The 72,089-nt window shown below is 48.7% G+C and overlaps 2 long non-coding RNA genes across 2 annotated transcripts in view; both read left to right on the forward strand.

The window, feature by feature from the left end:
• The first annotated feature begins 29,865 nt into the window (after positions 1–29,865).
• LOC135821439 (uncharacterized) lies at positions 29,866–52,138 on the forward strand. Its single transcript, XR_010554355.1, has 3 exons — positions 29,866–29,906; positions 35,467–35,538; positions 52,082–52,138. It is a non-coding gene; the product is annotated as an uncharacterized LOC135821439 (long non-coding RNA).
• A 5,828-nt stretch (positions 52,139–57,966) lies between these two features.
• The window catches only part of LOC135821455 (uncharacterized), a 20,243-nt gene continuing 6,120 nt past the window's right edge, over positions 57,967–72,089 (forward strand). Inside the window, exons 1-2 of the long non-coding RNA XR_010554360.1 lie at positions 57,967–58,007; positions 63,564–63,635. This is a non-coding gene — a long non-coding RNA (uncharacterized LOC135821455). The remainder of the gene's footprint in view (positions 58,008–63,563; positions 63,636–72,089) is intronic.

Below are 72,089 nucleotides of genomic sequence, written 5' to 3' on the forward strand. Positions count from 1 at the left end.
GGGAAAAATGACGCATGCTCGATGTGCAAAACTCGTGGTTAGTAGCTTCGATTCTTCTCCTTTCTCGTGTCTGGCATAGACGGACACCAGGGAGGCGGGGTTTCGGTTTGAACGAGCATAAGGGTTAAACACCTGAACATCGAAGAATGTTTGCTCAAACCTACTTCCCCAGACTCCACTGGCACCCACATCCAGACGTTCACCTCCATAGATGTACATTTACTTGCACGCTGTAGAGGCACTAACACATCCATTCCCGACGAATTCCGCGTTCAATATTTTCTTCAGACTTCGTAGCTCACACTTTGTCTGGATCTACACAGGCGGGTGGGACACAGCCCTCATTGTAACCCACACACTCCAACTACAAACTAGTACGCAAAATAGAATAAAAAGATATTCTTCCAGGAAGTGATACACATCCTATTAAAATTCTACTTTGTTGTCCTAGAGATTTGACCGGTAATCAACTTTTTCACCTACCTGCCGGGCTGTTCAACACCACAACCAAATTACGAAACCTGTAAGTCATGGTGTGCATGTATTGGAAAAGAGATTTGTTTGCATAGTTCCGTTCTTTTGAGATGTGGCAAATGTATATACAGTAGCATGGTATAAAGAGATTCTTCTAGGAAGTGATTTACATCCTTCATCAAAAAACTTCTTTGTTCTCCCAGGAGTTTGTGGAATAATAAACTTGTTTACCTACCAGCCGGGCTGTTCAATGCGACAACCGAATTAGAACACCTGTAAGTCTTGTTGTGCGTGTATCGTAAAAAGGCGTTTTTGTTGGCGTAGTTCTCTTCTTTTAGGATGTGGCGAATGGGATTTCAGGATGTAGTCCTTTGAGCATCCTTCTGTGCATGTTTGGGGTCCGTCCAGAAAGTGGCTCGTCTCCCACAGGACAAGGTTGACGACATCCGCTCCAGACTATTGGCCTTTTCGCCAACGCCAATCCTGCCGTCTACGGGAGCTTGAACAGCTGTTGGGCAAGCTGAACTTTGCCAGCCGCGTCATCACGCCGGGCCGTACATTCATGCGCCGACTGTATGATTCCACGCGCAACGTTTCCAAGCCCTAACACCGCATTCGTCTCTCTCCAGAATGTCATCTGGACCTTCTTTGGTGGTCTAACCTACTCGATGGCAGGAATTCTTCCTCGATCTCCAGGAGACGCTAGCCAGCGACATCCTGTTAGAAACTGACGCATCTGGCGCCATTGGGCATGGCGCAGTTTACTGGTCACCACAACACACTCCGCTCTGCATTACATTCAAGGAGCTGTATCCCATCTGCTTTGCATGTGCTACGTGGGGCCACCAGTGGTGTTCCAAGCGTATCCGCTTCCGTACCGACAACGAAGCTGTCGCCGCTGTTGTCAAGTCTGCACCAGTCGCTGCCCTAATGTTATGTCACTCCTACGGCAGCTCTTCTTCTGCTTTATGGTCACCGTCCGTCATATACCTTGAACTACTAGCATCCTTGCTGACGCTCTCTCCAGGCAAGATTTCAAGCGATTCCATTCGTGCCACTCTACCGCCTCTCACATGCCCACTCCCGTGCGTGCTCTTCCGTCCATTCCTGGGGAGACTTCGGCCGTGCCTTGCACGGCCGAGTAACGGAAGTCCACATGCAAACTGCCATGAAAGCTTGCAGCACCGGTCCTGGGTAAGCGCTGATCAGACAGACTGAGCCCACTTATTGTGGGTGCCAGAGCATAACCGAATGTCACCAATGTACCGACTGTACAATCAGTAACTCAATATCACTCTACTACAGTAAGATCGGGCGCCGAAGAACGCAGGGGCTCGAGCGCAGCCTAGGAAAGTTCTTTAATTTTTGATTCTAGCGCGCGGCGAGTCGAGTGACGTCATGACGTTTGTCATGTACATGTACATGTACATGTAGTGCAATGTAGTGGTTCTAAACTAGTGGGTGTCGTAATTGGGAATGAATGTACATGTAGCAGTTACTGTTTACACGTGTACATGACATGTACTCACCTCCCATACATCTACAATGTAGTGTGTTCTTAAATCTGATAATTTTAGCCTGGACTGTTCTTAAATTTTGCAGGCTGGCCAGCCTGGGTGTTCTTCGGCGAGGTGTTCTTCGGCGCCCGATCTTACTGTGTTGTCCACAATCTGTGGCACCCCCTCTACAGTTAACAGTGAATAGGAGGTTCTCTATTTGGGGAGTCAACCTTTTTACCAGAATCCTCATACGGCTCATTCAGCCTCTCACACTCAGACGGCTCACTCAGCCTGGAGGGCCCCGTCTGTCGTTTGCGGGTTTAGCTCCCGAACGCGGACCCGCATGCCCCGTGAGTCAAGCCCGGAGATAAACTGGTCTTTCGTCAGGCTGTCGAGGTACCCCGTGGCCATCTGAAGGTAAGCTTGCCGGGCCGGAGAGCGAACCGCCTCACAGAAAGTACCCAGTTGTTCGTCTTTGGCCTGGCGACGAGCTTGAAATGTTGCGCGATGGAGGTCAACGCACTGCGCTGGATCAAACCGAGCTTGCAGCGCCTGGACTAGCTTTTGGCGGCCTCCTTTCCTAGTGGCCGCTGGGCGCGATTGGTAATACAGCTGGGCCTCGCCTTCCAGTGCGAGGCCCAGGAACTGCGTCTGCTGAACTGGGTTCCAGTTGTTTACCGCGGCGACCTGGTCGAAATGCATCAGCCAGGGCGCGAAGTTGATCTCCCGGCGACCCTTGTATTTTTTGGGCTGCTCATGGTACGCCCCTCTCAGTGGTTGAGCAGGAGCGGGCGGAGCTAGGGCTGCAGCGGGCGCAGCAACGGGTACCACAGCAGGTACATTTGGTTGGGCCATCGGATCGGAGAATGTGTAAAGTAACAAAGTTAGGTATAGAATGAAATAAAACGAATTTACCGCTGCCACCAATTTGTAGCGGGCCGCAGTCTCTCGGAGGCAAGAATGCACAAGGGTCTCAGTGAACACACTGTACCTGGCAATTGAAATGTAACTATAACTGGCAATGACATTAACTGGCTCAAAAGAATCGTGAACAGCAGCTTTAATGCACAGGCAGACTCCGTATGCTAATGTACGGGGATACGCTATCGACCGGGGACATGCTATACGCTACACTACGTCAGTTGAAAGAGCATGAATAGCTGCAAAATCTCTGAAAATTTAGTCTCGATCTAACCAGCCGTTCAAGAGTTATGGCCGAAAGTGGTCCCTTGCAAAGAAAGATGTTTTTTATGCTGGCTGTCATTTTTTGGCAGCACTGTATTTGAATCTGAGCAGACCGTGTGCAATTTGTCGTATCATGGAAACACGCGGAAGTGTGCAGAATTTTGCTCCAAGTCCAAAAACACGTTTTTTAGCCAAGTATTAGGCTGGACAGCGGCGGGCACTCTCGTGTGTGACGTTGCAGATATGTGGCTTGATTATTGTAGTTGGCATAATGTCGCTGGATTATGCATGCATAACAGCCGTGAAACGTCTGTACCGTTGGTCAGTGTCGTGCGCTATTATCGCACGAGCTGATTGTTTAGTAACTGGTGGTGTTAATGGACTGTATACCATAACGTGTAGTTCCTTGGTCCTTTATTTTGTGTATAAAATACCGCTTTATTCTGTGCTTTATTGCATCTAGTTCTTTGCTCTCTAACAATTTGACGAATCTCAGTGGCTCAGCATTTCAGAATAACAAGCTCATTACGAATATGTAAGTCAATTTTCAAAACGAATCTCACTCTAAATGGCAATCAAGAGTCCTCACTATGCGGTAATGATGCTTAAGGCTGCGTTTACACGATTGAAAACGATTTGCGTTTACACGACAACGAAATACGCCAACCGGAATGATATCGTTGCGTTTACTACTATCGTTTACACGACAACGACCGAAAACGATACCTTAACGGAACGAAATGCAAAGCACTTCAAAGTTTTCAAAATGTTTTCATTCTTGTGTAAACGGTGAAAACAGTGAAAATGATTGGAAACGGAGCGCGGTCATGGAAACCATTCTTTGCCAGAATAGAACTAGCGGGAAACACCCATTCCTTGCGACCACCAGCACGTACCAACTCCAACTAACGTGTTACTTCCCGCCCTTGCGCCAAACCAGCACGTGCTAACTCTAGCCTGATCGCCCGTTTTCCGTTTTAGTGTAAACGGTTCAAAACGATTTTCCGTTCTCGTGTAAAAGATTTGAAAACGATTCGAGGCCAGCCCGTTTTCGTTACTTTTCGTTTCGTTTCATTTTGTCTTTGTGTAAACGCAGCCTTATTACCGTAGCTATGAAAAAGATGGGGTACATGGACCGCACAGCATCATCAAAGACAGCTCGTCACCTTATTCAAATAGAGCTTTCAACTGCAAATTCATAACGTGGTTGTTGTCAAAACTTTATTCTCACGGTACCCAGTGACCAATAAGCGATAATGGTGTGAGAGAGGAGGAAGAGTGATGAAAAATTGGGTGAGCAGGGAGTAGTGAGTACGTGTATGGGCAGGGTGGTCGCTACACGAGCATACAGCGTTCTGGAACAGCAGGGATATCTGGGATTTGAAGAGAGTGCCAGAAGGGATTTCGCGAAGCTGGGTGGACAAGCAATTTTAAAAGTAATGAAGGACATTGTACAGGCAGAATGGAGACAGGGATCAGTGCTTCCGGTCTGGAGTCCGACCTAGGATGTGGAAGACGGCCAACATGGTTTAAATCCACAAGCAATCTTCCCGCTCAAGCCTTAAGAATTACAGGCCCGTACCCTTGCTGTCAAGAGTACATAACCCCCAAGAGTGTGCAATTCCAGCTATGGGGTCTGCGACAGCAGAACTTCACATCACGTGATGAACCCGTACACATTATTTGCACTCTGTGCATGATAGATACAGGGTTGTACGCAGCCCAGCTTTGGGTACTTTGGGTACAACTCTCTTGTCGTCACTTTGCACTGTTTGCCAGCATAACCTTTTGAACCATGTCACGTGATGTGAAGTTCTGCCGTCGCAGCACAGCATAGTGGTTGTGCAGGCAGTTGCACACTCTTGGGGGTTATGTACCCTTGTTGCTGTGCATAATCTCGAAAGTCATGGAAACTCTTATTGTTATGAAACCACAATTTCTCAAGTGTGACAGGCCTTCTCGCTTGTGGCATTGTGTTCGTTTCAATGCAGTTGTATCTTGACTCTGCCGTACTGCTGATGTGTACGACGTGGTATACGCTACATGCGCTATGTGTGATTTGCTGTGTGCGCTATAGTTGTATGTTGTATGTGTTTGCTGTCATTATAACTACCTGGTGGTTTTAGCGTTAGTTGCTGTTGATTGAAGTGAAATATTCTCTCAAGAGTTAATAGTTGTCCTCGTGCAGTGTGGTCGTTCGATCCTGACAATTTAGAGAATCACAGAGGGTTCACAACATTTGGAGACCACTCCAGGATACAAACCGAGCATGGAACAGGAACTAGGTTATTTGGAAGCCAACTTTTTCGCCAACGGAATTCGGTATGTATTTGAAGGCGATAGGTTGATGGAATGGGTGACGCTGCGCGTGTGAGGTTGATGGGAGGTTCAGCGGAGGCTCCCTGTCACAGCGGTGGGCATGGGCCTTTAATGAAAGTATCGACATACGACGGAAGGCAGCCACTGGAGCGTTATCTCCACCTGTTCGAGGACATCTGTGTCAAGAATGAGTTTGAGGAAAACGATTGGCTGCTGCGATTGTGTATCGCTCTGTCGGGTAGCACTGTGAAAAGGAACTGTATTGGCTGCAGCAGGCTGGGCATTGACAGACTGCACCAGTGGGACCAAACAAGGAAAGTGATTTTTCAACCGACCATATCCAAGGACATGACAGCCACCCTCAGAGGCCATACATTGAAAGTGATTTTTGACCCGACCAAACCCCATCCATGACAGTCACCCTCAGACGCGCCGGCTTAGATCTCCCCGCACTCCTGTTTGATGGCACACTGGTACCCGAGACAACCAGCATCACCCTCCTTAGCGTGAAGATGGACACCAAGTTGACCTTTAGCGATCACCTGATCACCCAGATAGGCTATGCCTTTGGCAGACCACCCAAAAATTCGGTGAAAAATCGAATTTGTAAATTCATTTCCAGTGCTACGTCAGTTGAAAGAGCATGACTACATGTAGCTGCAAAATCTCTGAAAATTTTGTCTCGATCTGACCAGCCGCTCAAGAGTTATGGCCGAAAAAATGTGCCCTTGCAAGGAAAAAGATTCTTTTGCACGCTGTCATTTTTTGGCAGCACTGTATTTGAATATGAGCAGACCGTGCGAAACTTGTCCTATCATGGAAACACGCGAAAGTGTGCAGAATTTTGCTTTTTTTAGCCACGTATTGGGCTGCACATGCAGCAGGACCTTTGCCAGCACCCTCGTGACGTTGCAGATATGTGGCTTGAATATTGTGGTTGAAGTTGATTTAGTGACTTTGGCAAGTTTGAGTCGTGTCAAGAAGTCAGGTAGAATTCAGTACTAGGCAGTAGTGGAACGCGAGTGGTAGTCTTTGCCGATTTTTGAGGGTATCCTGGATTTGGTGTGCAGTGCTGTGGAAATGGCTTGCTGTGGACGTCCCAGCGCTGGATGTTGTATCAAAGGTACGACCTCGTAGCATGTGCTAAACCGACGAAAACCAAAAATTGACTTGGGTCTGTGGGAGTCTGTGAGAGAACGCAAACTCGTTCCGTTGTGACAGATTCCAGGGCCACTTTGAGGGGCCCTACCCCACAACCCATGGCTGCTTCTGGACTTGTTTTAGGTTTGGATCCCGTGCACGGAGAGAATGGGCACGAAAATGTGAACATGTTGTAAATGCATTATTTTGGCTACTGGGTGTCGCGCACACCGAGGCACTATGCAGGAATTTTGAGTTTTTCCGGCTTGGAAAGCCTGTCAGCGAGGCGCAAGAACTTTTAAATCATGTCCAGAGAGCCAGTATAGTGGAAGAAGTGTGTGGTCAAACTTTCACTCAAATCCATTGAGAGACACCAAAGTTACGGTCAATTGAATGCCATATGGAATTTATGGGTAGACTGACCCCTCAAATAATAAAATTTACAAACTACCTACGCTCCGCAGCCACCCGTGCACTCCAACGGCTTGGGGTCCTAAACCGAGCCGCCCACATCCTCACCTGCGCCGGCAGGTGGACCGTATATAAGGCGTTGGTACGACCAGTCATGGAGTATGCGCCTCTTGTGTGGATGGGAGCTGTGCAGAGTCACCTCCAGCGTCTGAACAATGTTCAGCGCTGCGCACTGGATGCTTTCGGTCCTGGTGGACACCTAACCAGGCTGGCCATCCGCTGTGCTGTTGCCTCGCTTCCCTACCCGTACCAGCTGCACTGGTTGCCTGGTCCTCCGTATCTGCTCTCTGTTCGCCACAACGCAATATCCCCTTGGCTAGCCCCAAAACTTGCAGCGAGCACGGTAGTATCATTGGCCATGAGCACCAGCTAGGTATTTCCCAAATCGACCCGATTTTTCGCCTAATCGGCTTTTCTATCGGCTGAGAGAATGTCCAAATTCGGCCATATTATGAGCCCCAAAGTAAGAATTCGGCTCAAAGCACTACTTGAAATCACCTATCACAGCATAGATGTAAAAAAATTGTAATCTGCAATGGACTGTCATTAAAACCGAAACAGATAAAATAATAAGGCACCCATTTTGATAGTCCAGGCCCACGCCTGGTAAAGAAAATAAATAGAGAAAAGAAAAGACGGATATTTGACAGGAAGTGCAAGTACAATGGGGATACAGTGCAAGTAGTTAGTTCTCACGACACCAAGCCACACTGCGCAACAGCCAAAGCTGCTGACCGGTTCTGATCAACGGCAGAGGAAGAGGCTGGACGTCGATGACCAAGAATGGCAGCGGTAGCTGCTCGGATGAGGGCAAAGCCCAACCTCACTCGAAGAAAGGCAATCACCGACGAGAAAGACTCTCCTATCTTCTCCGATACCATGGACGCAACCCTGCAGTAGAGAGCCTTCGCTGCTTCGCTGTGCCCGCCAGTGCAACTGAGGGCGATGGGGACAAATGACGCATGATCGATGTGCAAAACTCGTGCTTCGTAGCTGCGACTATTCTCCTTCTCGTGTCTGGCATAGACGGTGACCAGGGAGGCGGGGTTTCGGTTTGAACGAACATAAGGGTTATACACCGAGCATCGAAGAATGTTTGCTCAAACCTACCAGACTCCAATGACAGCCACATCTTACTGTGTTGTCCACAATCTGTGGCACCCCCTCTACAGTTAAAAGTGAATAGGAGGTTCTCTATTTGGGGAGTCAACCTTGTTACCAGGCTCCTCATACGGCTCATTCAGCCTCTCACACTCAGACGGCTCACTCAGCCTGGAGGGCCCCGTCTGTCGTTTGCGGGTTTAGCTCCCGAACGCGGACCCGCATGCCCCGTGAGTCAAGCCCGGAGATAAACTGGTCTTTTGTCAGGCTGTCGAGGTACCCCGTGGCCATCTGGAGGTAAGCTTGCCGGGCCGGGGAGCGAACCGCCTCACAGAAAGTACCCAGTTGTTCGTCCTTGGCCTGGCGACGAGCTTGAAACGTTGCGCGATGGAGGTCAACGCGCTGCGCTGGATCAAACCGAGCTTGCAGCGCCTGGACTAGCTCTTGGCGGCCTCCGTTCCTAGTGGCCGCTGGGAGCGATTGGTAATACAGCTGGGCCTTGCCTTCCAGTGCGAGGCCCAGGAACTGCGTCTGCTGAACGGGGTTCCAGTTGTTTACCGCGGCGACCTGGTCGAAATGCACCAGCCAGGGCGCGAAGTTGATCTCCCGGCGACCCTTGTTAAGTTGTATTTTTCGGGCTGCACGTGGTACGCCCCTCTCGGTGGTTGAGCAGGAGCGGGCGGAGCTGGGGCTGCAGCGGGCGCAGCAACGGGTACCACAGCAGGTACATTTGGTTGGGCCATCGGATCGGAGAATGTGTAAAGTAACAAAGTTAGGTATAGAATGAAACAAAACGAATTTACCGCTGCCACCAATTTGTAGCGGGCCGCAGTCTCTCGGAGGCAAGAATGCACAAGGGTCTCAGTGAACACACTGTACCTGGCAATTGAAATGTAACTATAACTGGCAATGAAATTAACTGGCTCAAAAGAATTGTGAACAGCAGCTTTAATGCACAGGCAGACTCCATATGCTAATGTACGGGGATACGCTATCGAACGGAGACATGCTATACGCTACACTACGTCAGTTGAAAGAGCATGAATAGCTGCAAAATCTCTGTAAATTTTGTCTCGATCTGACCAGCCGTTCAAGAGTTATGGCCGAAAGTGGGCCCTTGCAAGTAAAGATGTTTTTTATGCTCACTGTCATTTTTTGGCAGCACTGTATTTGAATCTGAGCAGACCGTGTGCAATTTGTCGTATCATGGAAACACGCGGAAGTGTGCAGAATTTTGCTCCAAGTCCAAAAACACGTTTTTTAGCCAAGTATTGGGCTGGACAGCGGCGGGCACCCTCGTGTGTGACGTTGCAGATATGTGGCTTGATTATTGTAGTTGACGTTGATTTAGTGACTTTGGCAAGTTTGAGTCGTGTCAAGAAGTCAGGTAGGATTCAGTACTAGGCAGTAGTGGAACGCGAGTTGTGGTCTTTGCCAATTTTTAAGGGTATCCTGGATTTGGTGTGCAGCGCTGTGGAAATGGCTTGCTGTGGAGGTCCAAGTGCTAGATGTTGTATGAAAGGTACCACCTCGTAGCACGTGCTTAACCTAAAAAAATCTAAATTTACTTGGGTTTGTTGGGGTCTGTGAGAGAACGCCCACTCGTTCAGTTATAACAGATTCCAGGGCCCCGTCGAGGGGCCCTGCCCCACCGCCCATGGCTGCTTCTGGACTTGTTTTAGGTTTGGATCCCGCGCACGGACAGAATGGGCACGAAAATGTTGAAAATGCATTCTTTTGGCTCCTGAGTGGCTCGCACACCGTGGCACTATGCCGGAATTTGGAATTTGGCGTGGAAAGTCTGTCAGCGAGGCGTAAGAACTTTTAAATCATGTCCAGAGGGCCAGCATAGTGGCAGGAGTCTGCGGTCAAATTTTAACTCAAATCTATTGAGTGACACCAAAGTTACTGTCGATTGAATGCCATATGAAATTTATGGGTAGGCTGACCCCTTAGGGGCCGTCCGGGGTTACCGATTGTTTTTACAAAACGAAAAGTTTTAGTAGTTTTCAGCCCCCAACCACCCACCCACCTTTTCTGCAGGTAAAACGAATTCCAATAAAATATTGATGTCAATTTTCGACATCCAGAAGTAACTGGGCATTCTCAATCAGCATTCAATAATTATTTTCAAAACGAAACACCATCAAACCCACCCACCCACAAAGGAAAACATTTCGTTTTGAAAATATTATTGGTAACCTCGGACAGCCCCTTAAATGATGAATATAAAATAACTACGCTCCGTAGCCACAAGTGGACGCCAACGGCTTGGGGTCCTAAACAGAGCCGCCCACATCCTCACCTGCGCCGGCAGGATGACCGTGTATAAGGCGTTCGTACCACCAGTCATGGAGTATTCGCCTCTTCTGTGGATGGGAGCTGTGCAGAGTCACCTCCAGTGCCTGAACAATGTTCAGCGCCACGCATTGGGTACTATCGGCCCTGGTGGACATCTAACCATGTTGGCCATCCGCTGTACTGTTGCCCCGCTTGCCTGCCCGTACAAGCTGCACTGCTTGCCTGGTCCTCCGAATCTGCTCTCTGTTTGTAGAGAGCCTTTGCTGCTTTGCTTTGCCCGCCAGTGCAACTGAGAACGATGGGGACAAATGACGCATGCTCGATGTGCAAAACTCGTGCTTAGTAGCTTCGACGCTTCTCCTTCTCGTGTCTGGCATAGACGGACACCAGGGAGGCGGGGTTTCGGTTTGAACGAGCATAAGGGTTAAACACCTGAACATCGAAGAATGTTTGCTCAAACCTACTTTCCCAGACTCCACTGGCACTCACATCCAGACGTGCACCTCCATAGATGTACATTTACTTGCACGTTGTAGAGGCACTAACACATCCATTCCCGACGAATTCCGCGTTCAATATTTTCTTCAGACTTCGTAGCTCACACTTTGTGTGGATCTACACGGGCGGGTGGGACACAGCCCTCATTGTAACCCACACACTCCAACTACAAACTAGTACGCAAAATAGAATAAAAAGATATTCTTCCAGGAAGTGATACACATCCTATTAAAATTCTACTTTGTTGTCCTAGAGATTTGACCGGTAATCAACTTTTTTACCTACCTGTCGGGCTGTTCAACACCACAACCAAATTACGAAACCTGTAAGTCATGGTGTGCATGTATTGGAAAAGAGATTTGTTTGCATAGTTCCGTTCTTTTGAGATGTGGCAAATGTATATAGCACGGTATAAAGAGATTCTTCTAGGAAGTAATTTACATCCTATCAAAAATCTGCTTTGTTCTCCCAGGAGTTTGTGGAATAATAAACTTGTTTACCTACCAGCCGGGCTGTTCAATGCGACAACCGAATTAGAACACCTGTAAGTCTTGTTGTGCGTGTATCGTAAAAAGGCATTTTTGTTGGCGTAGTTCTCTTCTTTTAGGATGTGGCGAATGGGATTTCAGGATGTGGCATCTAGGCAAAATGCGGATAATGCCGGTAGAATAATTGGCAGAATTCGGTACTTTTTCTGGTAAGTTTCATGTATGTTTTGTAAGTGGATAAAGGAATGGAGCAGAATTCGAGGAATTGCCCGCCATTAGGTTTGTATCGTTCTTCCAATTTCATTGCTTTTCGAGTAGAATCTGCCACCTTTTCGAGCAATATCCGCCAATACCTGGTGGCATCTCGTTGTGTGACGATCAGTTGATATCGGACGGATAATGGGGACCTTTTGAACCCCGCGTACGGATACGAAAGAAAATGCTGATTCGTCACCTGGGTTCAAGGATTCGTCAGAGTCCCCGCGGAGAGCTCGTTTTCACGAATGGAAGCCTCTTCATTCGTAGCACCCTCCGAATCCGTCAGGTACACATATTTTTGCAAGGAACACATGTTTTGCCAGGTACACAGTTTTTCCCTTGATTCCATGATCCATGCACGTGTACGCGAACACACCCGTACGCCAAGCTACCGGCCGTATTCATAGTTGCCACGCACATTTGCAAAACCTGAATTCTGTTTTCAACGACACTGCACTGGGACAAAAGTGAATTGTGCTTAGTGCATGTGAACCAGTGGATGCTGTGTTCAGTAAGTCCATCGTAGTAAGTTCGAGGCCTTGTACACTGCATTTGTTGGAAGAGAAACGTGAGAGTCTCCGAGTTCTCATAACTTGCGGCCTTCTCGCAAGCTTTAAGGTGGCTCATTCCTAAATTTAAAACTAGTCCTTTGAGCATCCTTCTGTGCATGTTTGGGGTCCGTCCAGAAAGTGGCTCGTCTCCCACAGGACAAGGTTGACGACATCCGCTCCAGACTATTGGCCTTTTCGCCAACGCCAATCCTGCCGTCTACGGGAGCTTGAACAGCTGTTGGGCAAGCTGAACTTTGCCAGCCGCGTCATCACGCCGGGCCGTACATTCATGCGCCGACTGTATGATTCCACGCGCAACGTTTCCAAGCCCTAACACCGCATTCGTCTCTCTCCAGAATGTCATCTGGACCTTCTTTGGTGGTCTAACCTACTCGATGGCTGGAATGGCAAGTCATTCTTCCTCGATCTCCAGGAGACGCTAGCCAGCGACATCCTGCTAGAAACTGACGCATCTGGCGCCATTGGGCATGGCGCAGTTTACGGCACGCATTGGTTCGCCGACACCTGGTCACCACAACACACTCCGCTCTGCATTACGTTCAAGGAGCTGTATCCCATCTGCATTGCATGTGCTACGTGGGGCCACCAGTGGTGTCGCAAGCGTATCCGCTTCCATACCGACAACGAAGCTGTCGCCGCTGTTCTCAAGTCTGCACCAGTCGCTGCCCTAATGTGATTTCACTCCTACGGCAGCTCTTCTTCAACTGCGCCAAGGGTAACTTTATGGTCACAGTCCGTCACATACCTGGAACTACTAACATCCTTGCTGACGCTCTCTCCAGGCAAGATTTCAAGCGATTCCATTCGTGCCACCCTACCGCCGCTCACATGCCCACTCCCGTGCGTGCTCTTCCGTCCATTCCTGGGGAGACTTCGGCCGTGCCTTGCACGGCCGAGTAACGGACGTCCACATGCAAACTGCCATGAAAGCTTGCAGCACCGGTCCTGGGTAAGCGCTGATCAGACAGACTGAGCCCACTTATTGTGGGTGCCAGAGCATAAACGAATGTCACCAATGTACCGACTGTACACTCAGTAACTCAATATCACTCTACTACAGTAAGATTGGGCGCCGAAGAACGCAGGGGCTCGAGCGCAGCCTAGGAAAGTTCTTTAATTTTTGATTCTAGCGCGCGGCGAGTCGAGTGACGTCATGACGTTTGTCATGTACATGTACATGTACATGTAGTGCAATGTAGTACTTCTAAACTAGTGGGTGTCGTAATTGGGAATGAATGTACATGTAGCAGTTACTGTTTACACGTGTACATGACATGGACTCACCTCCCATACATCTACAATGTAGTGTGTTCTTAAATCTGATAATTCTAGCCTGGACTGTTCTTAAATTTTGCGGGTTGTCCAGCCTGGGTGTTCTTCGGCGAGGTGTTCTTCGGCGCCCGATCTTACTGTGTTGTCCACAATCTGTGGCACCCCTCTACAGTTAACAGTGAATAGGAGGTTTTCTATTTGGGGAGTCAACCTCGTTACCAGGCTCCTCATAAAGCTCATTCAGCCTCTCACACTCAGACGGCTCACTCAGCCTGGAGGGCCCCGTCTGTCGTTGGCGGGTTTAGCTCCCGAACGCGGACCCGCATGCCCCGTGAGTCAAGCCCGGAGATAAACTGGTCTTTTGTCAGGCTGTCGAGGTACCCCGTGGCCATCTGGAGGTAAGCTTGCCAGGCCGAGGAGCAAACCGCCTCACAGAAAGTACCCAGTTGTTCGTCTTTGGCCTGGCGACGAGCTTGAAACGTTGCGCGATGGAGGTCAACGTGCTGCGCTGGATCAAACCGAGCTTGCAGCGCCTGGACTAGCTGTTGGCGGCTTCCGTTCCTAGTGGCCGCTGGGCGCGATTGGTAATACAGCAGGGCCTCGCCTTCCAGTGCGAGGCCCAGGAACTGCGTCTGCTGAACTGGGTTCCAGTTGTTTACCGCGGCGACCTGGTCGAAATGCATCAGCCAGGGCGCAAAGTTGATCTCCCGGCGACCCTTGTATTTTTCGGGCTGCACATGGTACGCCCCTCTCGGTGGTTGAGCAGGAGCGGGCGGAGCTGGGGCTGCAGCGGGCGCAGCGACGGGTACCACAGCAGGTACATTTGGTTGGGCTATCGGATCGGAGAATGTGTAAAGTAACAAAGTTAGGTATAGAATGAAACAAAACGAATTTACCGCTGCCACCAATTTGTAGCGGGCCGCAGTCTCTCGGAGGCAAGAATGCACAAGGGTCATGCTGGCTGTCATTTTCTGGCAGCACTGTATTTGAATCTGAGCAGACCGTGCGCAATTTGTCGTATCATGGAAACACGTGGAAGTGTGCAGAATTTTGCTCCAAGTCCAAAAACACGTTTTTTAGCCAAGTATTGGGCTGGACAGCGGCGGGCACCCTCGTGTGTGACGTTGCAGATATGTGGCTTGATTATTGTAGTTGACGTTGATTTAGTGACTTTGGCAAGTTTGAGTCGTGTCAAGAAGTCAGGTAGGATTCAGTACTAGGCAGTAGTGGAACGCGAGTTGTGGTCTTTGCCAATTTTTAAGGGTATCCTGGATTTGGTGTGCAGCGCTGTGGAAATGGCTTGCTGTGGAGGTCCAAGTGCTAGATGGTGTATGAAAGGTACCACCTCGTAGCACGTGCTTAACCTAAAAAAATCTAAATTGACTTGGGTTTGTTGGGGTCTGTGAGAGAACGCCCACTCGTTCAGTTATAACAGATTCCAGGGCCCCGTCGAGGGGCCCTACCCCACCACCCATGGCTGCTTCTGGACTTGTTTTAGGTTTGGATCCCGCGCACGGACAGAATGGGCACGAAAATGTTGAAAAATTGTAAATGCATTCTTTTGGCTCCTGGGTGGCTCGCACAACGTGGCACTATGCCGGAATTTGGAATTTGGCGTGGAAAGTCTGTCAGCGAGGCGTAAGAACTTTTAAATCATTTCCAGAGGGCCAGCATAGTGGCAGGAGTCTGCGGTCAAATTTTAACTCAAATCCATTGAGCGACACCAAATTTACTGTCGATTGAATTCCATATGAAATTTATAGGTAGGCTGACCCCTTTAATAAATGATAAATACAAAATAACTACGCTCCGTAGCCACAAGTGGACGCCAACGGCTTGGGGTCCTAAACAGAGCCGCCCACATCCTCACCTGCGCCGGCAGGATGACCGTGTATAAGGCGTTCGTACCACCAGTCATGGAGTATTCGCCTCTTCTGTGGATGGGAGCTGTGCAGAGTCACCTCCAGTGCCTGAACAATGTTCAGAGCGACGCATTGGGTACTATCGGCCCTGGTGGACATCTAACCATGCTGGCCATCCGCTGTACTGTTGCCCCGCTTGCCTGCCCGTACAAGCTGCACTGCTTGCCTGGTCCTCCGAATCTGCTCTCTGTTTGCCACAGCGTAATATCCCCTTGACCAACCCCAGAACTCTCAGCGAGTACGGTAGTGTCATTGACCATGAGCACCAGCTACGTGTTTCCCAAATCGGCCCAATTTTGCGCCTAATCGGCTTTTCGATTGGCTATGAGAATGTCCAAATTCGGCCATATTATGATCACCAAAGGCAGAATTCGGCTCAAAGCAGTACTTGAAATCACCTATCACAGTATAGATGTAATTTTATTGTAATCTGCAGTGAACTGTCATTAAAACAGACACTGAAAAATAATAAGGCACAGATTTTGATAGTCCAGGGGATGGCCCACGCCTGGTAAAGAGAATAAACAGAGAAAAGAAAGGACGGATATTTCACAGGAAGTAAAAGTACAATAGGGATACAGACCAAGTAGTAAATTCTCACAACGCAAAGCCACACTCCGATACAGCCAAAGCAGCTGACCGGTTCTGATCAACGGCAGAGGAAGAGGCTGGACGTCGATGACCACGAATGGCAGCGGCAAGACTCTCCTGTCTTCTCCGATACCATGGACGCAACCCTACGTTAGAGAGCCTTCGCTGCTTTGCTTTGCCCGCCAGTGCAACTGAGAACGATGGGGAAAAATGACGCATGCTCGATGTGCAAAACTCGTGCTTAGTAGCTTCGACGCTTCTCCTTTCTCGTGTCTGGCATAGACGGACACCAGGGAGGCGGGGTTTCGGTTTGAACGAGCATAAGGGTTAAACACCTGAACATCGAAGAATGTTTGCTCAAACCTACTTCCCCAGACTCCACTGGCACCCACATCCAGACGTTCACCTCCATAGATGTACATTTACTTGCACGCTGTAGAGGCACTAACACATCCATTCCCGACGAATTCCGCGTTCAATATTTTCTTCAGACTTCGTAGCTCACACTATGTGTGGATCTACACAGGCGGGTGGGACACAGCCCTCATTGTAACCCACACACTCCAACTACAAACTAGTACGCAAAATAGAATAAAAAGATATTCTTCCAGGAAGTGATACACATCCTATTAAAATTCTACTTTGTTGTCCTAGAGATTTGACCGGTAATCAACTTTTTCACCTACCTGCCGGGCTGTTCAACACCACAACCAAATTACGAAACCTGTAAGTCATGGTGTGCATGTATTGGAAAAGAGATTTGTTTGCATAGTTTCGTTCTTTTGAGATGTGGCAAATGTATATAGCATGGTATAAAGAGATTCTTCTAGGAAGTGATTTACATCCTACATCAAAAATCTACTTTGTTCTCACAGGAGTTTGTGGAATAATAAACTTGTTTACCTACCAGCCGGGCTGTTCAATGCGACAACCGAATTAGAACACCTGTAAGTCTTGTTGTGCGTGTATCGTAAAAAGGCGTTTTTGTTGGCGTAGTTCTCTTCTTTTAGGATGTGGCGAATGGGATTTCAGGATGTAGTCCTTTGAGCATCCTTCTGTGCATGTTTGGGGTCCGTCCAGAAAGTGGCTCGTCTCCCACAGGACAAGGTTGACGACATCCGCTCCAGACTATTGGCCTTTTCGCCAACGCCAATCCTGCCGTCTACGGGAGCTTGAACAGCTGTTGGGCAAGCTGAACTGTGCCAGCCGCGTCATCACGCCGGGCCTCACATTCATGCGCCGACTGTATGATGCCACGCGCAACGTTTCCAAGCCCTACCACCGCATTCGTCTCTCTCCAGAATGTCATCTGGACCTTCTTTGGAGGTCTAACCTACTCGATGGCAGGAATTCTTCCTCGATCTCCAGGAGACGCTAGCCAGCGACATCCTGTTAGAAACTAACGCATCTGGCGCCATTGGGCATGGCGCAGTTTACTGGTCACCACAACATACTCCGCTCTGCATTACATTCAAGGAGCTGTATCCCATCTGCTTTGCATGTGCTACGTGGGGCCACCAGTGGTGTTCCAAGCGTATCCTCTTCCATACCGACAACGAAGCTGTCGCCGCTGTTCTCAAGTCTGCACCAGTCGCTGCCCTAATGTGATGTCACTCCTACGGCAGCTCTTCTTCATCTGCGCCGAGGGTTACTTTATGGTCACCGTCCGTCACATACCTGGAACTACTAACATCCTTGCTGACGCTCTCTCCAGGCAAGATTTCAAGCGATTCCATTCGTGCCACCCTACCGCCGCTCACATGTCCACTCCCGTGCGTGCTCTTCCGTCCATTCCTGGGGAGACTTCGGCCGTGCCTTGCACAGCCGAGTAACGGAAGTCCACATGCAAAGTGCCATGAAAGCTTGCCGCACCGGTCCTGGGTAAGCGCTGATCAGACAGACTGAGCCCACTTATTGTGGGTGCCAGAGCATAACCGAATGTCACCTATGTACCGACTGTACACTCAGTAACTCAATATCACTCTACTACAGTGAGATCGGGCGCCGAAGAACGCAGGGGCTCGAGCGCAGCCTAGGAAAGTTCTTTAATTTTTGATACTAGCGCGCGGCGAGTCGAGTGACGTCATGACGTTTGTCATGTACATGTACATGTACATGTATGTAGTGCAATGTAGTACTTCTAAACTAGTGGGTGTCGTAATTGGGACTGAATGTACATGTAGCAGTTACTGTTTACACGTGTACATGACATGGACTCACCTCCCATACATCTACAATGTAGTGTGTTCTTAAATCTGATAATTTTAGCCTGGACTGTTCTTAAATTTTGCGGGCTGTCCAGCCTGGGTGTTCTTCGGCGAGGTGTTCTTCGGCGCCCGATCTTACTGTGTTGTCCACAATCTGTGGCACCCCCTCTACAGTTAACAGTGAATAGGAGTAAAATGGCAATAAATAAGATAAATTGTGCACTCATAACAACAGCAAAAATGAAGAAAGTCAAGTTCCATAACGTTTTCTTGTGACTGTCATCAGTGGAACGCCGTCACATAAAAATGTAATAACTAAAACACACACTTATATACATGTAGCTAATATGGTTTCAGGTAGAAATACAGCAGCTTACAAGTACAAAAAGCGAAGTTTGCACCTTTGCAATGTGTGAATATAGTGTATGTAAGAAAGGTAGTGGCAGATGAATGTGATACTGTGTGAATGAATGTAATGGTGCGTGTGTATTACTTGAAGAGTGTGAGTGATACAACGTTTTCTTTCTGTTTACAAAACACAGGGTCACGAGTACGAATATACACAGCTTCCAACACCTGCAATTGCTTGAAGAAACGTGCGCAACGAATAACACTAAACCAGGATTCGTCAAACACCTTACGACATTCTTGACTGGACACCAAATGCTTGTAGACTGCAGACTTCCTCTTGTCAACATCAAACTCCTCCTCATCACTACTCTCATCCTCCACCTCCATTCCAATGCCGCCGTCCATCCCATCACACTCGTATTCGTCGTCATCAGTCTCCATCTCCTCGCGACACCGCTTCCCTCTCCTTGATTCGTTCTGTGCCGTGCTTGTGCTTCCTCCTTCGTCTCCTTGCCTTTGTTCTCCACTTGTCTCAGTCGTGCCTCTGCTAGTCTCTTGCTTCTCCTCGGTTCTGCTCTGTTTTCAAGTTGTTCCCCTTCCGCTCTTACCGTTGTAGCAACATGGTTTGTCGAGGAGCGACCGTCCGGCGGCCTCCCTTGCCATGGTCCTGTTTCCGAGGGGGGAACCAGATTAGTCTGCTCGTTCTCCATGGCAGTAGTCGGTGTTTCTGTTTCCGAATTGTGAGCCGTGCTAGGTGTAGAAATAGGCAGCGGATGTTTTCGTGTTTTCGATATATTCACACATTGCAAAGGTGCAAACTTCGCTTTTTGTACTTGTAAGCTGTACTTTTAAGCTGCTGTATTTCTACCTGAAACCATATTAGCTACATGTATATAAGTGTGTGTTTTAGTTATTACATTTTTATGTGACGGCGTTCCACTGATGACAGTCACAAGAAAACGTTATGGAACTTGACTTTCTTCATTTTTGCTGTTGTTATGAGTGCACAATTTATCTTATTTATTGCCATTTTACGACTATTGTCTCCTCGTCGATTGTTTAAGTGAATAGGAGGTTCTCTATTTGGGGAGTAAACCTTGTTACCAGAATCCTCATACGGCTCATTCAGCCTCTCACACTCAGACGGCTCATTCAGCCTGGAGGGCCCCGTCTGTCGTTTGCGGGTTTAGCTCCCGAACGCGGACCCGCATGCCCCGTGAGTCAAGCCCGGAGATAAACTGGTCTTTTGTCAGGCTGTCGAGGTACCCCGTGGCCATCTGGAGGTAAGCTTGCCGGGCCGGGAGCGAACCGCCTCACAGAAAGTACCCAGTTGTTCGTCTTTGGCCTGGCGACGAGCTTGAAACGTTGCGCGATGGAGGTCAACGCGCTGCGCTGGATCAAACCGAGCTTGCAGCGCCTGGACTAGCTGTTGGCGGCCTCCGTTCCTAGTGGCCGCTGGGAGCGATTGGTAATACAGCTGGGCCTCGCCTTCCAGTGCGAGGCCCAGGAACTGCGTCTGCTGAGCGGGGTTCCAGTTGTTTACCGCGGCGACCTGGTCGAAATGCATCAGCCAGGGCGCGAAGTTGATCTCCCGGCGACCCTTGTATTTTGGGGCTGCACATGGTAGGCCCCTCTCAGTGGTTGAGCAGGAGCGGGCGGAGCTGGGGCTACAGCGAGCGCAGCGACGGGTACCACAGCAGGTACATTTGGTTGGGCCATCGGATCGGAGAATGTGTAAAGTAACAAAGTTAGGTATATAATGAAACAAAACGAATTTACCGCTGCCACCAATTTGTAGCAGGCCGCAGTCTCTCGGAGGCAAGAATGCACAAGGGTCTCAGTGAACACACTGTACCTGGCAATTGAAATGTTACTATAACTGGCAATGACATTAACTGGCTCAAAAGAATCGTGAACAGCAGCTTTAATGCACAGGCAGACTCCGTATGCTAATGTACACGGATACGCTATCGAACGGAGACATGCTAAACGCTACACTACGTCAGTTGAAAGAGCATGAATAGCTGCAAAATCTCTGAAAATTTTGTCTCGATCTGACCAGCCGTTCAAGAGTTATGGCCGAAAGTGGTCCCTTGCAAGGAAAGATGTTTTTTATGCTGGCTGTCATTTTTTGGCAGCACTGTATTTGAATCTGAGCAGACCGTGCGCAATTTGTCGTATCATGGAAACACGCGGAAGTGTGCAGAATTTTGCTCCAAGTCCAAAAACACGTTTTTTAGCCAAGTATTGGGCTGGACAGCGGCGGGCACCCTCGTGTGTGACGTTGCAGATATGTGGCTTGATTATTGTAGTTGACGTTGATTTAGTGACTTTAGCAAGTTTGAGTCGTGTCAAGAAGTCAGGTAGGATTCAGTACTAGGCAGTAGTGGAACGCGAGTGGTAGTCTTTGCCAATTTTTGAGGGTATCCTGGATTTGGTGTGCAGCGCTGTGGAAATGGCTTGCTGTGGAGGTCCAAGTGCTAGATGTTGTATCAAAGGTACCACCTCGTAGCACGTGCTAAACCTAAAAAAAATCTAAATTGACTTGGGTTTGTTGGGATCTGTGAGAGAACGCCCACTCGTTCAGTTCAGGGATCGATTTACTTTGATTTTTTTGCATAGCAGTCACTGCTACACAGTTTTACAATTGACTAGCAACTCCCAGTATTGATTAGCAATTTTCCTTCATCAAAAGTTTACATGTATAGCTGTACAATAGCAGAATTTCATACAGAAGAGGACAATAGCTGCAGTTGCTATTTGCTTTTCCAAGCGAATGTTCGACCTGAATATTTACGTTAGAGTTTTCGCTTGGGCACGTTACATGTTCAGCGTCCATCCGTCTTCGAGTTCTTCACAACACAATGTCTTTCAACAGGGCAGTTCCACTGATTCCTTCGACAAAGAAACCTCAGGAAAGCGCTCAAACAATCGTGACATTTCGTGCAAAGCGCATCGAATTTCGCTTTTCTCCTTTTCTTCATCGAAACGAATCGACATTTTCAGGCGGGTCCAGTTCTTTGTCCCTCTTCTGGACAGTGAATCACTGATCAAATTCACTGACATGTTGGCTACATGAGACTAAGAACCATCTACTTCCACTGTGCCTTGTCCAACAGAAACAAACTGAGCTTGACAGTGAAAGAAGAAAGGAGAACATCATGAAAAGTCACCGCCGTGTACAAAACTTCAGAAGACTGCAGTCATGTACGACCAGTGCTAGTGCAGTGTCCAAAATCGAAAGAGCGCGATCCGCGAGTCCGCGACCCGCGCGGACTGAGCAGGACAGGCCAGTTGGTTGGAGTAGTAAAATACTACTCCTGGACCCTCGTCAGCAGTGTGTACAACAGTCGCATGTAGACTGCACACAACTGGTCTTTGTAGTGCAGTGCATCGCAGTTTTGGGCAATAAAAACGAAAAGCGAATCGCAGCCAGTGAATTTTGATTCGCAAACTGCGATGCGAACCCGGATAAATCGATCCCTGCAGTTGTAACAGATTCCAGGGCCCCGTCGAGGGGCCCTACCCCAACACCCATGGCTGCTTCTGGACTTGTTTTAGGTTTGGATTCCGCGCACGGACAGAATGGGCACGAAAATGTTGAAAAATTGTAAATGCATTCTTTTGGCTCCTGGGTGGCTCGCACACCGTGGCACTATGCCGGAATTTGGAATTTGGCGTGGAAAGTCTGTCAGCGAGGCGTAAGAACTTTTAACTCATGTCCAGAGGGCAAGCATAGTGGCAGGAGTCTGCGATCAAATTTTAACTCAAATCCATTGAGGGACACCAAAGTTACTGTCGATTGAATGCCATATGAAATTTATGGGTAGGCTGACCCCTTTAAATGATAAATACAAAATAACTACGCTCCGTAGCCACAAGTGGACGCCAACGGCTTGAGTTCCTAAACAGAGCCGCCCACATCCTCACCTGCGCCGGCAGGATGACCGTGTATAAGGCGTTCGTACCACCAGTCATGGAGTATTCGCCTCTTCTGTGGATGGGAGCTGTGCAGAGTCACCTCCAGTGCCTGAACAATGTTCAGCGCCACGCACTGGGTACTATCGGCCCAGGTGGACATCTAACCATGCTGGCCATCCGCTGTACTGTTGCCCCGCTGGCCTGCCCGTACAAGCTGCACTGCTTGCCTGGTCCTCCGAATCTGCTCTCTGTTTGCCACAGCATAATATCTCCTTGACCAGCCCCAGAACTCTCAGCGAGCACGGTAGTGTCATTGACCATGAGCACCAGCTAGGCATTTCCCAAATCGGCCCAATTTTGCGCCTAATCGGCTTTTCGATTGGCTATGAGAATGTCCAAATTAGGCCATATTATCAGCTTAAAAGGCAGAATTCGGCTCAAAGCAGTATTTGAAATCACAGTATAGATGTGATTTTATTGTAATCTGCAATGAACTGTCATTTAAACAGAAACAGAAAAATAATGACGCACCCATTTTGATAGTCCAGGGGATGGCCCACGCCTGGTAAAGAGAATAAACAGAGAAAAGAAAAGACGGATATTTCACAAGAAGTACAAGTACAATAGGGATACAGAGCAAGTAGTAAATTCTCAAAACGCAAAGCCACACTGCGCAACAGCCAAAGCTGCTGACCGGTTCTGATCAACGGCAGAAGAAGAGGCTGGATGTCGATGACCACGAATGGCAGCGGCAGTTGCTCGGATGAGGGCAAAGCCCAACCTCACTCGAAGAAAGGCAATCACAGACGAGAAAGACTCTCCTGTCTTCTCCGATACCATGGACGCAACCCTACGTTAGAGAGCCTTCGCTGCTTTGCTTTGCCCGCCAGTGCAACTGAGAACGATGGGGAAAAATGATGCATGCTCGATGTGCAAAACTCGTGCTTAGTAGCTTCGACGCTTCTCCTTCTCGTGTCTGGCATAGACGGACACCAGGGAGGCGGGGTTTCGGTTTGAACGAGCATAAGGGTTAAACACCTGAACATCGAAGAATGTTTGCTCAAACCTACTTCCCCAGACTCCACTGGCACCCACATCCAGCCGTGCACCTCCATCGATGTACATTTACTTTGCACGCTGTAGAGGCACTAACACATCCATTCCCGACGAATTCCGCGTTCAACATTTTCTTCAGATTTCGTAGCTCTCACTTTGTGTGAATCTACATAGGCGGGTGGGACACAGCCCTCATTGTAACCCACACACTCCAACTACAAACTAGTACGCAAAATAGAATAAAAAGATATTCTTTAAGGAAGTGATACACATCCTATTAAAATTATACTTTGTTGTCCTAGAGATTTGACCGGTAATCAACTTGTTCACCTACCTGCCGGGCTGTTCAACACCACAACCAAATTACGAATCCTGTAAGTCATGGTGTGCATGTATTGGAAAAGAGATTTGTTTGAGTGGTTCTGTTCTTTTGAGAGGTGCAAATGTATATAGCACGGTATAAAGAGATTCTTCTAGGAAGTGATTTACATCCTATCAAAAATCTGCTTTGTTCTCCCAGGAGTTTGTTGAATAATAAACTTGTTAACCTACCAGCCGGGCTGTTCAATGCGACAACCGAATTAGAGAGATTCTTCTAGGAAGTGATTTACATTCTATCAAAAATCTACTTTGTTCTCTCAGGAGTTTGTGGAATAATAAACTTGTTTATCTACCAGCCGGGCTGTTCAATGCGACAACCGAATTAGAACACCTGTAAGTCTTGTTGTGCGTGTATCGTAAAAAGGCGTTTTTGTTGGCGTAGTTCTCTTCTTTTAGGATGGAGCGAATGGGATTTCGGGGCGTGGCATCTAGGCAAAATGCGGATAATGTCGGTAGAATAATTGGCAGAATTCGGTACTTTTTCTGGTAAGTTTCATGTATGTTTTGTAAGTGGATAAAGGAATGGAGCAGAATTCGAGGAATTGCCCGCCATTAGGTTTGTATCGTTCTTCCAATTTCATTGCTTTTCGAGTAGAATCTGAAACCTTTTCGAGCAATATCCGCCAATACCTGGTGGCATCTCGTTGTGTGACGATCAGTTGATATCGAACGGATAATAGGTACTTTTGCACCACGCGTACGGATACGAAACGAATGCTGATTCGTCACCTGGGTTCGAGGATTCATCAGAGTCCCCGCGGAGAGCTCGTTTTCACGAATGGAAGCCTCTTCATTCGTAGCACGCTCCGAATCCGTCAGGTACACATATTTTTGCAAGGTACACATGTTTTGCCAGGTACACATTTTTTCCCTTGATTCCATGATCCATGCACGTGTGCGCGAACACACCCGTACGCCAAGCTACCGGCCGTATTCGTAGTTGCCACGCACATTTGCAAAACCTGAATTCTGTTTTCAACGACACTGCACTGGGACAAAAGTGAATTGTGCTTAGTGCATGTGAACCAGTGGATGCTGTGTTCAGTAAGTCCATCGTAGTAAGTTCACGGCCTTGTACACTGCATTTGTTGGAAGAGAAACGTGAGAGTCTCCGAGTTCTCATAACTTGCGGCCCTCTCGCAAGCTTTAAGGTGGCTCATTCCTCAATTTAAAACTAGTCCTTTGAGCATCCTTCTGTGCATGTTTGGGTAGATATCATGAAATATTACTATTTTTTGCCGCTCGCGGATTCCAACCTCCCCCGTAACTATAACGTGTAATTAATTAATCTGCTTGCGGAACTGTTTCCTCCATTGTGGACTCGGACGCGTAGCACAGAGGCTGTATTTATAAGTGCAACAACTAGGCACAAAACTGACAGAGTACTGAGACATTCGAAGTCCTGTCATCTAGCTTCAACACATTTCCGTAGCATTCCAACTCTGAAGGTTCAAGGTTAAGGAGAGACCAAAGAGGGGAAGATAAGTGCGACGAAAATTAGCACAAGCTACAGTCCCAACGGAACAAAGAGTGTCGTTTGTTACTGGACGATGACGAGACCAGTAGAATATTTGACAAAGCGGTCTCAATACATTTCGAAGCAGCAAAGCAGCACACCACTTAGCTTGGGTGGCTGAGAAATATCAAAGATTAATACAGAAGGGGGATGCTTTGCGAAAACGAATTAGTGTCTATTTACAGTGGTGCAGAGTTACTCTTAACTCGTTTCCATATGTCCTTCGTCCTTTGTACATTTATTATTGGCGCAATATCCGAGTTTCAAATTGCACACCTGATGAGCTGCCATGAACCATACGGCGAAACGTACGTCGTGTGAAACAACTTGTTTTGTAGTCAACTAGTCTATCACAATGTCATGCATTAGGAGTACAGTAGGAGTTTGGCGTTCGCCTTGTACAGTTCGTTTTCGCAAAGCGTCCTCTCTGCGCTGGTTGTTGATCTCCACGGGCATCAGACTGGGTGTACTCAGGGGCGGACACCGGGGGGGGGGGGGGGGGGGGGGGGGGGGGTTCAGGGGGTTTGGACGAACCCCCTAAAATAATTTCGACCATGGGTCCAGTCGATTTTTTTATGGTATCCACGTGCGCAGCCAGCGAAGTGTAGCGTACCGCGTAGCCAGCAGCTAGTACTAGTAGACTACTTCACTGGCATGCATCCTGCATGCATGCCAGTGTCAGGTACAGGCAGTGCAGGTACAGTACGCACTAGGTCACTGCATGCATGCGCATATGCAGTGGTCGGGACTGTTGTACGCGTACCGTTCGAATCGAAGTGTCTGTACGCGTATCATGTGACTTGAAACGATGTACAGTTCAAGTGGTGGTGCAACAAGTAAAAGGTGGAAAAACTGCCACTTGTCCTCCTTACCTTCCTTGTCGTTTTGTTTTATTTCGCGCCTGCTGGAGTGTAGGTTTTCTCCGTCACGAAGATAATGTTTGTGTTTGTCGTGTGGTTTGCCATGTCGCGACGTCTGCCAAAGATGCGAGCGGCCGATCAGTTGCCATTGAGCTTGGCTTCGTTCCGCCGTGGACGGCGCGACTGTGACGACACGGAGTCCCAGCCGGAGGACGGTCAGAGAACTTCGCCTTCCGTCAGTTCTGAAAAATCCTGCAGTCACGGCCTTAGTTTCTGCCTGTGCTGCAGCTTTGTACTTTGTAAGGCTCGAAACGCATTACCCGTGTCTTATTGGCCAAGCAATGCAAAGGCTACCGTGACAATAAAGATTTTAATTTTGCAAACCGTTTGAAGCAAAATTAATTCAGTGCACTCGAAAAAATTTGCACCCCCCCCCCCCCCCCCCCTGAAAAATTCCTGGATCCGCCCCTGGTACTTATCGAAGTTTTACTCTCTTGTGTACACAGCCCTGGGCCAGAAGAGCTTGTTGATGAGAAACAATTCGTCTGCTGCACTGGCAACAATACGCACAGTGGAGGATTAAAAAATATATATTTATGTCAAACACTTGGATGTTGTGGTCAGCCTCACCTGCTCTTGCTGCGATGAACTCCTTCAGCTGGTCTGCAGTAATTGCATGCATCAAGTTTCCAACAAAGAGGACTCTCTTCTTCGCAGTGGGTTTGGTGGAGGTGATGAGTCGTCATGTGTCTCTACCGATCTGGGCTGAGCAGCAGGCACGTTCACGACTTGACTGGCTATAAGAAAACCCCAGTAAGCATGCAAAATATACGAGCAATATGAGAGTGACATTTACTCAAATATGCATTTCTCTATGTTGCATTGTTCAGGTAAACACTACTCTCGAGTAGGTCGAAGCTGGTGTTACAGTGAAGACGAAAGCGGGGAGTGGCGCTCAGCCCACACTAGGCCCTGACGAACTTCAGCACATCCAGCAGTTTGTTGAACACAACCGCTATTCCAGCAGGGAGAAAGCAGCAGCCGATTTGGCTAATGTTGGTCCAGCAGCCGAATCAGTAGGTGCTAGGCAGGTAAGACGGCGCCTATCAGAAGCCCATCGCTTTGGGCGCCCGCATAGGAAAGTCGTCCTCACTAAGGCACACCAGCCCCACCGTCTTGCGTGGGCTGTCTTCCACCAAGGCTACGCCTTCGACCGGAAAGTATCCGCCGACGAAGCTTGTTTTGCTGCCGGCCCCGACTGTCGGATCATGTTCTGGTTTCCTCGCAATTCTGTTCCTGTTGCTGAGCAGGCACAGCATCCTGAGAGGGTGCACGTCCTCGGCACTGTGTCTCTGTCACCTAACGCGCAGCAGCACATCCTCGACAACGGCATGCCGATCATTGCGTTTCAACCTGCTCGTTCACCAGACCTAAACCCGATCGAGAACATTTGGAGCTTGCTGAAATGACAACTGGTAGCACACAACTGCCAAACTGCGGATGAGCTGCGAAAGGCCGTGGATCTGGATTAGGGAGCGCTGCAGCCTGCCGATGTGGCGAGTTTCGCAACATCCATGATCTAGTGCGCGTGGATCTAGAGCGCGTGTGAGCGCCTGGAAGGTCCACTTTCCACCCTCAGTTCTGACGCTGACGGGAAGAGCATTCCACTGGACAATTGCCACAAACCAGATGGAACGTCGCCCGAAGGGACTGCGGAGAAAATGCACACATAGCAGATTGGACTGATGCCCTCAAGTTGCCCGGATGTTGCTGGGGGCGCCAACTGGAGCCGTGCCTGTGAACATCTCCTAAAGCAGGGGGTTAGCTTTGTGTCGGAGGCACCGATGAACTAGGACCAGAAACGTTTGATTTAGCCGGTGCAGTAGGCTGGGGACACAAGCAGGGATAGAAGAGGGGCTGTGGGCACGAGATTACGCTGTTGGAGGGTTGACCGTAGACCTCTGTTGGAGGGTTTGAAGAATTGATCAAGAAGGGTTGGACTCCGCAAGAGCCGCTGTCGCAAGGTGGCACCGATGCCAGCCTTGAACATCTTTTCAAACGGACCAAGCAGGTGTGTGCTAGGTCCTGGAAAGAAACTGTTTGAACCATAACACAGCTGGGAAAGGATCATGCTCAGCAACCATGTTCTGCCGGACAAGCAAACTAAGTCCTCGTCCATGCCTCCAGAGCTGACCAATTGTTCGCGCTGTCTTGCGACCAATATACTCCACATGTGGAGCCCAGGATAAATCATTATCCAGGACTAAATCAAGGTACTGGGCTGTAGGGGTCACACAGAATTTCTCGCCATTGCAGAATGTTTCTGCTCGCCACCCCTATAACATAGACAGCTATGACCGCTGCGGGTTTTTGACGCAGGAGTTTGTGTGCGCTTAGATTTGTCTTACAAACGCAGATGCCTGTGTATGCGTGTGGACATGCGTCTATATGTGTGTGTATATGCGTGTGTGCGTGTGTTTGTGCGTGTGCGAGTTAGGGTGTTGTCGGTGGGTGGGTGTCTGTGTGAGCGTGCGCCCGTGTGCAAGTTAGGGTGTTGTGTGTGTGTGTGTGTGTGTGTGTGTGTGTGTGTGTGTGTGTGTGTGTGTGTGTATGTGTGTGTGCGTGTGTGTGTTAGTGTGTGCGTGTATGTGTGTGGGTGTTACTATGTGTGTGTGTGTGTGTGTGTGTGTGTGGTGTGTGTGAGCGAGATTAAGCGCATACTTGTTAGTGCTAGACCTGCGCTTACTGCATCTGCCTCTGAAATAGCCTGTCCCTGTATACACAAAGGCACACAATGAAAACCTTGGAAAATTTATTCCGTTGTGACTCCGAGTTTCATGGTGTGTATACAGCTACAGCTGTATGAAGAACGGAGCGTCGATTATCAAAGGGCACAATGCTGCAAAACTTCACTCGCGACCGCCAGTTGTGCAATGCAATTGTCGGGTGTTGTGGGTGAGTGTATGTGTGTGTGTGTTAGTGTATGTGTGTGTGTGTGTGTGGGTGTTACTATGTGTGTGCGTGTTAGTATGTGTGTGTGTGTGTGTGTGTGTGTGTGGTGTGTGTGAGCGACATTAAGCGCGTACTTGTTAGTGCTAGACCTGCGCCTACTGCATCTGCCTCTGAAATAGCCCGTCCCTGTATACATTCACGCGATTACTCCTCTCGCTATCGTATTATCACACCTCTCTCCACATAGATATACCAGCGCAGCCTCCTATTCCATTATCGTTGTCTGATGATTGGTTCAGCCATGAAACAATCAGTCACAAGGGAATTAATTTGCCAAGGTTTTCATTGTGTGACTTTGTGTCTTTTGGATAAAAAATAATATTCCCTAGTCATAACTCGTAACATGTTGTCTTTCTCCTCTGAGACGCCAAATAGAGTAAAACGAAATTCTTCCAGGAAGTGATATACATCCTATCAAAATTATACTTTGTTCTCCCAGAGATTTGAAAGGTAATCAACTTGTTCACCTACCTGCCGGGCTGTTCAGCGCCACAACCAAATTACAAAAGCTGTAAGTCATGTTTTGCATGTACCGTAAACAAGCATTTTTGGCGTAGTTCTGTTCTTTTGAGATGTGGCAAATGGGATTTCGGGATTTGGCATTTCGCTAATTGATCTCATGTACCCTCTCCCACCCTTTATGACCTGAATCTGACGCCGCTTGTGGAAGACTTTTCCAGGTAGAACTCCGTGTTGGAAGCAAAGAGCTGAGATACCGTCTTTACAGTATCCCTGGCGCATTCCTTCAAGACAGGAGCGGAAACACCGTCGGGTCCAGTTGCCTTTTTGAGGAATTCAAGACGAGCTAGAAGTCTGTGGACTGCATTGGGACAAAAGTGAACTGTCGTTAGTGCATGTGAGCCAGTGAATGCTGTGTTCAGTAAGTCCATCTTGGTAAATTCGCGGCCTTGTTGTTGGAAGAGAAACGTCCATTTTGGTATTGTTCAAGCACGCAACTGGCTGTACACTAGAGCAGTGATCCCCTGTCGCTTTGTGTCAAAAAGGCCAAAGCTAGCAAGTCTGTACACGATCCCAAGTACACTGATCTAAATTGTCAGAAATATGGACAGTGGACTCACAAATAGATATTAGCAAGAGTCCATAAACAAGAGTATGCAACTGTGATCTCTTTTCTATGGGCCAGATGCGCTGCTCGCTGCCTTCATTACATCATTCAGCTGCAGTATGCGCACTGCGGAAAATCAAACAACGCACTTTCCCTCCAGTTTGAAATGAACTTTCGTACGGAACTGGAGTTCACGCGCCAGAATTCAGAGATTTTGTAGGTACTGGAACGAATCGAGCAAAAACGGATGGGCTGGTGTGAGAAATTGAGAGTTTGGATGCATGCTTTCAGAGCGTGATGAAGGCAAGTTACGTAATGAAGGCAGCGCGCCGCGCACTGACCCATAACCACAGTTGCATACTCTTGTTTATGCACTCTTGATATTAGGTATGGCCTCTATCAAGAGTATGTTAAAACCTTGCCTCTATCTATAGTGGCGAGCTGGGCCAAAGTATTTTCTAACCTGGAATGCATACATTTATACCAGCACACAACCAGATTCAGAAACAAATTGCACATACAATGTAAGCATTGGATTCTGATTTTTGTCCCCTTTTATTTTTAAGATTTTTGAGCGTTTCCGTGATCATGTTGAAAAGAATCCTTCGACACCTTCGTTTTAATTATAGAAGGTTCGAATGGGAATTTGAGACTTTCGTTTCACCCCTAATTATTATTATTATAGGCTTTTCCGCGTTGGCATCGCCATGCAAGCTTGGCAAGCCTTCGCATAAGCTGCTCCATAATGATAAGACGAAACAGTGAATGCATGTATATACGATCTAGGACAGAACCAAGGTTGAGGATATTTTTGAAGAAAGCTGCAAGTTGTATTAAGGAACACAATGTTGGAAACTCTACGAAAGTAAACTGCAAGAAATTTTTGGGGTTGTTCTCATGATTATTGTAGTCACAGGTTGTGTTAGTAGCATTAAAGGTTGTGTTTTCACAGGTATATCGTTTACATTCCTATTCATTTAGGGGCCATCCGTAATTATCGATATTTTTCACGAAACGAAAAAGTTTAGTTATGACCCACCCCTACCCACCCACCCCCCTGAAACGAAACAATAATTAATTGACTTGAGACTTTGTGCAGAAAATGATCTTGATTGGCTGTTACAACACACACATATCCTTCACATGCAAGCACTATTAACCCTTTACCGGCAAGTAATAGTTACTTGGTCCGGCTCATCGCAATTGTCGCTTATCTCCCACGCACCTTTTGACAGGTAAAACCCAGTCCGATCACGATATCGAACTTACTTTTGCTTGGGAGGTTGTGATGGCAAGATCAAAGGAGGCACCAAAGAAAAATGATCGCGACTAGCACTTTGAATCGCGATGTGTTCGACTTTTTTGGGAAGTGGGAATCTGGCCATTCACTGTCTGTGTTGCCAAAAGCGCAGCGACCCGAAGACCGGAACTGTGGCAGGGGCAACTGACATCCAGGACAATCCTGGAGAGCGTGACAGGCACACGCGTGCACGGCAGAGGAGTACGAGCCGCATGAGCGTCATGCTGAAGAAGAAAGGTATTTTTGATGCGATGCGCCCTGCCGACGGTTGTTGTTCCTTGCTTGGTGGACCTAGCACTAGTAGTAGCAGCGGCATTACAAGAGTCGTGGTCAGCGTATCCAGCGGAGCGTATGACAGCTGTCTGGAGAGGCCCGTATGCCTCGAAGGCTTTGTTGAAACACGCTGTGGAGACACACAGGTCACACTGCCCACGGTTCCTTCAAGCACCGAAGTGACAGCCACAGCTGTTCCTTTCCCGTTGCTGCCATACGACAGCCTGAGTGGGAAAGTAAGAGATACTCTATCTACGCCAGCAGCTAGACACCAGCAAATGTCAGCTCATGTAACGGCGCGGCATCTCGAGTGATACAGAGATGTGAATGAACTCTGAACCTGTAAGAGTGTGAGTGCAAGAACGCGCTCCTTCGCGGATTTATTTCGTGCATTTTGCTTACCTTGCTTCCTTTCTTTGACTCGCTTCACCTGATTCCATTGCTGAAATTTTTTTCTTGTGGCGGAGAGTATTCTTGTATCATGCTTTCTCACTATGCCTACTGGAAATTTCACAGAGCGGTAACAAAACTCCTGTTCTTAGTGGCGATAGATAAGCGACAATTGCGATGAGCCGGACCAAGTACTTTTGTATATGAAATCCATAACATTTTTGAATGATGCCAATAATTCACAGCGAGGCCACATTTTGTATGATTGTGCAAGTCAGTTATGTTTTCTTGGAAGTCTGGTACTACCGGTACTTCTTGACCATGGAAACATTTATTTTCACCTACCACACACATACCCTGCTAAATAATTGGCACCTGTACGTCTAAACACGGGAATAGTACACATGCAAATTGTCAGAGTTCCGACATTGACATGATACTGCCAAAACAAGTCGACTTCGGAGCAGAAACAAACGCCATAGCTATCACAGACTTCAGTGAATCAGTGGTCGTGCCTCGCTCGCAAATGAGAGCAGCATTGCCCTAGAATCGCTGTCGGAAAGCTCCGTAAGGTCGCACACACGCCGCGCTGCGCTGCCGGAAATCAGGCACGTAGAATTTCGATGTCCTAAATTTCCGTCTCTGGAAGACTGTCGACACGGGGATCACTCTCCATGGCTTCCCCACCATAAGCACGATCAGATTCGTCCAGGTACAATACGACGACATTGTCTTCAGCGGCTGGCGCTCCCCATGTTTGCGTGAGAATTTACTTGGCGTGCGCTCCGCTCCGTAATTTGAAATTCTCTTGCATCGGCGGCTGGAACGAAGTATTTATCTTTCTGTCGTCGGTCCCAGCGCGAATGACTGCTAGGTCCTCGTCGGAGAAGTCATCCGAGGACGAAAGGAACTCACAACTGCACTGAGTACAGAGTGGTATCACTGCATCCATGCAGCACTTGCCTGGCCGCGCGACGTACTGTCGATCTACTTCGAAGTACACAATGTATGCATGCATCAATGCATGCAGTGCGCGTTGATTTTTCCGCTTTCGATGTTTTTTTCAAAAAGAAAAACGGTCACTACCCACCCACCCAGAAATGAAACTTTTTCGTTTCGTGAAAAAGATCGATAAATACGGATGGCCCCTTGCAGGATCATATTTTCACAAAATATGTTAGTGAACGAGTTATGTTATTGTACACCGTACAGCCATGCAGCTGCCACAGGTGGAAGTAGTATTAGGCTTTGATGTACTTGGTCCGGCTCATCGCAATTGTCGCTTTTCTATCGCCACTAAGAACAGGAGTTTTTTTACCGCTCTGTGAAATTTCCACTAGGCATAGTGAGGAAACATGATACAAGAATTCTCTCCGCCAGAAGAAAAAAAATTCAGCAATGGAATCAGGTGAAGCGAATCGAAGAAAGGAAGCAAGGTAAGCAAAATGCACGAAATACATCCACGAAGGAGCGCGATTTTGCACTCACACTCTTACAGGTCCAGAGTTCATTCAACTCTGGATCACTCGAGCTGCCGCCCCGTTGCATGAGCTGACATTTGCTGGTGTCTAGCTGCTGGCGTAGACTGGAGTATCTCTTGCTTTCTCAGGCTGTCGTATGGCAGTAATGGGAAAGGAACAGTTGTGGCTGTCACTTCGGTGCTTGAAGGAACCGTGGGCAGTGTGACCTGTGTGTCGCCACAGTGTGTTTCAACAAAGCCTTCGGGGCATACAGGCCTCTGCAGACAGCTGTCAAATGCTCCGCTGGATACGCTGACCACGACTCTTGTAATGCTGCTGCTAGGTCCACCAAGCAAGGAACAACAACCGCCCGCCGGGCGCATCCCATCAAAAACACCTTTCTTCTTCAGCATGACACTCATGCGGCTCATACTCCTCTGCCGTGCACGCATGCCTGGCACGCTCTTCAGGATGTCAGTTGCCCCTACCACAGTTCCGGTCTTCGGGTCGCTGCGCTTGGCTTTTGGCAACACAGACAGTGACTGGCCAGATTCCCACTTCCCAAAAAAAGTCAAACACATCGCGATTCAAAGCGCTAGTCACGATCATTTTTCTTTGGTGCCTCCTTTGATCTTGCCATCACAACCTCCAAGTATGTTAGATATCGTGATTGGACTGGGTTTTACCTGTAAAAAGGTGCGTGGGAGATAAGCGACAATTGCGATGAGCCGAACCAAGTACGTTTTTTATCACATTGCTGCATAGGTCTTTCCACTCTTGTCGTGACTGGGCGATGGCATGGAGGTTTTCAAGTTGCTCACGTTTCTTGAGTGACCCCCCGATACGCTGCAAGTCCTGGTGCAGACTCAGTGGCAGAGTTGTACGTGGCCGGCCCCGCCAGGTGGCAGCGGAACTTGAGTTTTCGAAATACCGTATTTTTCCGGTTGTAAATCGACCTTGTATGACTGGAAATAGAAGGAGAAAGGGTGGGGGTCGACTTGCAACCGGGATTCGACATATAACCGGGAACTATCAGTATCTTTAAAAAATGACCTGCAATGCATGCACGAGTGCACCATGTGTACACATGTTTGCCAGTTAATTGGCCTTTTTCAAGGATTGGGTAACTTTTACCCTCCTATAGGGAATGTTTACATGATTTGTTGATGTGTCAGTAGCAGAGAGTGGTAAGTAGTGCTTCTTTTGGTGCAAACTTCAAAACGCGTCAATTGAGACCTCCGGATACGGGGGTCGACTTATAACCGGGGTCGACTTCGCACTTCGCACTTTCTGACCGTTTATCATCTCGTTACCGTCGTGGATAGTTGCTGCATAACTCGTTCTCATGTGTTTCTTCTCTTTTTAACATTAAATTTTTATTACTGGCTCAGGTTCCGAGTTTAGACTTTCTTCGAGTGCCGACTCTTTTAAAAATAATCTTTCTCTTTTGTATAAATAATAATAATCCCTAGTTATAACTCGTAACAGGTTGTCTTTCTCCTCTGAGACGCCAAATAGAGTAATAAGAAATTCTTCCAAGAAGTAATATCCATCCTATCAAAATTATACTTTGTTCTCCCAGAGATTTGAAAGGTAATCAACTTTTTCACCTACCTGCCGGGCTGTTCAACGCCACAACCAAATTACAAAACCTGTAAGTCATGTTGTGCATGTACCGTTAAATTATTTTTTGCGCACGCGCAATAATTATGTTAACACAGAAGGCGCATGCTCTGTTCCCAACAAACTCTCCAGCGCGCTCATTGTTCTCCGAAGTCCACTGTTCTTGACTTCAGTTCTTGCTTTGTCCGCATTGGCAGTGTATTTCTTTCTCAATTCTTTCCTCACGGAGATGCCCCGTGTACGTAAGCAGTCGGCCCCCGGGCCCAGGCGTTCCAGTCGCAGGCGCGCCTCGTCGTCCCTGTATGCCGACACTCCAAATCGAGCCCCTGCGGACCATAAGGCCGATCGTTCCGGCGATGCCCGTGGGGAGCAGGGCGATATCCCGTCCGCCGTTCCCCAGCCGGCCAGCTTACTCACAACTGGGCTAGATCCACGTTCCGTTACAGCGGCCGTGTCGACGGCCCTGCACTCCCTGCTGACTCGTGTCGAGCGCCTTGAGGAACGAATTTCAGCTCGCCAGGATCCGGACGGCCATGCTCAGGCGGCGGTCCCCTCAGTGGCAGATGTGGTCCAAACCGCGTCCAACTCCGTCACCTATCACCTGCCGCAGGTCAACTCCGGCCCGATGGACATTTCCCTCATGGAACCCGCGCTGCCTCCGATCGCAGCGCCCATGGCGAACACTCCTTAGTCCAGCTCTAATGTTCCCATGGTCCCGCGTAAGTTGCTTGACAAAATCACACGCGGCGAATATATTGAGCTGGAGGATCTCCTCCCGGAGAATGTGGGTGCAGGGTCCGAGCCCTTGGAGCTCAGTACCGCCAACGGAGAGGGCCGGCGTGTGTCCCTCAATTTATGTGTGACTAAGAAGTGCTCCATTGTTGACTTCACTGCCTGGCTGGAATCCTACACAATCTACATGGCCTGCACACTGAAATATGTGCCATTCCGAGCACTGGAGCTGGTGACGTACCAGCACATTATCTTTTACTGCCAACCAGCAGCTGTACTGGGGTATGACCGTGCCTTCCGTGCAGCGGTGGCAACAACCTCGCCTCGTTGGGACGCAATCGACCAAAGCCTCGGGAGCCTGCACCTGATCCGGGCACCCCGACCATCATGTCCGCGCTGCACAATGCACCACAACCGTGACTGTTGCCCACAGTATTTGGCACGGCCACATGCTCCAGCTGGCACCAATACCAGCCGTCCTACTCAGCCATTTCTGGCCGGGGTGGGCAGCACCCGCCAGATCTGCCTCAACTTCAACCGTGGCCGCCCATGCCAACACCAGCCCTGTAAACACTTGCACGTCTGCTCAACCTGCGGTGACCGAGGTCATCCCACCGCTCGCTGCACCAACGACGGTCGCCGGGGACCCCGCCAGACGGACAAGCCCGTCGCAGCGAAGTAGTCTCCCCACGCCTCTGTGCATAGCCCGCCTAATGACTCTTTAGCCTCGTATTTCTACTCGTGTCCTCTCTGACTTTATCCTTAATGGCTTGCAACACGGGTTCCCCATTGGCCACTCTGGTGCTTCTGTATCTATCATCTCTGGCAACCTCCCCACTGCCATCGAACATGCTCAGTTTGTACAACAACAAATTGCTGACCGGGTCCGACGTAACAAATCGGCCGGTCCTTTCTCTGTCCAGCCTTTCCACCCATGTGTATGCTCTCCGCTCGGCGTAGTGCCCAAGAACAACGGAAATTCCGCCTCATTCACCACCTGTCTTACCCTGACCGTATGTGTAATAGTTTTACCTTGACACTTCTTGCTTGTCTTAAGGTAACACCTTGTGTTCCTACTTGTCCCACTCCTGCGGTTCCCGCCTTTCTTTTGCTTTATAACCTCTGGTTTGAACATCATTCGGGGAATTCTCCAATCAATCAAGTCTATACTGTTACACTGGTAGCTTGAGGATGGTTGAGATCATCGTTTCCCCTTTGACTTGCCTTGTGCTCCTGGCCGCTACTGCTCTGCTATACGCCGCTTTCCGTGAGATCCGCCGCGCTCGGGACAACGTGGCTGCTACAGTTGGACGACATCAATTACCTGCTACATCAAGCTCAAGTCCTCCGGATCTAGCCCCTTGTCGATCGCATTCTCTCTCCCAGACAAGCCCGAGCGTCAAACGAGTTACCAGAGAACCAAATGTTTTCCATGGCAACCCTTCCGAGTTCAAAGAGTGGGTATTTACGGTCGAGTTAGCCTTGAAGTGCTCACCTCAAGGTGACCCGGAGAGCCAAGTTAACTTTGCGGCTAGCTACCTCGCTGGGAATGCGCGTCTTTGGCTAATTTCCTCCACAGAAGCAGGTGAGCAATTTTCATATTGGCATTCTTTGAAAAGCGCCCTAGCGCGAGTGTATGGCCCGCACTATGACGGGGAAAGAGTGCGGTTGGATATGTTCTCTATCCAACAGCGTGGGTCAATTGAATCGTACGTAACGGAGTTTTCGCGGCTAAGTTTACAGGTGCCGGAACTTGACGAACTCTCCAGAGCCTTGCTATTTGTCAACGGCCTGCACGGTAACATGCGGACCTTGGTAGTGAAGGAACACCCCACTACACTGTCATCCGCCGTTCGGTCAGCGCTAGCAGTCGCCTCAGACAGCCGATTTCAGCGCAGACCACCACTGGCGACCGCGCCGGGATTCGCACCACCATCAGGTAGCAGAAAGCTAACAAAACTAGGCCCCGAGGAACGTGAGACATTACGAGCCCAGGGGGGGGGGGGGGGCTGCTTCGCATGTCGTCGACCAGGCAATATGGCCCAGAATTGCCCGCAGCATCGAGATCACCCAAACGGTCGACTAAGGCCGATTCGATTACTGACGCAGCAAGAAAAGGCATCACCTGCGTGTAGTGTGTGCTCCGTCCCTACCCGTAACCGATTCAGTAGCCTCACTGTGGAGGATGTTGACGATGATGCTGCATGCTCCGAAGCCAATTTCAAGCGAGATGTTACACTAACTATTGAGGCCCAGGTTACCAGCGTCAATGTGGAAACGGAACAGGAGCTCCTGCGTGTAGAAGGCAAAATCAACGGTCGTCGCGCGCTTATGTTAATAGATTCGGGCTCGACCCATGATTTCATTGCCAAACAGTTTGCCAGGAGAGTTAAAGGGGAACTACACCCAAAAATCAAAACTTCATGGTCCGTAGAGTTTTGGACGCTGAGTCGAATGGTGAAGGTCCCACTTCGATCCGACCAAGCGTTCCTGAGATATCTTCGGTTTAAATTGTACTTTCGGGGGACGCGCCATGACGTCATGCGGCCGCGACACACCCCCAACACGCCCTTCTACGTCATTGAGACTCGCTTGCCTGGGCCAAGCTCAGAAGTACAGGTATTTTGGTATGTGAAAGGAATAGTTCTGACAAAGACGTCCTCACCATGAGCGATTCCGACGTATCAGACGAGCTTGAAAGCTCAGAGCCTGAGCTGAAAATGTTTGGCTTCGAGCATGAGCCGAAATTTTCAGGAAAGGATATGGCAGCGCAAGCGGTGGCTTCCATTCGGGCTGTAAATGTGGATGAAGCAGAAATTACTGCAATTGGAGAAGTCGCTCTCCATCAGCAACATCTGGCAACCGGTTGGCTGGGCTATTTCGAAATGAAGCGGCAGCCAAAGCAGCTCAGACAAGCCTGACAATCCGTAAGTGTTTTCACAGTATAGTCCTACGTAATGCTCACAAATCGAATCGTTCTCTTCATATCGTAAATTGTGTGAAATTTTGTATTCGCACAGCACTCAGATCAATAGTCTCCTCACTCATGGAGTTTGCTGCGTAACATGGCTAGCATTATCTCCGTGCAAGTCGTGCAATGTGTATCGGTTCACTTGTGCTTTATCTCACATAAGTGGACTGCACCTCAATTCGTATTGTGGCGAAATACATTCTCACCTTTTGCATTATCACTTAGTCTTTACAGAATGCTGAGACGTTCTCTTGGATTTCACGTAGCTGTGTACCAACAATTACGCTGTGCACTCTAGCAGCAGCAGCACAGTCGCATATTGAGCGCGTTTTGCCCTACTGTGGTGTCTCATGACTGCATTACCGGAGCAGCTCTGTCCTTGATTATCATTCTAAAATGTGTGCACATATCCGCCTGCGCCCCACACACGCACGCACATGTGCTCACCTTGGTGGGCACATAGTATAGTAGTCACACATGCTCACGTACGCAGACACGCAATTTCACAAGCGCGTGCGCACACGAGTGCATAAGCATACAAGTGCCTGTGCACATGCTCGTGCACGCACACATGCGCACACTCATGCACTTGGTTGCATACCCACACATCCCTCAGGATCACCAACGGCAATGCATCTACTACTTGTCATTCCATGTCCCTCCCGCAAGGGGGAGAGAATGACATAAAGGAGAACACAGAATAGATGACGTGAATATCTTTGGTATGTTATATTACATTACACAAAAGCACACGCATGTGCGCGCACACACACACACACTCACGCAAGTGCGCCCACACACACACTCACGCGCATGCGCGAGCGCACACACTCAGTGTCACGCGCGTGCGCGCGCACACACTCACGCGCGTGCACCCACACACACAATAATAATAAGGTCTGTCTCTCACGCGCGTGCGCGCAAACACACTCACGTGCGCGCACACTCACGCACGGGCGCGCGCACGCACACACTCACGCTCGTGCGCGCACACTCACGCGCTTGCACGCATACACACAATAATAATAATGTCTGGCTCTCATCTGCATCCATACTGAGAAAACCCAACGAGTTCCCGAATAGGTGTACACCGTTGCCGGTATGTGGACTATCTTCTCTCCTTGAACTGCGGGTCATTGCGTGATGTAGCTTATCAGCAGTACATACTGTGTGTTCATACAGGAAAAAACATGCCAGCTAGAGGCGCTGGCGCTGCAAACAGTCCTTCCTATAACCTTGGGGCAGTGGCGGTGGTCGTAGCTCAACAGTGAGTCACTGCGACCGATGGTACAGCCGCTCTTGATCTTCTTCCTGTAAAATCAAGGACAGCAATCGCAGACAGGTTCATCGATCGCACGCAGTATAGCCTAGGGGAACAGGAGATCTACTGCCGTCTACCTCATCAGGCCGGTTTCGGAAAGCTTCACATTTCGTAGTGATGTAGTCCAAAACAATTCTACAAATGCTTTGGAAAAGAAAGAACTACATACAGTAGCTAGCGTTTTTGAAATATTGCACTCACCTCCGCTTTTCGACTGACACTTCACAGTGTGGCGTGCGAAAAAGGACGCACCACAGTTTCATCCACCAGCGTCCGCATCGGATGAGTGCCATAATATTCCTCCTGAAAATCCTCCTCTGCCAAATGGCTGGAACACGCGCGAAGGATTTACATTGTAGTCCCTAAATTGTCAAGCAAATAATTATGTCGCTTGATAGCTGCTATGGTGCACTGCTCGGCCTGTGCCAAGCACAATCCTTCAGAAATTGGTGCAGGTTCATCCCAGGGGGGTTAGTAGTAAGATTATAGTAGCCAACAACACAGCCAGAAGCCATGATGACACAAATACCCTCTTCTTCCATGGACAAACAGAAAGAAGATGCGAAATCCCAGTGTTTCTGGATCTGGCCAAAGGATCACCAAGTCTCAATGACGTCACGGGTTTGTGACGTCACGGCACGGACCCGAAAAGGACAATTGCAAACGGATATATCTCAAGAACGCTTGGTCGGATCGAAGTGGGACCTTCACCATTCGACTCAGCGTCCAAAACTCTACGGACCATGAAGTTTTGATTTTTGGGTGTAGTTCCCCTTTAACCTGCCAACCGAAATTGGCTCGGAAAACCTGAATGTCACGCTGGCTGATGGAGCATCAAGCTCGTTTGCCATGGAGACGACCCATGAATTGAAGGTTATCGTAGGGGACTTCAGCGATAACCAAACCTTCACGGTGTTCCCCCTTCATCGCTATGACGCTATATTGCGGAAACCTTGGTTAACGCGTAACAATCCAGACATAAACTTCCGGACGAATGAAGTCAGGTTGAACTCGAATGGTTTGCCTTGTGCGTCGCCCAGTCAAAGCGAACCGACCGCTCCTGTGGAGGCGATGTTCATATCTGGTCGTCAGGCTAGGCATGCTCTTAGGAGTGGAGACGAAGGTGTTCTGGCGTGGGTCAGCGTAAAAGACGGCATTGGCAAGGAACCTCCCGACAAATCCACTCAGAACGAGCACCCAGATCTCAAGGCCATGTTCCGTGACTATGACGATCTTTTCCCGGATGATCTGCCAGCTAGACTCCCACCAGAGAGGTCTGTAGACCACGAAATCCGCCTGGAGGAAGGCTCATCAACCCCATCGCGACCTGCCTATCACCTGCCCAGGCCAGAAATGGAGGAATTGAAGAAACAGCTCATAGAACTCTTGAAAAAGGGTTTCGTAGAACCAAGTAAGTCCCCCTTTGGTGCACCGGTGTTTTTTTGTCAAGAAAGCTGATGGTTCGTTACGCATGGTCTGCGATTGGAGGGAGCTAAACAAGATAACTGTTAAGAACAAGGCGTGCTTGCCCAATGTGGATGATTTATTCGATACCGTACAGGGCGCTAGGTACTTCACGAAACTAGACCTCCGATCAGGGTATAATCAGATTCGCATTCAAGCTGAGGACGTGCCCAAAACCGCGATTAACACTCCCTTTGGGCATTACCAATTTAGGGTCATGGGATTTGGTCTCACCAATGCACCGGCAACATTTCAATCCATGATGAATACGATTCTTCAACCATATCTGAGGGAGTTCGTAGTCGTGTTCCTAGATGACATACTCATCTTCAGCAAAACGTGGTCGGAGCATATGCAGCATGTCCGGTCGGTAGTGAGCGTGCTCCGGGACAACCAGTTATTTTGCAAACGGTCAAAATGTGAATTTGGCATGGAGAGTGTGCGGTTCCTGGGACATTGCATTGATGGACTGCACATCGCCCCTGACCCAGACAAGATTGCCGCAGTAAAGGTCTGGCCCGCTCCGACTTCCGTCACAGAGGTGAGGCAATTTCTTGGATTTACGAGAATTTTTTAGGCGATTCATAGATCAATACTCATCGCTCTCTAAGAACTTAGAGGAGATAACGGGAAAACATGCACGATTCGAGTGGAACAGCTCTCGGCAACATGCCTTTGAATCGCTAAAGCATGCCTTGTTGAATGCGCCCCTATTGCGGCAGGCTGATGTGAACCGACCATTCAGAGTGGTAACAGATGCAAGCGATTTCGCCTTGGGATGTGTTCTTCTCCAAGAACTAGAGGAAGATGCCTGGCATCCAGTGGCTTATGCTAGCCGAAAATTGTCTGCTGCTGAACAGAATTATGCAGCTACAGAAAGAGAAACATTGGCCGTAGTGTTTGCGCTTAAGACCTGGCGCATCTACCTCTTTCAACACTTTGAGGTCATTACAGACAACATGGCGGTAGTTTATATGAAAACAAAACCAAGCATTACAAAGAGAGATGCGCGATGGGTTGAATTCCTAGCTGACTATGACTACACAGTCCGTCACAGACCCGGCAGAGAGAACCCTGCAGATCCCCTTTCGCGTCGCCCAGATCTCCATGAGAGTAACCTCGTGGAGAATGCAGTACCACGTTTGAATGCTATTGAGTATGCTTTAGCAATGAATGATGACGTGTCCAATACAATATCAGATGCCTACCAGAGAGACAAAGAGCTAACTCCCATCATAGAAAGATTGAAGCATTCTCTCCGAGATAATTTGCATTATCGCTATTATTGGGACGAATCCACTGATCGCTTGTACCTCAAGGCATCCCCCAATAACCGGTTGTGCATACCACAGTGCGGTGTCCGGTTAAAGCTCATTCAAGAACACCATGAGTGTGCAACGGCTGGCCACCCGGGTCGTGATCGAACGTACTTCCGCCTAGCACGTTTTTTCTACTGGCTCCGAATGGGTCTCGATATCAAGAGATTTGTCAAAACCTGTGATCTCTGCCAGCGAATGAAGGAAGGTCAGCCACGAACAGGGCTTCTCCAGTCACTTCCAATACCTAATAGTCCTTGGCAGGATATCTCAATGGATTTTATTGTTGGATTGCCCCTTACTTCTCGTGGCTTCGACGCAATTTACACCTTTGTGGACCGACTTACGAAATGCGTACATCTTGTTCCAACAAACTCCAAGATTGATGCTAAGGGCAGCGCTCACCTGTACATTCAAAACGCGTTTCGTCTGCACGGGCTGAGCTCGACCATTGTTTCCGATCGCGATCCACGATTCACTGTAGCTTTTTTCAAAGAAGTATTCTCTCAGCTTGGAACTAAATTGGCATTCAGCACTGCTAACCACCCTCAAACGGATGGTTTGACACAGAGAGTTAACCGGCACGTGGGAGATGTTCTAAGACCATTTGTGAACTTGAGACAGGACAATTGGGATTCGCTTCTACCACTCTGCGAGTTTGCAATTAATAGTTCATAACAGTCATCTGTAGCTAATACACCGTTCTATCTTAACTATGGGTTTGGCCCTAAGTCACCGCCCGAATTCATTCTTACGGGAGGGGAAAGGAGTGATTCGGTCGATTGGCTTCATGAGCAGGAAGCCGCACTAAGGATAGCTCGAGATGCAATGCTCGACGCCCAGGCAAGGCAAGCTCTATACGCAGACCAGACGAGAACGCCCAGTGATTTGAAGGTTGGTGATAGCGTTCTTGTCTACAGAGACTTTCTACTGACCCCGGAAGCTCGTGGCCAGCCCTCTCGGAAGTTGCAACCCAAGTGGTTTGGTCCGTATCGTATCCAGGCTAAGATTGGAGCGAATGCTTTTCGCTTGGAACTACCCCGTGAACTTCGCTGCCATCCCATGTTTAATGTCACTGCTGTTAAACGCTACGAAGAGAACACGATTCCTGGAAGACACCAACCCCCGCCTCCGCCCTTCACAGATCTAGATGGACACACACGCTATGTTGTCGAAGCCGTTTTGAATCACCGACACCGCAGTGGTGAGCAACACTTCCTGGTGCATTGGAAGGGTTACCCCAGCAGCGAAGCTACGTGAGAGCCCGCTGGCAACCTATGTGATGAGTCTGGTCGGAATATTAAACCGCTGCAGAACTATCTAGCCTCACAACGACAGCAGCCTTGATCTAACTGGGCTGAGCCATATGCATCTCTTACTGAGATAGTTAATAATATGTTATAGACTGATATAGTTTTGCGTCATCACCTTGTGAGAGTGATGAAGTTGAGTTGGATTACACTTCAATGTGGTTATGCATGTGCATGAGTGATTATTTAATATTCCCCTTTCCACAATTGCATCTCCTAACTGGATTGTGTTATCTAATAGAACCTTGGGCTTCCTATGGGGCCGGGAGAGTGTAATAGTTTTACCTTGACACTTCTTGCTTTTCTTACGGTAACACCTTGTGTTCCTACTATTCTCACTCCTGCGGTTCTCGCCTTTATTTTGCTTTATAACCTCTGGTTTGAACATCATTCGGGGAATTCTCCAATCAATCAAGTCTATACTGTTACAGTATGTCTGTCAATGGTGGAATAAACAAGGATTCGTTCTCCCTACATTATGTCACAGTGGACGATGCAATTGAGCTTCTGCAACGTCAAGGTACCGGCGCCTTGATGGCGAAGCTCGACATACGCAATGCATTTGGTGACAAAGTCTGCCAATGTTCACACATATTCTCATGAAATGCTTCCACTCCATTTTATTTGTGATCACATTATAAAAAGTTCACACAAATTGAGTGTCAGCAAACACACAATGTCATAACAAACATTTCTTTAATAATAATCATACCGCTTGCATGTCTTTATCTCTATACATTTCCTCATATAATTTTCTTCATCTTTCTGTGAGAACCGGACCTATTGGCCGGTAAGAAGGCAATCATGTCTGTGTAATTGGTGAAGTAAAATATAAGTCAACAACAACAACAACAACATTTCGACTGGTCCCTGTCGCACCCACTGCATACCATTTGTTGGGTTTCCAGTGGCAGGGCCAATTCTACTATGACAAAATACTGCCATTCGGTCTGAGGTCCACACCCTACTTTTTTAACTGCACTGTGGACGCACTTTGCCAGATAAGCTGTGAACTGTTCCCCACCTCCTGCACCTTCTGGACGACTTCTGGCTCTGTGTCCCTGCAAAATCAACGCTATGTGCGCAGCGTCTGAACGTGGTCCTCTCCGAATCCCGCTACCTGGGAGTTCCCATTGCCGACCAAAAGACAGTCGGCCCAACCTCCTGTCTCACCTTCCTGGGCATCGAACTGGACTCCGTCCAGAAAGTGGCTCATCTCCCACAGGACAAGGTTGACGACATCCGCTCCAGACTATTGGCCTTTCGCCAACGCCAATCCTGCCGTCTACGGGAGCTTGAACAGCTGTTGGGCAAGCTGAACTTTGCCAGCCGCGTCATCACGCCGGGCCGTACATTCATGCGCCGACTGTATGATGCCACGCGCAACGTTTCCAAGCCCTACCACCGCATCCGTCTCTCTCCAGAACGTCATCTGGACCTTCTTTGGTGGTCTAACCTACTCGATGGCTGGAATGGCAAGTCATTCTTCCTCGATCTCCAGGAGATGCTGGCCAGCAACATCCTGATAGAAACTGACGCATCTGGCGCCATTGGGCATGGCGCAGTTTACGGCACGCATTGGTTCGCCGACACCTGGTCACCACAACACACACACGTGACTCCGCTCTGCATTACGTTCAAGGAGCTGTATCCCATCTGCATTGCATGTGCTACGTGGGGCCACCAGTGGTGTCGCAAGCGTATCCGCTTCCATACCGACAACGAAGCTGTCGCCGCTGTTCTCAAGTCTGGCACCAGTCGCTGCCCTAATGTGATGTCACTCCTACGGCAGCTCTTCTTCATCTGCGCCAAGGGTAACTTCATGGTCACCGTCCGTCACATACCTGGAACTACTAACATCCTTGCTGACGCTCTCTCCGGGCAAGATTTCAAGCAATTCCTTTCGTGCCACCCTACCGCCGTTCACATGCCCACTCCCGTGCATGCTCTTCCGTCCATTCCTTGCCTTGCACAGCCGAGTGACAGAAGTCCACATGCAAAATGCCATGAAAGCTTGCAGCACCGGTCCTGGGTAAGCGCTGATCAGACAGACTGAGCCCACTTATTGTGGGTGCCAAATCATAACCGAATGTCACCAATGTACCGACTGTACTTCCTCCGCGTCATCGAAATTGTCGCAGTTTGACTTTTGATATAAAACGGGGTATTTACTCACCAGCACTCGTACCAGAGGCAAGGAATCGGACATAGGCGATGGTCATCAGTATAGGGTGACGGCAAAGTTCTATTTTCTGTTATTGGAAGCTGGAATATTTGAACTAGACGCAATTTCTTCGCTGATGTCGATGAGATGGTAATTTCGACTCGGTGAGATCAGTCAGGCGTTGCAGCCTGCGCATTTCTCGTACTTATGGCCATTCAATCAAGCCTCGTCACTGTTTCACCTTAGCTGGGGTGAGAATGAATTCGTGGAACAGGTGGCAGCGCTTGGAGAAACATCGAGGGGTCAGCAAACTAAATGCCTGCAACAGCGATAAAATGTGTCGCTCTGGCCGAGACACTCAGTACTACTACTAGTACATGATTGTACCTGCAAGAGCCGTGTACTTTTGCAGACTATACACATAGTGCTAGTGATGCACGCGCAGGTGCCGTACCATGATACCAGTGAATCAGGGCCGAGCAGTGATGCTGAAAAAGAGGGCGCGCTGGACGTGATAGTACACTTACCTGCATGAGCTGTGACCACACAGCTAAAATGGGCATGCCACGGCTAAAAAAAGTTCATTTCAAGATCGAGGTGATACCGCCGACGGTAATCAACCGACCTCGCAACGATCGTGTATTCTTACTAGGCTTCGTTGGTGGAGAAGTAGAAATCATCCAGAGCTAGCAGACGACAAGCATAGCAGCTCTTGTCCTGTGGAGAATGTCAAAGCGTTTGAGATGAGGCGCGACCAACTTTGAACCTTCCTTGAAATATTTCGGAACGATAATTTTGCGTCCATTGACATCAGGGACGACGAGGACTTCATCTCTGCATGAAAACTCTCAGTCCAACTGTCCTGGAACGTTACTCTAGTCTTCAGACTATCATACTGTGTAATAAGTTTTGAATGGTTTAGGTTATGGAGTTGTCAGTAACAAGTGACAAGTCACTAGTTAAACTGCGACAATTTCGATGACGCGGAGGAAGTACACTCAGTAACGCAATATCACTCTACTACAGTAAGATCGGGCGCCGAAGAAAGCAGGGGCTCGAGCGCAGCCTAGGAAAGTTCTTTAATTTTTGATTCTAGCCCGACCGTTCTTATTCACCCGCGCACGGCGAGTCGAGTGACGTCATGACGTTTGTCATGTACATGTACATGTACATGTATATGTACATGTAGTGCAATGTAGTACTTCTAAACTAGTGAGTGTCGTAATTGGGAATGAGTGTACATGTAGCAGTTACTGTTTACACGTGTACATGACATGTACTCACCTCCCATACATGTACAATGTAGTGTGTTCTTAAATCTGATAATTCTAGCCTGGACTGTTCTTAAATTTTGCGGGTTGTCCAGCCTGGGTGTTCTTCGGCGAGGTGTTCTTCGGCGCCCGATCTTACTGTGTTGTCCACAATCTGTGGCACCCCCTCTACAGTTAACAGTGAATAGGAGGTTCTCTATTTGGGGAGTCAACCTCGTTACCAGGCTCCTCATATGGCTCATTCAGCCTCTCACACTCAGACAGCTCACTCAGCCTGGAGGGCCCCGTCTGTCGTTTGCGGGTTTAGCTCCCGAACGCGGACCCGCATGCCCCATGAGTCAAGCCCGGAGATAAACTGGTCTTTTGTCAGGCTGTCGAGGTACCCCGTGGCCATCTGGAGGTAAGCTTGCCGGGCCGGGGAGCAAACCGCCTCACAGAAAGTACCCAGTTGTTCGTCTTTGGCCTGGCGACGAGCTTGAAACTTTGCGCGATGGAGGTCAACGCGTTGCGCTGGATCAAACCGAGCTTGCAGCGCCTGGACTAGCTGTTGGCGGCCTCCGTTCCTAGTGGCCGCTCGGAGCGATTGGTAATACAGCTGGGCCTCGCCTTCCAGTGCGAGACCCAGGAACTGCGTCTGCTGAGCGGGGTTCCAGTTGTTTACCGCGGCCACCTGATCGAAATGCATCAGCCAGGGCGCGAAGTTGATCTCCCGGCGACCCTTGTATTTTTTGGGCTGCACATGGTACGCCCCTCTCGGTGGTTGAGCAGGAGCGGGCGGAGCTGGGGCTGCAGCGGGCGCAGCGACGAGTACCACAGCAGGTACATTTGGTTGGGCCATCGGATCGGAGAATGTGTAAAGTAACAAAGTTAGGTATAGAATGAAACAAAACGAATTTACCGCTGCCACCAATTTGTAGCGGGCCGCAGTCTCTCGGAGGCAAGAATGCACAAGGGTCTCAGTGAACACACTGTACCTGGCAATTGAAATGTAACTATAACTGGCAATGACATTAACTGGCTCAAAAGAATCGTGAACAGCAGCTTTAATGCACAGGCAGACTCCATATGCTAATGTACGGGGATACGCTATCGAACGGAGACATGCTATACGCTACACTACGTCAGTTGAAAGAGCATGAATAGCTGCAAAATCTCTGAAAATTTTGTCTCGATCTGACCAGCCGTTCAAGAGTTATTGCCGAAAGTGTGCCCTTGCAAGGAAAGATGTTTTTTATGCTCGCTGTCATTTTTTGGCAGCACTGTATTTGAATGTGAGCAGACCGTGCGCAATTTGTCGTATCATGGAAACACGCGGAAGTGTGCAGAATTTTGCTCCAAGTCCAAAAACACGTTTTTTAGCCAAGTATTGGGCTGGACAGCGGCGGGCACCCTCGTGTGTGACGTTGCAGATATGTGGCTTGATTATTGTAGTTGACGTTGATTTAGTGACTTTGGCAAGTTTGAGTCGTGTCAAGAAGTCAGGTAGGATTCAGTACTAGGCAGTAGTGGAACGCGAGTGGTAGTCTTTGCCATTTTTTGAGGGTATCCTGGATTTGGTGTGCAGCGCTGTGGAAATGGCTTGCTGTGGAGGTCCAAGTGCTAGATGTTGTATCAAAGGTACCACCTCGTAGCACGTGCTAAACCTTAAAATATCTAAATTGACTTGGGTTTGTTGGGATCTGTGAGAGAACGCCCACTCGTTCAGTTCAGGGATCGATTTACTTTGATTTTTTTGCATAGCAGTCACTGCTACACAGTTTTACAATTGACTAGCAACTCCCAGTATTGATCAGCAGTTTTCCTTCATCAAAAGTTTACATGTATAGCTGTACAATAGCAGGATTTTGTACAGAAGAGGACAATAGCTGCAGTTGCTATTTGCTTTTCCAAGCGAATGTTCGACCTGAATATTTACGTTAGAGTTTTCGCTTGGGCACGTTACATGTTCAGCGTCCATCCGTCTTCGAGTTCTTCACAACACAATGTCTTTCAACAGGGCAGTTCCACTGATTCCTTCGACAAAGAAAGCGCTCAAACGATCGTGACATTTCGTGCAAAGCGCATCGAATTTCGCTTTTCTCCTTTTCTTCATCGAAACGAATTGACATTCCTGGCGCGTCCAGTTCTTTGTCCCTCTTCTGGACAGTGAATCACTGATCAGATTCACTGACATGTTGGCTACATGAGACTAAGAACCATCTACTTCAACTGTGCCTTGTCCAACAGAAACAAACTGAGCTTGACAGTGAAAAAAGAAAGGGGAACATCATGAAAAGTCACCGCCGTGTACAAAACTTGAGAAGACTGCAGTCATGTACGACCAGTGCTAGTGCAGTGTCCAAAATCAAAAGAGTGCGATCCGCGAGTCCGCGACCCGCGTGGACTGAGCAGGACAGGCCAGTTGGTTGGAGTAGTAAAATACTACTCCTGGACCCTAGTCAGCAGTGTGTACAACAGTCGCATGTATACTGCACACAACTGGTCTTTGTAGTGCAGTGCATCGCAGTTTTGGGCGATAAAAAACGAAAAGCGAATCGCAGCCAGTGAATTTTGATTCGCAAACTGCGATGCGAACCCGGATAAATCGATCCCTGCAGTTGTAACATATTCCAGGGCCCCGTCGAGGGGCCCTACCCCACCGCCCATGGCTGCTTCTGGACTTGTTTTAGGTTTGGATCCCGCGCACGGACAGAATGGGCACGAAAATGTTGAAAAATTGTAAATGCATTCTTTTGGCTCCTGGGTGGCTCGCACAACGTGGCACTATGCCGGATTTTGGAATTTTGGCGTGGAAAGTCTGTGAGCGAGGCGTAAGAACTTTTAACTCATGTCCAGAGGGCCAGAATAGTGGCAGGAGTCTGCGGTCAAATTTTAACTCAAATCCATTGAGGGACACCAAAGTTACTGTCGATTGAATGCCATATGAAATTTATGGGTAGGCTGACCCCTTTAAATGATAATTACAAAATAACTACGCTCCGTAGCCACCCGTGGACGCCAACAGCTTGGGGTCGTAAACAGAGCCGCCCACATCCTCACCTGCGCCGGCAGGACGACCGTGTATAAGGCGTTCGTACCACCAGTCATGGAGTATTCGCGTCTTTTGTGGATGGGAGCTGTGCAGAGTCACCTCCAGCGCTTGAACAATGTTCAGCGCCACGCACTGGGTACTATCGGCCCTGGTGGACATCTAACCATGCTGGCCACCCGCTGTACTGTTGCCCCGCTTGCCTGCCCGTACAAGCTGGACTGCTTGCCTGGTCCTCCGAATCTGCTCTCTGTTTTCCACAGCGTAATATCCCCTTGACCAACCCCAGAACTCTCAGCGAGCACGGTAGTGTCATTGACCATGAGCACCAGCTAGGCATTTCCCAAATCGGCCCAATTTTGCGCCTAATCGGCTTTTCGATTGGCTATGAGAATGTCCAAATTCGGCCATATTATCAGCTTAAAAGGCAGAATTCGGCTCAAAGCAGTACTTGAAATCACAGTATAGATGTGATTTTATTGTAATCTGCAATGAACTGTCATTAAAACAGAAACAGAAAAATAATAAGGCACCCATTTTGATAGTCCAGGGGATGGCCCACGCCTGGTAAAGAGAATAAACAGAGAAAAGAAAAGACGGATATTTCACAGGAAGTACAAGTACAATAGGGATACAGTGCAAGTAGTTAGTTCTCACAACGCAAAGCCACGCTGCACAACAGCCAAAAGCTGCAACCCTACGTTAGAGAGCCCTACGTTAGAGAGCCTTTGCTGCACATCCAGACGTGCACCTCCATAGATGTACATTTACTTGCACGCTGTAGAGGCACTAACACATCCATTCCCGACGAATTCAGCCTTCAACATTTTCTTCAGACTTCGTAGCTCACACTTTGTGTGAATCTACATAGGCGGGTGGGACACAGCCCTCATTGTAACCCACACTCCAACTACAAACTAGTACGCAAAATAGAATAAAAAGATTTTCTTCCAGGAAGTGATACACATCCTATCAAAATTCTACTTTGTTGTCCTAGAGATTTGACCGGTAATCAACTTGTTCACCTACCTGCCGGGCTGTTCAACACTACAACCAAATTACGAATCCTGTAAGTCATGGTGTGCATGTATTGGAAAAGAGATTTGTTTGAGTAGTTCTGTTCTTTTGAGAGGTGCAAATGCATATAGCACGGTATAAAGAGATTCTTCTAGGAGGTGATTTACATCCTATCAAAAATCTGCTTTGTTCTCCCAGGAGTTTGTGGAATAATAAACTTGTTTACCTACCAGCCGAGCTGTTCAATGCGACAACCGAATTAGAACACCTGTAAGTCTTGTTGTGCGTGTATCGTAAAAAGGCGTTTTTGTTGGCGTAGTTCTCTTCTTTTAGGATGAGGCGAATGGGATTTCGGGATGTGGCATCTAGGCAAAATGCGGATAATGCCGGTAGAATAATTGGCAGAATTCTGTACTTTTTCTGGTAAGTTTCATGTATGTTTTGTAAGTGGATAAAGGAATGGAGCAGAATTCGAGGAATTGCCCGCCATTAGGTTTGTATCGTTCTTCCAATTTCATTGCTTTTCGAGTAGAATCTGCCACCTTTTCGAGCAATATCCGCCAATACCTGGTGGCATCTCGTTGTGTGATGATCAGTTGATATCGGACGGATAATAGGGACCTTTTGCACCACGCGTACGGATACAAAACGAATGCTGATTCGTCACCTGTGTTCGAGGATTCGTCAGAGTCCCCGCGGATAGCTCGTTTTCACGAATGGAAGCCTCTTCATTCGTAGCACGCTCCGAATCCGTCAGGTACACATTTTTTTGCAATGTACACATGTTTTGCCAGGTACACATTTTTTCCCTTGATTCCATGATCCATGCACGTGTGCGCGAACACACCCGTACGCCAAGCTACCGGCCGTATTCGTAGTTGCCATGCACATTTGCAAAACCTGAATTCTGTTTTCAACGACACTGCACTGGGACAAAAGTGAATTGTGCTTAGTGCATGTGAACCAGTGGATGCTGTGTTCAGTAAGTCCATCGTAGTAAGTTCAAGGCCTTGTACACTGCATTTGTTGGAAGAGAAACGTGAGAGTCTCCGAGTTCTCATAACTTGCGGCCCTCTCGCAAGCTTTAAGGTGGCTCATTCCTCAATTTAAAACTAGTCCTTTGAGCATCCTTCTGTGCATGTTTGGGGTAGATATCATGAAATATCATTATTTTTTGCCGCTCGCGGATTCCAACCTCCCCCGTAACTATAACGTGTAATTAATTAATCTGCTTGCGGAACTGTTTCCTCCATTGTGGACTCGGACGCGTAGCACAGAGGCTGTATTTATAAGTGCAACAACTAGGCACAAAACTGACAGAGTACTGAGACATTCGACGTCCTGTCATCTAGCTTCAACACATTTCCGTAGCATTCCAACTCGGAAGGTTCAAGGTTAAGGAGAGACCAAAGAGGGGAAGATAAGTGCGACGAAAATTAGCACAAGCTACAGTCCCAACGGAACAAAGAGTGTCGTTTGTTACTGGACGATGACGAGACAAGTAGAATATTTGACAAAGCAGTCTCACTACAATTCGAAGCAGCAAAGCAGCACACCACTCAACTTGGGTGGCTGAGAAATATCAAAGATTGATACAGAAGGGGGATGCTTTGCGAAAACGAATTAGTGTCTATTTACAGTGGTGCAGAGTTACTCTTAACTCGTTTCCATATGTCCTTCGTCCTTTCTACATTTATTATTCGCGCAATATCCGAGTTTCAAATTGCACACCTGATGAGCTGCCATGAACCATACGGCGAAACGTACGTCGTGTGAAACAACTTGTTTTGTAGTCAACTAGTCTATCACAATGTCATGCATTAGGAGTACAGTAGGAGTTTGGCGTTCGCCTTGTACAATTCGTTTTCGCAAAGCGTCCTCTCTGCGCTGGTTGTTGATCTCCACGGGCATCAGACTGGGTGTACTCAGGGGCGGACACAGGGGGGGGGGGGGGGTTCAGGGGGTTTGGACGAACCCCCTAAAATAATTTCGACCATGGGTCCAGTCGATTTTTTTGTGGTATCCACGTGCGCAGCCAGCGAAGTGTAGCGTACCGCGTAGCCAGCAGCTAGTACTAGTAGACTACTTCACTGGCATGCATCCTGCATGCATGCCAGTGTCAGGTACAAGCAGTGCAGGTACAGTACGCACTAGGTCACTGCATGCATGCGCATATGCAGTGGTCGGGACTGTTGTACGCGTACCGTTCGAATCGAAGTGTCTGTACGCGTATCATGTGACTTGAAACGATGTACAGTTCAAGTGGTGGTGCAACAAGTAAAAGGTGGAAAAACTGCCACTTGTCCTCCTTACCTTCCTTGTCGTTTTGTTTTATTTCGCGCCTGCTGGAGTGTAGGTTTTCTCCGTCACGAAGATAATGTTAGTGTTTGTCGTGTGGTTTGCCATGTCGCGATGTCTGCCAAAGATGCGAGCGGCCGATCACTTGCCATTGAGCTTGGCTTCGTTCCGCCGTGGACGGCGCGAATGTGACGACACGGAGTCCCAGCCGGAGGACGGTCAGAGAACTTCGCCTTCCGTCAGTTCTGAAAAATCCTGCAGTCACGGCCTTAGTTTCTGCCTGTGCTGCAGCTTTGTACTTTGTAAGGCTCGAAACGCATTACCCGTGTCTTATTGGCCAAGCAATGCAAAGGCTACCGTGACAATAAAGATTTTAATTTTGCAAACCGTTTGAAGCAAATTTAATTCAGTGCACTCGAAAAAATTTGAACCCCCCCCCCCCCTGAAAAATTCCTGGATCCGCCCCTGGTACTTATCGAAGTTTTACTCTCTTGTGTACACAGCCCTGGGCCAGAAGAGCTTGTTGATGAGAAACAATTCGTCTGCTGCACTGGCAACAATACGCACAGTGGAGGATTAAAAAATATATATTTATGTCAAACACTTGGATGTTGTGGTCAGCCTCACCTGCTCTTGCTGCGATGAACTCCTTCAGCTGGTCTGCAGTAATTGCATGCATCAAGTTTCCAACAAAGAGGACTCTCTTCTTCGCAGTGGGTTTGGTGGAGGTGATGAGTCGTCATGTGTCTCTACCGATCTGGGCTGAGCAGCAGGCACGTTCACGACTTGACTGGCTATAAGAAAACCCCAGTAAGCATGCAAAATATCAAAGCCATGGATATACGAGCAAAATGAGAGTGACATTTACTCAAATATGCATTTCTCTATGTTGCATTGTTCAGGTAAACACTACTCTCGAGTAGGTCAAAGCTGGTGTTACAGTGAAGACGAAAGCGGGGAGTGGCGCTCAGCCCACACTAGGCCCTGACGAACTTCAGCACATCCAGCAGTTTGTTGAACACAACCGCTATTCCAGCAGGGAGAAAGCAGCAGCCGATTTGGCTAATGTTGGTCCAGCAGCCGAATCAGTAGGTGCTAGGCAGGTAAGACGGCGCCTATCAGAAGCCCATCGCTTTGGGCGTCCGCATAGGAAAGTCGTCCTCACTAAGGCACACCAGCCCCACCGTCTTGCGTGGGCTGTCTTCCACCAAGGCTACGCCTTCGACCGGAAAGTATCCGCCGACGAAGCTTGTTTTGCTGCCGGCCCCGACTGTCGGATCATGTTCTGGTTTCCTCGCAATTCTGTGCCTGTTGCTGAGCAGGCACAGCATCCTGCGAGGGTGCACGTCCTCGGCACTGTGTCTCTGTCACCTAACGCGCAGCAGCACATCCTCGACAACGGCATGCCGATCATTGCGTTTCTACCTGCTCGTTCACCAGACCTAAACCCGATCGAGAGCATTTGGAGCTTGCTGAAATGACAACTGGTAGCACACAACTGCCAAACTGCGGATGAGCTGCGAAAGGCCGTGGATCTGGATTAGGGAGCGCTGCAGCCTGCCGATGTGGCGAGTTTCGCAACATCCATGATCTAGTGCGCGTGGATCTAGAGCGCGTGTGAGCGCCTGGAAGGTCCACTTTCCACCCTCAGTTCTGACGCTGACGGGAAGAGCATTCCACTGGACAATTGCCACAAACCAGATGGAACGTCGCCCGAAGGGACTGCGGAGAAAATGCACACATAGCAGATTGGACTGATGCCCTCAAGTTGCCCGGATGTTGCTGGGGGCGCCAACTGGAGCCGTGCCTGTGAACATCTCCTAAAGCAGGGGGTTAGCTTTGTGTCGGAGGCACCGATGAACTAGGACCAGAAACGTTTGATTTAGCCGGTGCAGTAGGCTGGGGACACAAGCAGGGATAGAAGAGGGGCTGTGGGCACGAGATTACGCTGTTGGAGGGATGACCGTAGACCTCTGTTGGAGGGTTTGAAGAATTGATCAAGAAGGGTTGGACTCCGCAAGAGCCGCTGTCGCAAGGTTGCACCGATGCCAGCCTTGAACATCTTTTCAAACGGACCAAGCAGGTGTGTGCTAGGTCCTGGAAAGAAACTGTTTGAACCATAACACAGCTGGGAAAGGATCATGCTCAGCAACCATGTTCTGCCGGACAAGCAAACTAAGTCCTCGTCCATGCCTCCAGAGCTGACCAATTGTTCGCGCTGTCTTGCGACCAATATACTCCACATGTGGAGCCCAGGATAAATCATTATCCAGGACTAAATCAAGGTACTGGGCTGTAGGGGTCACACAGAATTTCTCGCAATTGCAGAATGTTTCTGCTCGCCACCCCTATAACATAGACAGCTATGACCGCTGCGGGTTTTTGACGCAGGAGTTTGTGTGCGCTTAGATTTGTCTTACAAACGCAGATGCCTGTGTATGCGTGTGGACATGCGTCTATATGTGTGTGTATATGCGTGTGTGCGTGTGTTTGTGCGTGTGCGATTTAGGGTGTTGTGGGTGGGTGGGTGTCTGTGTGAGCGTGCGCCCGTGTGCAAGTTAGGGTGTTGTGTGTGTGTGTGTGTGTGTGTGTGTGTGTGTGTGTGTGTGTGTGTGTGTGTGTGTGTGTGTGTGTGTGTGTGTGTGTTAGTGTGTGCGTGTATGTGTGTATGTGTGTGGGTGTTACTATGTGTGTGCGTGTTAGTATGTGTGTGTGTGTGTGTGTGTGTGTGTGGTGTGTGAGCAAGATTAAGCGCATACTTGTTAGTGCTAGACCTGCGCTTACTGCATCTGCCTTTGAAATAGCCTGTCCCTGTATACACAAAGGCACACAATGAAAACCTTGGCAAATTTATTCCGTTGTGACTCCGAGTTTCATGGTGTGATAATATGATAGCGAGAGGAGTAATCGCGTGAATGTATACAGGGACGGGCTATTTCAGAGGCAGATGCAGTAGGCGCAGGTCTAGCACTAACAAGTATGCGCTTAATCTCGCTCACACACCACACACACACACACACACACACACACACATACTAACACGCACACACATAGTAACACCCACACACACATACACACATACACTAACACACACACACATACACTCACCCACAACACCCGACAATTGCATTGCACAACTGGCGGTCGCGAGTGAAGTTTTGCAGCATTGTGCCCTTTGATAATCGACGCTACGTTCTTCATACAGCTGTAGCTGTATACATCCCTGTATACATTCACGCGATTACTCCTCTCGCTATCGTATTATCACACCTCTCTCCACATAGATATACCAGTGCAGCCTCCTATTCCATTATCGTTGTCTGATGATTGGTTCAGCCATGAAACTCTCAGTCACAACGGAATTAATTTGCCAAGGTTTTCATTGTGTGACTTTGTGTCTTTTGGATAAAAAATAATATTCCCTAGTCATAACTCGTAACATGTTGTCTTTCTCCTCTGAGCCGCCAAATAGAGTAATACGAAATTCTTCCAGGAAGTGATATACATCCTATCAAAATTATACTTTGTTCTCCCAGAGATTTGAAAGGTAATCAACTTGTTCACCTACCTGCCGGGCTGTTGAGCGCCACAACCAAATTACAAAAGCTGTAAGTCATGTTGTGCATGTACAGTAAAAACGCGTTTTTTGGCGTAGTTCTGTTCTTTTGAGATGTGGCAAATGGGATTTCGGGATTTGGCATTTCGCTAATTGATCTCATGTACCCTCTCCCACCCTTTATGACCTGAATCTGACGCCGCTTGTGGAAGACTTTTCCAGGTAGAACTCCGTGTTGGAAGCAAAGAGCTGAGATACCGTCTTTACAGTATCCCTGGCGCATTCCTTCAAGACAGGAGCGGAAACACCGTCGGGTCCAGTCGCCTTTTTGAGGAATTCAAGACGAGCTAGAAGTCTGTGGACTGCATTGGGACAAAAGTGAACTGTCGTTAGTGCATGTGAGCCAGTGAATGTGTTCAGTAAGTCCATCTTGGTAAATTCGCGGCCTTGTTGTTGGAAGAGAAACGTCCATTTTGGTATTGTTCAAGCACGCAACTGGCTGTACACTAGAGCAGTGATCCCCTGTCGCTTTGTGTCAAAAAGGCCAAAGCTAGCAAGTCTGTACACGATCCCAAGTACACTGATCTAAATTGTCAGAAATATGGACAGTGGACTCACAAATAGATATTAGCAAGAGTCCATAAACAAGAGTATGCAACTGTGATCTCTTTTCTATGGGCCAGATGCGCTGCGCGCTGCCTTCATTACATCATTCAGCTGCAGTATGCGCACTGCGGAAAATCAAACAACGCACTTTCCCTCCAGTTTGAAATGAACTTTCGTACGGAACTGGAGTTCACGCGCCAGAATTCAGAGATTTTGTAGGTACTGGAACGAATCGAGCAAAAACGGATGGGCTCGTGTGAGAAATTGAGAGTTTGGATGCATGCTTTCAGAGCGTGATGAAGGCAAGTTACGTAATGAAGGCAGCGCGCCGCGCACTGACCCATAACCACAGTTGCATACTCTTGTTTATGCACTCTTGATATTAGGTATGGCCTCTATCAAGAGTATGTTAAAACCTTGCCTCTATCTATAGTGGCGAGCTGGGCCAAAGTATTTTCTAACCTCGAATGGATACATTTATACCAGCACACAACCAGATTCAGAAACAAATTGCACATACAATGTAAGCATTGGATTCTGATTTTTGTCCCCTTTTATTTTTAAGATTTTTGAGCGTTTCCGTGATCATGTTGAAAAGAATCCTTCGACACCTTCGTTCGTTTTAATTATAGAAGGTTCGAATGGGAATTTGAGACTTTCGTTTCACCCCTAATTATTATTATTATAGGCTTTTCCGCGTTGGCATCGCCATGCAAGCTTGGCTAGCCTTCGCATAAGCTGCTCCATAATGATAAGACGAAACAATGAATGCATGTATATACGATCTAGGACAGAACCAAGGTTGAGGATATTTTTGAAGAAAGCTGCAAGTTGTATTAAGGAACACAATGTTGGAAACTCTACGAAAGTAAACTGCAAGAATTTTTTTGGGGTTGTTCTCATGATTATTGTAGTCACAGGTTGTGTTAGTAGCATTAAAGGTTGTGTTTTCACAGGTATATCGTTTACATTCCTATTCATTTAGGGGCCATCCGTAATTATCGATATTTTTCACGAAACGAAAAAGTTTAGTTATGACCCACCCCTACCCACCCACCCCCCTGAAACGAAACAATAATTAATTGACTTGAGACTTTGTGCAGAAAATGATCTTGATTGGCTGTTACAACACACACATATCCTTCACATGCAAGCACTATTAACCCTTTACCGGCAAGTAATAGTTACTTGGTCCGGCTCATCGCAATTGTCGCTTATCTCCCACGCACCTTTTGACAGGTAAAACCCAGTCCGATCACGATATCGAACTTACTTTTGCTTGGGAGGTTGTGATGGCAAGATCAAAGGAGGCACCAAAGAAAAATGATCGCGACTAGCACTTTGAATCGCGATGTGTTCGACTTTTTTGGGAAGTGGGAATCTGGCCATTCACTGTCTGTGTTGCCAAAAGCCAAGCGCGCAGCGACCCGAAGACCGGAACTGTTGCAGGGGCAACTGACATCCAGGACGATCCTGGAGAGCGTGACAGGCACACGCGTGCACGGCAGAGGAGTACGAGCCGCATGAGCGTCATGCTGAAGAAGAAAGGTATTTTTGATGCGATGCGCCCTGCCGACGGTTGTTGTTCCTTGCTTGGTGGACCTAGCACTAGTAGTAGCAGCGGCGTTACAAGAGTCGTGGTCAGCGTATCCAGCGGAGCGTATGACAGCTGTCTGGAGAGGCCCGTATGCCTCGAAGGCTTTGTTGAAACACGCTGTGGAGACACACAGGTCACACTGCCCACGGTTCCTTCAAGCACCGAAGTGACAGCCACAGCTGTTCCTTTCCCGTTGCTGCCATACGACAGCCTGACTGAGAAAGTAAGAGATACTCTATCTACGCCAGCAGCTAGACACCAGCAAATGTCAGCTCATGTAACGGCGCGGCATCTCGAGTGATGCAGAGATGTGAATGAACTCTGAACCTGTAAGAGTGTGAGTGCAAGAACGCGCTCCTTCGCGGATTTATTTCGTGCATTTTGCTTACCTTGCTTCCTTTCTTTGACTCGCTTCACCTGATTCCATTGCTGAAATTTTTCTTGTGGCGGAGAGTATTCTTGTATCATGCTTTCTCACTATGCCTACTGGAAATTTCACAGAGCGGTAACAAAACTCCTGTTCTTAGTGGCGATAGATAAGCGACAATTGCGATGAGCCGGACCAAGTACTTTTGTATATGAAATCCATAACATTTTTGAATGATGCCAATAATTCACAGCGAGGCCACATTTTGTATGATTGTGCAAGTCAGTTATGTTTTCTTGGAAGTCTGGTACTACCGGTACTTCTTGACCATGGAAACATTTATTTTCACCTACCACACACATACCCTGCTAAATAATTGGCACCTGTACGTCTAAACACGGGAATAGTACACATGCAAATTGTCAGAGTTCCGACATTGACATGATACTGCCAAAACAAGTCGACTTCGGAGCAGAAACAAACGCCATAGCTATCACAGACTTCAGTGAATCAGTGGTCGTGCCTCGCTCGCAAATGAGAGCAGCATTGCCCTAGAATCGCTGTCGGAAAGCTCCGTAAGGTCGCACACACGCCGCGCTGCGCTGCCGGAAATCAGGCACGTAGAATTTCGATGTCCTAAATTTCCGTCTCTGGAAGACTGTCGACACGGGGATCACTCTCCATGGCTTCCCCACCATAAGCACGATCAGATTCGTCCAGGTACAATACGACGACATTGTCTTCAGCGGCTGGCGCTCCCCATGTTTGCGTGAGAATTTACTTGGCGTGCGCTCCGCTCCGTAATTTGAAATTCTCTTGCATCGGCGGCTGGAACTAAGTATTTATCTTTCTGTCGTCGGTCCCAGAGCGAATGACTGCTAGGTCCTCGTCGGAGAAGTCATCCGAGGACGAAAGGAACTCACAACTGCACTGAGTACTGAGTGGTATCACTGCATCCATGCAGCACTTGCCTGGCCGCGCGACGTACTGTCGATCTACTTCGAAGTACACAATGTATGCATGCATCAATGCATGCAGTGCGCGTTGATTTTTCCGCTTTCGATGTTTTTTTTTCAAAAAGAAAAACGGTCACTACCCACCCACCCAGAAATGAAACTTTTTCGTTTCGTGAAAAAGATCGATAAATACGGATGGCCCCTTGCAGGATCATATTTTCACAAAATATGTTAGTGAACGATTTATGTTATTGTACACCGTACAGCCATGCAGCTGCCACAGGTGGAAGTAGTATTAGGCTTTGATGTACTTGGTCCGGCTCATCGCAATTGTCGCTTTTCTATCGCCACTAAGAACAGGAGTTTTTTTACCGCTCTGTGAAATTTCCACTATGCATAGTGAGGAAACATGATACAAGAATTCTCTCCGCCAGAAGAAAAAAAATTCAGCAATGGAATCAGGTGAAGCGAATCGAAGAAAGGAAGCAAGGTAAGCAAAATGCACGAAATACATCCACGAAGGAGCGCGATTTTGCACTCACACTCTTACAGGTCCAGAGTTCATTCAACTCTGGATCACTCGAGCTGCCGCCCCGTTGCATGAGCTGACATTTGCTGGTGTCTAGCTGCTGGCGTAGACTGGAGTATCTCTCAGGCTGTCGTATGGCAGTAATGGGAAAGGAACAGTTGTGGCTGTCACTTCGGTGCTTGAAGGAACCGTGGGCAGTGTGACCTGTGTGTCGCCACAGTGTGTTTCAACAAAGCCTTCGGGGCATACAGGCCTCTGCAGACAGCTGTCAAATGCTCCGCTGGATACGCTGACCACGACTCTTGTAATGCTGCTGCTAGGTTCACCAAGCAAGGAACAACAACCGCCCGCCGGGCGCATCCCATCAAAAACACCTTTCTTCTTCAGCATGACACTCATGCGGCTCATACTCCTCTGCCGTGCACGCATGCCTGGCACGCTCTTCAGGATGTCAGTTGCCCCTACCACAGTTCCGGTCTTCGGGTCGCTGCGCTGGGCTTTTGGCAACACAGACAGTGACTGGCCAGATTCCCTCTTCCCAAAAAAAGTCAAACACATCGCGATTCAAAGCGCTAGTCACGATCATTTTTCTTTGGTGCCTCCTTTGATCTTGCCATCACAACCTCCAAGTATGTTAGATATCGTGATTGGACTGGGTTTTACCTGTAAAAAGGTGCGTGGGAGATAAGCGACAATTGCGATGAGCCGGACCAAGTATGTTTATTATCACATTGCTGCATAGGTCTTTCCACTCTTGTCGTGACTGGGCGATGGCATGGAGGTTTTCAAGTTGCTCACGTTTCTTGAGTGACCCCCCGATACGCTGCAAGTCCTGGTGCAGACTCAGTGGCAGAGTTGTACGTGGCCGGCCCCGCCAGGTGGCAGCGGAACTTGAGTTTTCGAAGTACCGTATTTTTCCGGTTGTAAATCGACCTTGTATGACTGGAAATAGAAGGAGAAAGGGTGGGGGTCGACTTGCAACCGGGATTCGACATATAACCGGGAACTATCAGTATCTTTAAAAAATGACCTGCAATGCATGCACGAGTGCACCATGTGTACACATGTTTGCCAGTTAATTGGCCTTTTTCAAGGATTGGGAAACTTTTACCCTCCTATAGGGAATGTTTACATGATTTGTTGATGTGTCAGTAGCAGAGAGTGGTTAGTAGTGCTTCTTTTGGTGAAAACTTCAAAACGCGCCAATTGAGACCTCCGGATACGGGGGTCGACTTATAACCGGGGTCGACTTCGCACTTCGCACTTTCTGACCGTTTATCATCTCGTTACCGTCGTGGATAGTTGCTGCATAACTCGTTCTCATGTGTTTCTTCTCTTTTTAACATTTTATTACTGGCTCAGGTTCCGAGTTGAGACTTTCTTCGAGTGCCGACTCTTTTAAAAATAATCTTTCTCTTTTGTATAAATAATAATAATCCCTAGTTATAACTCGTAACAGGTTGTCTTTCTCCTCTGAGACGCCAAATAGAGTAATAAGAAATTCTTCCAAGAAGTGATATCCATCCTATCAAAATTATACTTTGTTCTCCCAGAGATTTGAAAGGTAATCAACTTTTTCACCTACCTGCCGGGCTGTTCAACGCCACAACCAAATTACAAAACCTGTAAGTCATGTTGTGCATGTACCGTTAAATTATTTTTTGCGCACGCGCAATAATTATGTTAACACAGAAGGCGCATGCTCTGTTCCCAACAAACTCTCCAGCGCGCTCATTGTTCTCCGAAGTCCACTGTTCTTGACTTCAGTTCTTGCTTTGTCCGCATTGGCAGTGTATTTCTTTCTCAATTCTTTCCTCACGGAGATGCCCCGTGTACGTAAGCAGTCGGCCCCCGGGCCCAGGCGTTCCAGTCGCAGGCGCGCCTCGTCGTCCCTGTATGCCGACACTCCAAATCGAGCCCCTGCGGACCATAAGGCCGATCGTTCCGGCGATGCCCGTGGGGAGCAGGGAGATATCCCGTCCGCCGTTCCCCAGCCGGCCAGCTTACTCACAACTGGGCTAGATCCACGTTCCGTTACAGCGGCCGTGTCGACGGCCCTGCACTCCCTGCTGACTCGTGTCGAGCGCCTTGAGGAACGAATTTCAGCTCGCCAGGATCCGGACGGCCATGCTCAGGCGGCGGTCCCCTCAGTGGCAGATGTGGTCCAAACCGCGTCCAACTCCGTCACCTATCACCTGCCACAGGTCAACTCCGGCCCGATGGACATTTCCCTCATGGAACCCGCGCTGCCTCCGATCGCAGCGCCCATGGCGAACACTCCTTAGTCCAGCTCTAATGTTCCCATGGTCCCGCGTAAGTTGCTTGACAAAATCACACGCGGCGAATATATTGAGCTGGAGGATCTCCTCCCGGAGAATGTGGGTGCAGGGTCCGAGCCCTTGGAGCTCAGTACCGCCAACGGAGAGGGCCGGCGTGTGTCCCTCAATTTATGTGTGACTAAGAAGTGCTCCATTGTCGACTTCACTGCCTGGCTGGAATCCTACACAATCTACATGGCCTGCACACTGAAATATGTGCCATTCCGAGCACTGGAGCTGGTGACGTACCAGCACATTATCTTTTACTGCCAACCAGCAGCTGTACTGGGGTATGACCGTGCCTTCCGTGCAGCGGTGGCAACAACCTCGCCTCGTTGGGACGCAATCGACCAAAGCCTCGGGAGCCTGCACCTGATCCGGGCACCCCGACCATCATGTCCGCGCTGCACAATGCACCACAACCGTGACTGTTGCCCACAGTACGGCCACATGCTCCAGCTGGCACCAATACCAGCCGTCCTACTCAGCCATTTTTGGCCGGGGCGGGCAGCACCCGCCAGATCTGCCTCAACTTCAACCGTGGCCGCCCATGCCAACACCAGCCCTGTAAACACTTGCACGTCTGCTCAACCTGCGGTGACCGAGGTCATCCCACCGCTCGCTGCACCAACGACGGTCGCCGGGGACCCCGCCAGACGGACAAGCCCGTCGCAGCGAAGTAGTCTCCCCACGCCTCTGTGCATAGCCCGCCTAATGACTCTTTAGCCTCGTATTTCTACTCGTGTCCTCTCTGACTTTATCCTTAATGGCTTGCAACACGGGTTCCCCATTGGCCACTCTGGTGCTTCTGTATCTATCATCTCTGGCAACCTCCCCACTGCCATCGAACATGCTCAGTTTGTACAACAACAAATTGCTGACCGGGTCCGACGTGACAAATCGGCCGGTCCTTTCTCTGTCCAGCCTTTCCACCCATGTGTATGCTCTCAGCTCGGCGTAGTGCCCACGAACAACGGGAAATTCCGCCTCATACACCACCTGTCTTACCCTGACCGTATGTGTAATAGTTTTACCTTGACACTTCTTGCTTGTCTTAAGGTAACACCTTGTGTTCCTACTTGTCCCACTCCTGCGGTTCTCGCCTTTCTTTTGCTTTATAACCTCTGGTTTGAACATCATTCGGGGAATTCTCCAATCAATCAAGTCTATACTGTTACACTGGTAGCTTGAGGATGGTTGAGATCATCGTTTCCCCTTTGACTTGCCTTGTGCTCCTGGCCGCTACTGCTCTGCTATACGCCGCTTTCCGTGAGATCCGCCGCGCTCGGGACAACGTGGCTGCTACAGTTGGACGACATCAATTACCTGCTACATCAAGCTCAAGTCCTCCGGATCTAGCCCCTTGTCGATCGCATTCTCTCTCCCAGACAAGCCCGAGCGTCAAACGAGTTACCAGAGAACCAAATGTTTTCCATGGCAACCCTTCCGAGTTCAAAGAGTGGGTATTTACGGTCGAGTTAGCCTTGAAGTGCTCACCTCAAGGTGACCCGGAGAGCCAAGTTAACTTTGCGGCTAGCTACCTCGCTGGGAATGCGCGTCTTTGGCTAATTTCCTCCACAGAAGCAGGTGAGCAATTTTCATATTGGCATTCTTTGAAAAGCGCCCTAGCGCGAGTGTATGGCCCGCACTATGACGGGGAAAGAGTGCGGTTGGATATGTTCTCTATCCAACAGCGTGGGTCAATTGAATCGTACGTAACGGAGTTTTCGCGGCTAAGTTTACAGGTGCCGGAACTTGACGAACTCTCCAGAGCCTTGCTATTTGTCAACGGCCTGCACGGTAACATGCGGACCTTGGTAGTGAAGGAACACCCCACTACACTGTCATCCGCCGTTCGGTCAGCGCTAGCAGTCGCCTCAGACAGCCGATTTCAGCGCAGACCACCACTGGCGACCGCGCCGGGATTCGCACCACCATCAGGTAGCAGAAAGCTAACAAAACTAGGCCCCGAGGAACGTGAGACATTACGAGCCCAGGGGGGGGGGGCTGCTTCGCATGTCGTCGACCAGGCAATATGGCCCAGAATTGCCCGCAGCATCGAGATCACCCAAACGGTCGACTAAGGCCGATTCGATTACTGACGCAGCAAGAAAAGGCATCACCTGCGTGTAGTGTGTGCTCCGTCCCTACCCGTAACCGATTCAGTAGCCTCACTGTGGAGGATGTTGACGATGATGCTGCATGCTCCGAAGCCAATTTCAAGCGAGATGTTACACTAACTATTGAGGCCCAGGTTACCAGCGTCAATGTGGAAACGGAACAGGAGCTCCTGCGTGTAGAAGGCAAAATCAACGGTCGTCGCGCGCTTATGTTAATAGATTCGGGCTCGACCCATGATTTCATTGCCAAACAGTTTGCCAGGAGAGTTAACCTGCCAACCGAAATTGGCTCGGAAAACCTGAATGTCACGCTGGCTGATGGAGCATCAAGCTCGTTTGCCATGGAGACGACCCATGAATTGAAGGTTATCGTAGGGGACTTCAGCGATAACCAAACCTTCACGGTGTTCCCCCTTCATCGCTATGACGCTATATTGCGGAAACCTTGGTTAACGCGTAACAATCCAGACATAAACTTCCGGACGAATGAAGTCAGGTTGAACTCGAATGGTTTGCCTTGTGCGTCGCCCAGTCAAAGCGAACCGACCGCTCCTGTGGAGGCGATGTTCATATCTGGTCGTCAGGCTAGGCATGCTCTTAGGAGTGGAGACGAAGGTGTTCTGGCGTGGGTCAGCGTAAAAGACGGCATTGGCAAGGAACCTCCCGACAAATCCACTCAGAACGAGCACCCAGATCTCAAGGCCATGTTCCGTGACTATGACGATCTTTTCCCGGATGATCTGCCAGCTAGACTCCCACCAGAGAGGTCTGTAGACCACGAAATCCGCCTGGAGGAAGGCTCATCAACCCCATCGCGACCTGCCTATCACCTGCCCAGGCCAGAAATGGAGGAATTGAAGAAACAGCTCATAGAACTCTTGAAAAAGGGTTTCGTAGAACCAAGTAAGTCCCCCTTTGGTGCACCGGTGTTTTTTTGTCAAGAAAGCTGATGGTTCGTTACGCATTGGAGGGAGCTAAACAAGATAACTGTTAAGAACAAGGCGTGCTTGCCCAATGTGGATGATTTATTCGATACCGTACAGGGCGCTAGGTACTTCACGAAACTAGACCTCCGATCAGGGTATAATCAGATTCGCATTCAAGCTGAGGACGTGCCCAAAACCGCGATTAACACTCCCTTTGGGCATTACCAATTTAGGGTCATGGGATTTGGTCTCACCAATGCACCGGCAACATTTCAATCCATGATGAATACGATTCTTCAACCATATCTGAGGGAGTTCGTAGTCGTGTTCCTAGATGACATACTCATCTTCAGCAAAACGTGGTCGGAGCATATGCAGCATGTCCGGTCGGTAGTGAGCGTGCTCCGGGACAACCAGTTATTTTGCAAACGGTCAAAATGTGAATTTGGCATGGAGAGTGTGCGGTTCCTGGGACATTGCATCGATGGACTGCACATCGCCCCTGACCCAGACAAGATTGCCGCAGTAAAGGTCTGGCCCGCTCCGACTTCCGTCACAGAGGTGAGGCAATTTCTTGGATTTACGAGAATTATTTTAGGCGATTCATAGATCAATACTCATCGCTCTCTAAGAACTTAGAGGAGATAACGGGAAAACATGCACGATTCGAGTGGAACAGCTCTCGGCAACATGCCTTTGAATCGCTAAAGCATGCCTTGTTGAATGCGCCCCTATTGCGGCAGGCTGATGTGAACCGACCATTCAGAGTGGTAACAGATGCAAGCGATTTCGCCTTGGGATGTGTTCTTCTCCAAGAACTAGAGGAAGATGCCTGGCATCCAGTGGCTTATGCTAGCCGAAAATTGTCTGCTGCTGAACAGAATTATGCAGCTACAGAAAGAGAAACATTGGCCGTAGTGTTTGCGCTTAAGACCTGGCGCATCTACCTCTTTCAACACTTTGAGGTCATTACAGACAACATGGCGGTAGTTTATATGAAAACAAAACCAAGCATTACAAAGAGAGATGCGCGATGGGTTGAATTCCTAGCTGACTATGACTACACAGTCCGTCACAGACCCGGCAGAGAGAACCCTGCAGATCCCCTTTCGCATCGCCTAGATCTCCATAAGAGTAACCTCGTGGAGAATGCAGTACCACGTTTGAATGCTATTGAGTATGCTTTAGCAATGAATGATGACGTGTCCAATACAATATCAGATGCCTACCAGAGAGACAAAGAGCTAACTCCCATCATAGAAAGATTGAAGCATTCTCTCCGAGATAATTTGCATTATCGCTATTATTGGGACGAATCCACTGATCGCTTGTACCTCAAGGCATCCCCCAATAACCGGTTGTGCATACCACAGTGCGGTGTCCGGTTAAAGCTCATTCAAGAACACCATGAGTGTGCAACGGCTGGCCACCCGGGTCGTGATCGAACGTACTTCCGCCTAGCACGTTTTTTCTACTGGCTCCGAATGGGTCTCGATATCAAGAGATTTGTCAAAACCTGTGATCTCTGCCAGCGAATGAAGGGAGGTCAGCCACGAACAGGGCTTCTCCAGTCACTTCCAATACCTAATAGTCCTTGGCAGGATATCTCAATGGATTTTATTGTTGGATTGCCCCTTACTTCTCGTGGCTTCGACGCAATTTACACCTTTGTGGACCGACTTACGAAATGCGTACATCTTGTTCCAACAAACTCCAAGATTGATGCTAAGGGCAGCGCTCACCTGTACATTCAAAACGCGTTTCGTCTGCACGGGCTGAGCTCGACCATTGTTTCCGATCGCGATCCACGATTCACTGTAGCTTTTTTCAAAGAAGTATTCTCTCAGCTTGGAACTAAATTGGCATTCAGCACTGCTAACCACCCTCAAACGGATGGTTTGACACAGAGAGTTAACCGGCACGTGGGAGATGTTCTAAGACCATTTGTGAACTTGAGACAGGACAATTGGGATTCGCTTCTACCACTCTGCGAGTTTGCAATTAATAGTTCATAACAGTCATCTGTAGCTAATACACCGTTCTATCTTAACTATGGGTTTGGCCCTAAGTCACCGCCCGAATTCATTCTTACGGGAGGGGAAAGGAGTGATTCGGTCGATTGGCTTCATGAGCAGGAAGCCGCACTAAGGATAGCTCGAGATGCAATGCTCGACGCCCAGGCAAGGCAAGCTCTATACGCAGACCAGACGAGAACGCCCAGTGATTTGAAGGTTGGTGATAGCGTTCTTGTCTACAGAGACTTTCTACTGACCCCGGAAGCTCGTGGCCAGCCCTCTCGGAAGTTGCAACCCAAGTGGTTTGGTCCGTATCGTATCCAGGCTAAGATTGGAGCGAATGCTTTTCGCTTGGAACTACCCCGTGAACTTCGCTGCCATCCCATGTTTAATGTCACTGCTGTTAAACGCTACGAAGAGAACACGATTCCTGGAAGACACCAACCCCCGCCTCCGCCCTTCACAGATCTAGATGGACACACACGCTATGTTGTCGAAGCCGTTTTGAATCACCGACACCGCAGTGGTGAGCAACACTTCCTGGTGCATTGGAAGGGTTACCCCAGCAGCGAAGCTACGTGAGAGCCCGCTGGCAACCTATGTGATGAGTCTGGTCGGAATATTAAACCGCTGCAGAACTATCTAGCCTCACAACGACAGCAGCCTTGATCTAACTGGGCTGAGCCATATGCATCTCTTACTGAGATAGTTAATAATATGTTATAGACTGATATAGTTTTGCGTCATCACCTTGTGAGAGTGATGAAGTTGAGTTGGATTACACTTCAATGTGGTTATGCATGTGCATGAGTGATTATTTAATATTCCCCTTTCCACAATTGCATCTCCTAACTGGATTGTGCTATCTAATAGAACCTTGGGCTTCCTATGGGGCCGGGAGAGTGTAATAGTTTTACCTTGACACTTCTTGCTTTTCTTATGGTAACACCTTGTGTTCCTACTATTCTCACTCCTGCGGTTCTCGCCTTTCTTTTGCTTTATAACCTCTGGTTTGAACATCATTCGGGGAATTCTCCAATCAATCAAGTCTATACTGTTACAGTATGTCTGTCAATGGTGGAATAAACAAGGATTCGTTCTCCCTACATTATGTTACAGTGGACGATGCAATTGAGCTTCTGCAACGTCAAGGTACCGGCGCCTTGATGGCGAAGCTCGACATACGCAATGCATTTGGTGACAAAGTCTGCCAATGTTCACACATATTCTCATGAAATGCTTCCACTCCATTTTATTTGTGATCACATTATAAAAAGTTCACACAAATTGAGTGTCAGCAAACACACAATGTCATAACAAACATTTCTTTAATAATAATCATACCGCTTGCATGTCTTTATCTCTATACATTTCCTCATATAATTTTCTTCATCTTTCTGTGAGAACCGGACCTATTGGCCGGTAAGAAGGCAATCATGTCTGTGTAATTGGTGAAGTAAAATATAAGTCAACAACAACAACAACAACATTTCGACTGGTCCCTGTCGCACCCACTGCATACCATTTGTTGGGTTTCCAGTGGCGGGGCCAATTCTACTATGACAAAATACTGCCATTCGGTCTGAGGTCCGCACCCTACTTGTTTAACTGCACTGCGGACGCACTTTGCCAGATAAGCTGTGAACTGTTCCCCACCTCCTGCACCTTCTGGACGCCTTCTGGCTCTGTGTCCCTGCAAAATCAACGCTATGTGCTCAGCGTCTGAACGTGGTCCTCTCCGAATCCCGCTACCTGGGAGTTCCCATTGCCGACCAAAAGACAGTCGGCCCAACCTCCTGTCTCACCTTCCTGGGCATCGAACTGGACTCCGTCCAGAAAGTGGCTCATCTCCCACAGGACAAGGTTGACGACATCCGCTCCAGACTATTGGCCTTTCGCCAACGCCAATCCTGCCGTCTACGGGAGCTTGAACAGCTGTTGGGCAAGCTGAACTTTGCCAGCCGCGTCATCACGCTGGGCCGTACATTCATGCGCCGACTGTATGATGCCACGCGCAACGTTTCCAAGCCCTACCACCGCATCCGTCTCTCTCCAGAACGTCATCTGGACCTTCTTTGGTGGTCTAACCTACTCGATGGCTGGAATGGCAAGTCATTCTTCCTCGATCTCCAGGAGATGCTGGCCAGCAACATCCTGATAGAAACTGACGCATCTGGCGCCATTGGGCTTGGCGCAGTTTACGGCACGCATTGGTTCGCCGACACCTGGTCACCACAACACACACACGTGACTCCGCTCTGCATTACGTTCAAGGAGCTGTATCCCATCTGCATTGCATGTGCTACGTGGGGCCACCAGTGGTGTCGCAAGCGTATCCGCTTCCATACCGACAACGAAGCTGTCGCCGCTGTTCTCAAGTCTGGCACCAGTCGCTGCCCTAATGTGATGTCACTCCTACGGCAGCTCTTCTTCATCTGCGCCAAGGGTAACTTCATGGTCACCGTCCGTCACATACCTGGAACTACTAACATCCTTGCTGACGCTCTCTCCGGGCAAGATTTCAAGCAATTCCATCCGTGCCACCCTACCGCCGCTCACATGCCCACTCCCGTGCATGCTCTTCCGTCCATTCCTTGCCTTGCACAGCCGAGTGACAGAAGTCCACATGCAAAATGCCATGGAAGCTTGCAGCACCGGTCCTGGGTAAGCGCTGATCAGACAGACTGAGCCCACTTATTG

This window comes from Sycon ciliatum, chromosome 7 (genome assembly GCF_964019385.1).
Source record: "Sycon ciliatum chromosome 7, ocSycCili1.1, whole genome shotgun sequence".
In the NCBI taxonomy this organism is placed as follows: Eukaryota; Metazoa; Porifera; class Calcarea; order Leucosolenida; family Sycettidae; genus Sycon; species Sycon ciliatum.